At 43.2% G+C, this 55,699-nt stretch overlaps 1 protein-coding gene across 1 annotated transcript; it reads right to left on the bottom strand.

Annotated features, from left to right (window-relative positions):
* Positions 1 to 13,494: 13,494 nt before the first annotated feature.
* LOC125638731 (coiled-coil domain-containing protein 170-like) lies at positions 13,495 to 31,900 on the bottom strand. The gene is given in 12 exon segments (XM_075129040.1): positions 13,495 to 13,615; positions 16,609 to 16,790; positions 17,255 to 17,473; positions 17,593 to 17,826; positions 19,273 to 19,310; positions 19,313 to 19,442; positions 21,653 to 21,712; positions 21,715 to 21,855; positions 25,916 to 26,227; positions 27,039 to 27,230; positions 28,247 to 28,391; positions 31,695 to 31,900. Coding segments are annotated over 12 exon segments (1,980 nt in total).
* Between the last annotated feature and the right edge of the window lie 23,799 nt (positions 31,901 to 55,699).

Raw genomic sequence — 55,699 nt, 5'->3', positions numbered from 1 at the left:
TTTTACTGCAAAAGAAGGCCTCAGACCTTATAGTTCCAAAACTTATTGAAAATCAACATGAATAGTCCTGAGAGTTTTGCAGCCAGCTCCTTTAAAACTCTTGAATGCAAATTATCTGGACATGCTGATTTTAAAATGTCTAACTTTAGTAGTCTCTGTTTAACATCTTCCTGAGATACTAGCTGAATGAAAAGAGTGTTATCATCACCATATGATGAGACTATATCATATTCTTCCCCAAATACAGGACAGAAATATTGATTGAATACTTCTGCCTTTTCTGCATTATTATTGATAATTCTACTATTTCCATCTAGTATTGGACAAATGCTATTGGCACGATTCTTTTTGTTCCTAATATATTTAAAAAAGAAACTGCCCGAGGAGCAGCTTCAGAAGCAGATTAAGCAGGGAACCACAGACACTGATGTTGTCATCAGAGTATTTTCTAATAAAGTTTTGACTGGACAGTCTCTCTCCTTTGCAGAGTGGCTGTTTGCTCCAAGACCCTCCCAAACCCTCTCCCACAGTCTCTTCACTCAGGGTATGTCTACACAGCAATGTAAGCCCAGTCTCAAGCCTAACCCCCCTTTTAGCCACACACCAATTGCTCTAACCTAGGGTTCAGACCTAGGGTCCCAGGACCCTGCAGGGCTGTAGGGTCCAAGCCCATATTAAGCTGGGACTAGAGTCCAAGAAGCCCTATTGCTTTCCTGTGTGCATGCAGCCCCAGCTTGACTTGGGTCCTGGAAGTCCGCTGGATGTATCCCAGAGTTCCCAGTGGCAGGCAGCGTGTGCAGTGGCCAGAAATGCCATTACTGTCTAGCTGAGTGTGTGCCTCTGCTAGTCTCGTGGAGGCAGCAACTCCTGCTCCAGCTCCATCTTGCTGCTGCATGGAGCTTGGCTGGAGCAGGGAGCAAAGCTGACAGGCAGGATGTGGCTCCTGGCTGCCAGGATGTTGGGGGTCATCCCTCCCCTGGCCGTGATGAGCCAGAAGCCCTGCTCTCCCTGCAGGGCAGCCGCTTGGTCCCTGCTCCGCTCTCTGTCCCTTGTTCCCTAGCCTCCGCTGCCTTGGGCTGCGTGTGCAGGGGCACCCAGACTGTATGCACTGTCAGGGCAGCAAGTGGGAGCCAGGCCCAAAAACTTAACCTGGGCTGCGGCAGGGAAAGGGATAAGGGATCACTGAAGAGTGCTGGAGCACACTGCACCCCATACCTGGGGATGCACTTCACCGTGCAGCAGCCATGCTTTGGTGTGTATGTGTTTTTGCTCTGAAACCTACATTATTTGTCAAACTTCAAAACAAACAGATAAAAATAAATTAAAAAATGACCAAAAAAACTCCACCTTCATTGAGCATCCCTTTCTAAATATTAAGAATTGCAAAGTTTCATTTTAATAGTTTGTCAGCCCTAATTATCCTCAGAACAGGTGCAAATGGGCATTTTCCCGCCAATGTGACTCAGCCTAGAGGTAGAGAGCCCAATTCTCAGATTAGAAGGTAGTTCAGTATAAAACCTTCTCAAACTGCAGTCATTCTATTGAGAAAGCCATCAAAGGAGCTAAGTATACAGTTTCTGTCCTCATGTGCTCCTTATGGGTCTGTGCACTGCAATGTGGATGCCAGAGCCCCAAGTTCAAGTATGGGTCAGAAAATCCTTAACCTCAAGCCCAGCATTCCTTGACACAGGTCAGCTGACTCAAATCCTACTAACCCTAGACTTACAATGTTGTGTAGTAGACATATCCTCAGAGTCATTCTATATCTGGCCTAGCCATTTTCCTTATCCTGTCTCTCATCCTCCCTTCCTTGCTTCCCTCTCCTCATCTGCTGTGTCCCACTCAGCCATCCCCTGTTCCTTGTCTTTCTGGTCAGTTTATTCCTGCCTAACTCAATCCACCACTCCTCCCCAAAAAATTGTGGCACTAACTTGACATTTTCTACCATGTACCATCACACTGTTCAGTTTTCTTGTATGTTATGGCCATTTTCCTTATCCTGTGTCTGTCTAGTTTATTGGACTGGAAGCTCTTCAGGCCAGGTACTTACTACTATTCTGTGCTTGTACAGTATCTAGCCCAATGGGGCCTTGTTCCTAGTTGGTCCCTAGGCACTAGTGTAATACGTAGCATAGGCACCAACTCCATGGCTGGAGCACCCATGGGGAAAAATTCGTGGGTGCTCTGCACCCACTGGCAGCCAAGCTCCCTGCCCTCCCACCCCCGCCTCAGCTCACCTCCGCCTCCTCCCTTGAGCATGCTGCATCCCTGCTTCTCTCCCTACCTCCCAGTGCTTGCCGCTGCAAAACAGCTGGTTCGCGATATAACAAGCTCCGGGAAGGAGGGGGGAGGAGCAGGAATGTGGTGTGCTCAGGGGAGAAGGCGGGGAAGAGGCAGGGCTGGGGATTTGGGGAAGGACTCTAATGGGCAGGGAGGGGGCGGAGTTGGGGCAGGGACTTTGGGGAAGAGGTTGGAATGGGGGAGGGGCAGGGGCGGGAGGAGGCAGGGGAGGGGTGGAGTTGGTGCGGGATCGAGGGCAGAGGGGGGTCGAGCACCCATCGGCGCCTATGAGACATATTATTTTATTTTATTATTATAAATCTGAAAAGTCATTAGTTTCAGAAGACACAAGAGACAGACTGACATACTACATATTTGGGGGGAAAGTGAGTAGTTAAGCATGTTGATATTTGTATATACAAACACCCATTTCCTCACTGTACTGGAAAATATAGCTGAACTGAATTTTCTATGGCATTTGAAGAAAGTTTAACAGCCCCAATTGTTTTCTGTGTTAATCAGTGTGTACCTGAAAAAATTACATGCCTTCTAAGAGAAAAGAATCAGTCCACACTTACTGGAAAAAATATTCCTTCCAACTGGTGTTCAGAAGAGTGCTACAAGACATATACATAACCTCATGAGCAGAGGGTGGAGAATATGACCAGCAAATAATAATAATAATAATAATAAGTAATAATTAATAAAATCTCAAAGAGGCAGAGGTTCACAGATTTGAAAACCTAAAAACCTGTGTTATGCTTTAAACCACCTCAGCACATACCAGGTTTATGAACATTAAAAAGTTAACTGCAAAGGCACATTGAAGCCATTAATCTGAATGTGTAACAGCCAGTATGCCCTCAGTGACTAAAGGTGCAGTCACACCTGAACAGCTAAAAATTAACCTTGCCCTTTTAGGCTAAACAGAGTCATCTGGCTCCATCTCTATTGTTACAAAACAGATAACAAAACTCCAGTGGGGCATGGTGCTGGCACACAGGGTCTCAGGTATGTGGTGTGATTTTTCAAAATCTCTTTTGGGAATAGTCATGTACGTGAAATAGCTGGTACTTATGATTATGCTATTTCTATGCATGTATATTCATCTTGGTATCTGAAGTTATGAATATTAACTATGTTTACTACATGTTTGCTCCTGTGGTAATGCCCACCAGGTATTTAGCCAGCACATGAAGGGACAAGTCAAGTTGAATGGCTCATTAAGGAACACTTAGCTCACAATGGACCCTGGAAAACACCTGTCTACACTTAATGGACTTTTTGTGAACATTCTAACTAGAATATGGGTGGGGTTGTGACTCCAAACACCATCTTTCACAGTGAGAACAGATTTTCCTTTATTTGGCACTTGGCAGAAGCTAAAAGGCCCTGGCCTGGAAACATCTCCATTTTGCCTCTTTCCTGCTCCAGCCTCTGGACTATGAATATATACTAATGGGAGCATTCTAACCAATGGACTGAGGACTTTAAGGTAATCTGGAGCCTTAATAGTTCCTTGATCCTTTGCAGATGGATTTATGAGTTGGATATAGTACACAGACTGTTCTAGCCACATTGATTGCTGATTTCTCCCTTGCAATGGACAAAGATCAAATGTCTGCTGACTTTCTCACATGAGTCAGCAGCCTTTGATACCTGTGTATAAGCAACATAGCGCTTGCTTGAGTGGTTTTGTTCTTTCCTCTCCAAATGTCAAAGCCTGTTCTCATTGAACTGAATAGCAAAACTCCTTTTGATTTCAATGGGGACAGGATTTGGCCCCAAGAGATCAGAGAATATTATTTTGGTCAATTGCTTATCTGTCCAGAGACAGTTCTCATGCATGTTCTGCCAGGCTGATTTTGATTGCCCCTCCTGTATGTCATGCTGAGGAAAATAATAAAACAATGCGGGTTGTCGTTCTATCAAGATGTACACGGCACACACAATTCTATGTCTCTTTTCCATCAAACCTAGATGGCGCAGCATCTTTGCTTTCCTAGTGCCTGGCAGAGAGTAATACTTAGATAAAGGCAAGCTGGCAGAAGCTTAGTTTGGATATAAGAGAGGCACTGATAGTGTGTTCAGGGAAAGTGGGGTGATTGTCCTTCCTTTCCTTCTTTCATTTAAGAAGTTTTCAATTTGGGGTGCTGCTGGATCCTCAATGACACCTGGAAGTACAGGTAGGGCCGGGGCCCAAAGCATCATTTTACAACTGCATCTGCTTAACAGATGCAGTTGTAAAATTTTAGACAGGTAAGGGGGGTGTCAGAGGGAACAGGGAGAGCGTGGGGGCCCCGGGCTGGGGGCAGGGCGGGGAGGAGTCACATGGAGGGTGAGGTCATGTGCCCCCACCCCCTTGTGTCCCTCCCATGCATGCAGTACCGTCAGGAAATGATTTCTACTTGCACCACTGCTTAGAAGTTCCCAATGTTGCCTGAAGAGGATGTTTTTCTGACAATAACTCATTCTTTACATCAGTGAACAGCTGATGTAAAGAAAAGCTTGCTTCACCTCATGAGTGAAAACAAACAGACACAAACCCGAGAACTTTGTTGGTTGTATTGATGTACAAATATCAAGAAAAAATAGATTCAAGCAGTATTATAGGCAGAGTTGGTAGCTGCTCCTAGCGTTAAAGTTGCCTAATACTTTCCATTATAAGGCCCTATGTTCTGTTGCTTATCACTTTGTAAAACTTCAGCCATTTGCTGGGTGTCTGCCTCAGGCTGAATTTTTTTTTCCTTTCTTTTTTTTAAACACTTAATCAAAAAGGGTCCAGCCATTTCTCAGAATGACGTTAGAGGAAAATATGTTGTTTTTTCCATGTTAAAAATGTGTACAACCATTTCACTGGGAAGCTGTTCTGCCTGCATGGTCACAGAAGGAACTTGACATTTGGCAGGGAGGTTGCCCTAGTACCAGGAATGCGCCTGTCGTTATCCCTATGAAAACCTATCCACATTTGGCCAAGATATACAATTCTGAAAATTGTAGTTTCAACATGTCCAGCAGGATCTTGATTTTGCCCCAGTGAGTCAGTGAGAATTTTGCCACTGACGTCAGTGGGAGCAGGATCAAACGTTAGAGGTTTGTTAGTGCAGCCAAACTCTCCGAAGATTCCACCTCCATTGAGCATTCTCCATTCCCTCACAGCTTCGGCATAGCAACAAGACTGTGTATTTGCCATCCCCACAGACTACTAAGCATGCTCTTTCTCAGAGTTGCAGCCAGCTGAACATGCCTTTCGGTCCCTCCTGTTCTTTGTCTGTGTCACACAATAGTTTAGTCTCCTGAGGACTGTTATACTATAGTCTAATTCTGGGTGTTGGCTTGGGTTGGGAGTGGCTGGTTGGTGTTTAGTCGCTTGTGATAGGCAGGAGCTCAGATTAGATGATCTGGTGGCCTTTCTGGCCCTAAACTCTGTGACTTTGACTCTGTGCCCCTGTAACTGCTCTTCCTGAGTGCTGGGACAACCTTCCCATGCTGTGCACCAGAACTGGGAGCACCTGCTGGATCCCAGGCAGCAAAGAAGAGAAGGAAGAAGCAGCCTGGTTTGAAAGCAGGATGAAGAAAGAGCAGATGGAAGGAGGCAAGAACAGGAACTGGTGGGAGGAGATGATAGGAGCAGAGATAGGAGAGATAGGAGGAAGTTTGGGAGAGGGTGTAATAGGAACAGGTGGGGAACAGGATTCCAGGGGAGGGGAAATAGGAGCAGAACGTGGGCTCAGGATCAGGAGTCAAGAGGCAGGGAAAGGAGCAGGAGGGAAAGTACTCCTGCGGGGAATTCTGGGCCACTGAGCATGTGAAGAATTTATGTCCCCCACAGATTTCTTTGCTTCCCTGCAGAAAAATGACTTTATGACAGGGAAGCAAAGGGAAGCCACAAGAGCAGTCATGTGACCCTCCCCAGCCGTATGTTTCAGGTGTCCAGGGCGGCCGGCAGAGAGGTAAATCAGTGTAGGGCAGGGGATGGGACTGGGGAAGACCCAGCTGGTGGCTCCTACCTGTGCCGGGCTCAGCTGCTAGTCCCAACTGGGCTAGGGAGAAAGGGACTTCCTCTTCCCCTGCATGGCAACCAGGGCCGGGTCAGACCCACCCCCAGATGTTTCCCCCAGCTGCAGGAAGCTCTGCAAACACACCACACACACCCTTGCTTCCTGCACCCACTGCTCCTCAGCTGCAGGGGGAGGGACTCCTGTACAGGGAACTGCTCCCCCCATCCACCCAACCCCCAGGCATCCTGACCCCCTCATACTGAGACCCTTCCGCTAAGCCTCATCCCCACCCCTCACTCAGAACCCCCCTGATGAGCCCCACTCCCCCTGCACCTGAACTACACCAATGAGCCTCCCGCACCCAGATCCCCACACCACTGAGCCCCATCCAGCTGCACCTGGATCCCCACCCCTTTGAGCCCCACTCCCAGCATCTGGCCCCCACAATGAGCCCTCCACACCAAATTCTATCCCCTCACAGACTCAGACATCCATCCCGCTGAGCCCTAACCACCTTCACCTTGGATCCCCCTGCAGAGTCCCATTACCGTTGCACCCAGAACTGCCCAACAAGCCCCTGTACATCCAGATCCCTCCCCCCACCCCGCACCCAGAAAATAAGGAACACCACCTCTCAAAATATAGGTTTCAGTGTGTAAGCTTGCATGTCCATCCCTCCACCTCCACCTGTGGGGAAGGCCACACCTCCTTGCAGTTTGATCTGTTAGAGTCTTTTACAAGTAAAGAAAAAAAGGGGGGGAATTAGCGGTTCTCACAAGGCCGCAGCCTTCAGGTGGGGTAGGGCCCTAAACAATCTGGGCTCTGGCCTTCAACCCAGCAGAGCAGTAGCAGTCTATTCGCCCCGCCATTAAGCAGGGCTCTAGCAAGATACTAGAGTCTTCTATTGGTCTTTCAAAGAGATTTCAGTGGCTAATGTTAAATTGTTTGGCATGAAAAATACAAAAAACTCGTATAGATTTTTGTCCTTAATGTCGCAGAAAATAGGTAAACATTTTTGCTAGAGTTCTTGGTCTCATCTGTTATGACTGCACATATTCTAGTCTGCTTGTTGACCTAATTTCACAATCTAGTGTGTTCTGTATGACCTGATATGAAAATAAGCTTTTTCTCAACTTCAAAAAATATGAAAACTGAATTCTGGGTGTAGAACTGAACTGTGTGTGAAATTGTGGATTATAATTTAGTGTCACATCTAGCAGTTCTCTAATTTTCTTTGACTAAATTATATAATACATCATGACCCATAACTATCCAATTCTGTACAGCACAACAGAGAATTGAAGTAGTATTATTTTGTAATCAAAATAATCTCTTCTCAACATACAATTTTTATAATCAATCAGATCAGTGGTTCAGTACCGTCTGCTTTACTAAGATGCAAAACCCCCTACAGTTATTGTAGAATAAATTGCCTATCGGGGAGATTTCTTCCTCATCCCTGTCAGTTGGAGGTGTTTTGAAGCATCTAGAGCTATTTTTAATCCTATGTGATATAACTGTAGATGTTCTCATTATCTACACAATTGTCTATTTTGTTGTTGTTGTTGTTGTTAAATCCTACTCAGCTGTTGCCCTCAATGATATCTCAAGGCTATTTTGCTTCGACTTTGAATGGTCAAGAGATCGTGAACACTGCAAACACTGTGCAAGTTTTTCATATGCCCCATGTCTGCTTGGGTGGCAGTATTCATTGCAGTGGTATCATGAAGTGAGGATCTTTTCTCAGCTTCATACTTCCTATCTACAGAGGCCCAGGATGGAACAAAATTTACACAATTTACTCTTCTCTGAGTATCCCATGAGTATCCCATGCAGATGAAAACTTTGTAACATGCAGACTAAAAATATCTTATAACTGTATTTTTCTGTAGAAGGCCCTATATCCATATAGAAGAAACTTGGAGGAGGATGTTTGGGAAAGACAGAGGAGACCTGGAGTGAGGTAGAAAAACATACATAAAAATTAAAGAGGTTACAGACAACAGGAGCAAGAAATAAGGTAGGAATTGTATACACTCAGTAAGGATACAGGGGAATTAAGAATCCAGAAGAGAGCAGGATCTACTGTTGGAAGGACAGTGAACAATACTAAATAGCAATGGCAGGAGAATAAAGTGGGGATGGAAAGATTAATATATACTTAACAGCAGGGCAGGGGAAGAGGGATGAGAAAAAGAGTCTTGTATCCCAGTTTTTTGGTTTGAACATAGTTCCAAAATGCAACACGCAATATATGCTATGTTTACTCAAATTCCTAGTGTCATATAGCAAAACAGATTTAAAATCTTTACCTAGCAACATTATAATGGACTCTTGTATATGATCAGGGACTTAACTGCCTAACCTTAATTTCAACTAAGCATTTATTAAAAACCTGTTGTGTGGAAAGTTACATATTTACATTTAGAGGCCAACCCTGAGTTAGCTACAGAGGAATAGGGAGTGGAAGAATCAATCCTCCTCCTTTCCTCAAGCTATGGAGCCTTTCCAATGAGGCTACTGTAGCCCTATGGCTAGAGTACCTCCTTGAGTTCTTACATGGGAGAATTTGTGTAATGGGATCCTTCAGCCTACCCATTCCCCTGCCCCAGTGGAATGTTTTATACAGAATGTACATGCAGCTGGGCTCTCCATAGGAATTGCTCAGTGCCTAAGCCCCACACCCCATCCTTGCAGAGCAGAACCACGAAGATTCTACCCAAAAGAGCAATCCACAGCTGCAAGTGAGGGAGATGGATTTGCTTCTTACTAGTGAGGAGGAGTAAGACCCTTCCACATAAACACAGACTGGACTATGGCCTTCCCTACCCCACCCCCACCACAAATTTTTGCTCCAGGTGTCTGGGGAAGAGCAAGCGACTATTTTGCCCATGAGTGAGGTAGCAAGGAGTGTGCGGCGGGGAGAAGTGGAGGAGGGAGTCCTCTATACACCTTGTAGAGGGTCTAATGGATTATTTCTCTCCTAGTAAAAAGAGGAAGAAGAGATCACTGGGCTCTTCCTGGGATTTTGTGGCTACATGCCACACCTTACACAGGCTTGTACTTACAGGCACAATCTAGCACATAATTAACCACCACAAAATACAGATGTTAGGGTCAATATTTTCAAGTCTTCACTAATTTTGGGTGCTAAACCTGAGAAGGCTAAAGCCTGATTCTCAGAAATGTGGAGCACCCACAGGTCCAAATATCGTTACTAGGGTATGTGGAGTAAAAAATTCAAAAGCACCTAAGTGGGATTTTCAAAAGCACCTAAATGGGTTAGGTGTCTAACTTCCATGGAGTTAGGTGCCTAACCTGCTTAGATGCTTTTGAAAATCCAACTAGGTACTTATCTGCTTCCTTTGGCACGTAAATACCTTTGAAAATCTGTCTCTACATTATTTAGGTGCTTTGAAAAATTTATGCAAGGTGCTCAACACCTCTGAAAATCTAGCCCGAGGTGTCTCAGATTGAGCAACCAGAAATTAAAGCAACCAAAATTAGTGGACATTTTAGAAAATGTTGGCTTAAATGCTTTCTAGGACAGATGAACAGTAAATTTTCCAGTTTTCTCATCTAACACATCACAGAGGAGACCAATATTGCATTAACTTTTGTTTACCATTTCACTAACTATGCTCCTAAATCAGTTCTGTTTTAGAATCATATTTAGAACATTTTAAAAATTCTGTAATTCTGCAACAGATATGTCTTTACAAAAATGTTTTGTAGCACTAAAGTCATTTCTGCCAGAGCCTTTTTCAGGTTAAAAGAAGAAGGAAAACCACTACAATTAAACATTTTTTAATAATTCATATAGTTAATTCCGGGTTGATATTTTAAATATTTCTTGCAGCTGTATTGTACAGTATATGTATCACTGACCAGTAATTGTAATTCAGAATCTATTTTGTTAAATGGTTTCTTCTTTCAGGAAAATGTTCCATCTTGTAATAGTGGTATTTTATCCCATCAAAAAATGATTAGGATAAAACATCTTAGTAAATGCCATAAACTACTCAATAACATCAAAAATTGAAGATGTACAAACGCTATCCAATTACTTAGGAAACATCTCAATTTGCAGGTAAGAGACCTCATTTCCTGCTTGAATGAGTAATCAAGAAAATATCATTTTCTTTTATATTGATCATGATACAAGGTACAATCTAACAACAGGTGCATACAATGGCCTATTACATTTTCTTTATTAGTATTAGAAATTCATCTTCAAAACTACTTCACTGATTTCCCTGGGAAAGGAACCTCCTTTCTGGATATTTTTATGTATAGTTTCTAAACTCTTAGCTGTATAAACTGAGGACTGTCGACATGCTTGGACTCTAAGTGAGATCTTGGCCTGGTTGAAGTCAATGAAAGTTTTGCCATTGACTTCAGTGAGGCTAGGAATCAGGATTACACCTTCTGTATTGATCTATGAAGAAGCTGTAGGAAAGTTAGTATCCAAACCTTGAATACACTCGATTTTTCACTAAACAGGTTTCACTAGCACACGGTGCTGAAAATAATAAAACAAAAACAAAACATGCTGGAATACAGTACCTTAGGATCCCAACAGTGGAATCTGTTTAGTTTAGGTCCCATCCAGGACCTAAGGATGGGGCACAGGAGACTTTATGCCACCTTACCAGGAACACGATTTGGAGGCTGGCTGGGGGGCCAGTTCAGCGCTTGGCATAAATTAGAGCAGTCTTAGTGTTTCTCTAACCTACATCCTAAAGGTACCATTCCAACAGTCAGGAATAATCAAAGACAATGATGCCACTTCCTCTTTCTCCTGAATGTACCCCATATGCCAGGAATTGCAGGAGTGGGTTGGTGAAGATCTGTAGATTTCCCAGGTAGTCAGATCCTCTGGCTATATGACCTTTTTTGCCATTCCACCAGCACAAAAGAGCCAGGTCAAACCTGAAAATCAGGCTCTAGAAGTTTTAGATCATTTTAAGCAGACCACTAGCAAAGCCAAACATGTTCAATAAACCTGTTACCTTTTTATCTTAATGCTGAGATTTAGTGTAATAAATAGTGTCATATTATCAGTGAAATAGTAGTTCTGGGGTTGGTATGAACTGCTAGAAAACAGAGAAAAAAACAGGCCTTTTAAGTTTGCACATGAGCAAAAATTTAGCAAAGTGCCACAGATGCCACAATACTTGTCTTTGGGGCAATACAATGTTGTAATACCATGCCTTACCACACCTCTTGATATTGGTTTGACCTACCTCTTGCTAAAAGATACATTTTTAGCAAAAACTGTTATTATATTTTAAACTATGCACATTTGACCTAATTCTCTTTTCATACCAATTTTAGAGTGTTGTAATTCCACTGACTTCAACTGAGTTACTTCTGATTTACCCTAGTGTGAAAGGAGAATTTAGGCCCATTACATCTGTGTTACTAGGACATGATTTATATGATCTTAACTGGACAATTGCCTTGTAAATACTCGGTGTTGGTGAGGCCTCATCTGGAGTACTGTGTCCAGTTTTGGGCCCCACACTACAAGAAGGATGTGGAAAAATTGGAAAGAATCCAGGGGAGGGCAACAAAAATAATTAGGGGGCTGGATCACATGACTTATGAGGAGAGGCTGAGGAAACTGGGATTGTTTAGTATGCGAAAGAGAAGAATGAAGGGGGATTTGATAACTGCTTTCAACTACCTGAAAGGGGGTTCCAAAGAGGAAGGATCTAAACTGTTCTCAGTGGTAGCAGATGACAGAACAAGGAGTAATGGTCTCAAGTTGCAGTGGAGGAGGTTTAGGTTGGACATTAGGAAAAACTTTTCCCCAGGAGAGTGGTAAAGCACCGGAATGGGTTACTAGGGAGGTGGTGGAATCTTCTTCCTTAGAGGTTTTTAAGGTCAGGCTTGACAAAGCCTTGACTGGGATGATTTAGTTGGGGTTTGTCCTGAGTTGAGCAGGGGGTTGGACTAGATGACCTCCTGAGGTCTCTTCCAACCCTTATCTTCTATGATTCTATGAAAACTCCTAATTCACTGATCATTATTGTCCTGGTAAAATATGTGTGGCAAGTATAATATATGTGTAAAGTATAAGATTCTACTTTATGATGTTACTAAGGCATATTCCAAATCTGAGGAAGCAGTCCAGACCAGTTCCTCAGAGACAAAAGGCAAACTGATGCCTCATCCATGTGTCAAAACAATCAAATGGACTATCATCTGGGTAAGCAGCCATTCTTTGGCAGGAAAAAGGGTGTGAGTGACAAATTTACATCTTGACAATGGAAAACCTGGAGGGTTCCCGTGTAAACAGAATGGCTGTTGCCTGAACCCCAGCTGGAAATTATTCTCAAAGAGGAGGAAAAGATATACTCTCTACTCACGGATAAACATTTGAAAGACAAAAGAAGCATCAATGAACTGGGGGGGTGGTCCTGGCTGAAGGAATCCAGCCAGACTGCTGTAAGCATTTGGTGAGAGAAACCTTCTGCTTTTAAATTCACTTAGCTTGTTAAATTAGGAATTAGTTTCCCTTTACCTTTTATTTCTTTGTAACCAATTCTGACTTTTAAGCATCGATACTTGTAATCACTTAAATCTATTTTTCCATAGTTAATAAACCTGCTCTATTGTTTTAACTAAACCAGTGTGCGTTTGAACTGAAGCGTTTGGGAACCTCCATTTGCAATAACAGGGTTTGTGCATACCATTTTCTGTTAGTGAAATTGCAAACTTTCTATATGCACTGTATTGTCCAGGAGGTTGCTGGGCAATACAAGATGCACATTTCTGGGGACAAGTCTGGGACTGCAAATTCACTGATCATCCTGCAATATAATTCAGGAGTGACTGGCTAGAGCACTGATTTCATGAGAGGTTGTGTGTGAACAAGCCAGGAGTGGCTGCTCTCATAGCAAAGCAACATAAAAGGCACCCCAGATTGGAGAATTGAGGGGACAGTTGAGAATTGAGCTGTTCAACAGTCCAGATTGTATCCTGAGGAATGTCACACCCACCTAAAACACATATCTATGATTACAGTGTTGTGGCACTGCAGAGTTGGGAACTCATGAGATGGTTGGTTGATGAAGAATACTACCAGATGAGAAGAAGAGAAATCTTCTGATTAGAATGCTAGAGGCTCTAGGATTCACCATAAATTACCAATATTCCCACATTAATTTCTTTAATAAGAAGAACACATAGGCTCAAGTTAAATATTTTAAAAGGCAAATTGAGGTGTGCCAAAAATCCAGATGTCTGTCTCCATCTTCATTGGATCCCTGCAGTTTTGAATGAACACTAGTGGATTTGTGGAAGAAGATGTCACTGGAACACAGTATCTATAACTGTCAGAGGTATCTTATAAAAATGGGAAATAAGGCAGCAAGACAAAATGAAAAGATAAGACCTAATGATATGTAAGAGTTACGCCATTTGCCTGGTTCATGCACAACTGTCTTCAGGGTTCCTTCTCATGCTACACCCTACACATTGAACACCTTGCTTGAGCTAGTCTACAATGTCACCAACCTCTCCTCATTTAAATCCCTCCTGTATTCCCATTTTCTCAGTAATCCTTACAAGAAATTAGCTGAGTAATTCATCTCTTGTATTTTTTATTCTTCTTCGAGCAATTTCCCTGTGAGTGCTCCACTCCAGGTGTTGGTACGTCCCACCAAGAGCGGAGCACCCACAGGGACACTCATCTCAAAGAACCTCAGTTACCGCACAAGGTGAGTAAACCTTCTCTTATTATTATTAATTATTATTTTACCTCGTGAATGAACTGCTCATCTATATGTAGAGAGGAGGTTGAATGTTAGGGGGAAGGGCATGGGACACGGGAAATGAAGCTGGGACTTGTGTGAGAAGATGATAAAATGGCTGAATTATAGGGGGGAATGGAGTTATTTAAATTAAACAAACTAAAATACTCGTTCTTATTATCACTCTGCTTGCTCTACTTGTATGTCATGTCTGTTTTCCACAACTTTTGTCTGTCTTTGTCTTTTTACACTGTAGACTCTTAAGGGCAAGAAATGGGACCTCAGATGTTTGGAGAACCCTTAGCTCATTTGGAATACTGCCACTATCTAAATAACAATAATAAATAATGGGGAGTAAAGGAATATATGAAAGAGAATCTAACATAACATTTATAAAAATAAAATCAATAATTGAGAGACAAATAACAGAAATACTGTCATGAGAGATTAAATAAAATACAATGGCGTAAAAACAACAGTAATAACTAAGAACAGTAAAATTTATATAAAAATACTAAGAGTGCGTTAAAAGGCAAAAGCCTAATTTTCAGAGGTATTGAGCATGTATAGCTCCCATTGATTTCATATGGAGTTGTGTTTGCATAACACTTGTAAAATTCAGGCCATGCTTTTGGAAATATACTAAATCAGAAAATGTTTTTATTGGTAGTTCACATATTATAATTTTGCTCATGCACAACTTGCATGTACAGTTTTTGGATTAATTCGCAGAGCTTTGCCTCCGCTTTAAAAATTTGTGGCCCTTGATATTTATTTCTAACTTCTGACAAATCCAGGCTAATCTACAAAAAATTCATGGGGCCATGAATTACGGCAGCTGAGGATATAGTGCATGCCTTTTTTTTTTATTAAGTACTATAGATCATGGTGAAAATAATACACTTAAATTATTTAGTAGGTGGTACTCTTCAACAACTGTTTGATGATTTGTGAAGGTTAATATAACGATACTTTATCCTTATATGACAGGTTTCAGAGTAACAGCCTGTTAGTCTGTATTCTCAAAAAGAAAAGGAGTACTTGGGGCACCTTAGAGACTAACCAATTTATTTGAGCATGAGCTTCAGTGAGCTACAGCTCACTTCATCGGATGCATACTGTGGAAAGTATAGAAGATCTTTTTATACACACAAACCATGGAAAAATGGGTGTTTACCACTACAAAAGGTTTTCTCTCCCCCCACCCCACTCCCCTGCTGGTAATAGCTTATCTAAAGTGATCACTCTCCTTACAATGTGTATGATAATCAAGTTGGGCCATTTCCAGTACAAATCCAGGGTTTAACAAGAACGTCTGGGGGGGCGGGAAAGTGGGAAAAAACAAGGGGAAATAGGTTACCTTGCATAATGACTCAGCCACTCCCAGTCTCTATTCAAGCCTAAGTTAATTGTATCCAATTTGCAAATGAATTCCAATTCAACAGTCTCTCGCTGGAGTCTGGTTTTGAAGTTTTTTTGTTGTAATATCACAACTTTCATGTCTGTAATCGCGTGACCAGAGAGATTGAAGTGTTCTCTGACTGGTTTATGAATGTTATAATTTTTGACATCTGATTTGTGTCCATTTATTCTTTTACGTAGAGACTGTCCAGTTTGACCAATGTACATGGCAGAGGGGCATTGCTGGCACATGATGGCATATATCACATTGGTGGATGTGCAGGTAAACGAGCCTCTGATAGTGTGGCTGATGTTATTAGGCCCTGTGATGGTGAGTGATCACTTTAGATAAGCTATTACCAGCAGGAGAGTGGGGTAGGGGGAGAGAAAACCTTTTGTAGTGGTAAACACCCATTTTTTCATGTTTTGTGTGTATAAAAAGATCTTCTATACTTTCCACAGTATGCATCCAATGAAGTAAGCTGTAGCTCACGAAAGCTTATGCTCAAATAAATTAGTTAGTCTCTAAGGTGCCCCAAGTACTCCTTTTCTTTTTGCGAATACAGACTAACACGGCTGTTACTCTGAAACCTCTCCTTACAATGTGTATGATAATCAAGTTGGGCCATTTCCAGCACAAATCCAGGTTTTCTCTCCACCCCCTCCACAAACCCACTCTCCTGTTGGTAATAGCTTATCTAAAGTGATCACTCTCCTTACAATATGTATAATAATCAAGGTGGGCCATTTCCAGCACAAATCCAGGATTTAACAAGAACGTCTAAGGAACAGGGTGGGGGGTGAGAGGGGGGATGTAGGTAGGAAAAAACAAGGGGAAATAGATTACCTTGCATAATGACTTAGCCACTCCCAGTCTCTATTCAAGCCTATATAATCCTTATATGGTGTCTTTCGTCCATGGATTTCAAAGCATTAAACAAATAATTAAGGCTCAGAACACTACTTTATGGCAGATAAGTATTGTCTAGGGAACATGAGCCAGCGAGTGCCCAAGGTATCATTGCAATTAAGTGACAGAACCAGGAATATAATCCAGACTTCCAGTCTTGTGCACTGATCACTAGATTATACCTATGATATTACAGAAATCTAGAAATCCTCACTAAAATCTAGGTTGTGTTGAGAAGAAGCAAAATACACATTACTGATTCTCAAATCCAGTTGTAAAACCACACAAAAGTTTTGATTCATTGTTAGAAGTAACTTTAGAAAATTCATAGGCTTGTATAAATTGCTTTAGTTGTCTGATGACCTCCTTGTCTGATATAGCCAATGTATTTATGCAAAATCCCATAATTTTTGTAATGGCTTCTCTAAAGTCAACAAGCTACAAAGAACCACAACAAGAAAAGCAAAAAATATCACTTACTTTTACACAATAATTGTAATAAGGCAGTGGATGTGATAAGAATGTTGCTAGAATCAGTTTTAGGGTAAAAAAAATCTATACCTAGACAAATTTTTAATTAATTAAAGCCCTAGAAATTTTTTCCTTCCCCCCCCCTCTTTTAAAAAATCTGGATGAGATAACTTCTAATGACCTTTTAGGGAATAATATGGTGCTTGTGATATTCCTATTCTCTTCTGCAACACAGTTCATGATATCTTTGGGATAAAAATATTTTTTTTCAGGTTGTTGAATAAGTCTCTTAAAAACTCCTTGAGCTACCACTGTGTGAACTGAGTTGCAACTAATATGGGCCAGAGCCACTAAAAACTATTTAATCAGCTTTTTAAGAGTTGCAAAAAAGACATTAATAATTTGCTTTAATAGCAATGGGAGGAAAGTACCTGTTTTTCTCTTCTTGCTACTTCTTCAAGTGCTCTTTTTGCTATGTGGAGCTCATTAGTGACTGCTTCCAACATATGATGGGCCCTCTCTTTCTCCTTCCTTGCCTCATGTTCTGTGTAGTCTAGTTCTGTTTTCAAACTGACCACCTTTCTAGCTGCTTTCTCCTTAATCTTTTCAAATTTTTCCAAAGATTTACTGAGTTCTTCTATGGTTTTGTTCTGCAAAAAAATGTTTTTTAAAAAGCCTAAAAATCTTAGAAATAGAAGAGAAAAGACTGAATTCCCAGAATTTAATTAGTAGCCATTTCTCATCTGATTTTACAGATAGCTATACTTACTTTGATATCATTTACACTCACAAATTTTGCCTGGAGAGTTTGATTTGACATTTTCATTTCACTAAGCAGTTCCTGAAGTTTCTCAGATTCTTTCTGGGCTTTCAGGCTCTGTGGATCCTGCCCAGTATTCAAGCAGACCTGTTGCTCTTTTCCTTTTTCAAACTGTTTGATCTTCTCTGTCAGTTGTTCTATCTGCCAAGTCTTCATTTTGATTTTTTCCCTTTGAGAATTTACCTGCATTAAGAGAGGGTTGGGTTTTTTTACAGGATATGCTATAAAAGATTTGAATTCCTGCTGTTGACATTTGACATTTCTTCTTACCTAAAACAAAAATACTCTGGTGAGTAGCTTTGAGTGAGAGGTCAGGATGACATAGTACCTGATTTGTCTAAGCCACAGTTGCCTTTAAGCATGTATATTGCTATTCGGGAAGTCTTTCATGCATGTATTAGGTTATCATTTTAATAGGCTGACTTAATGCTTTAGCTGATGTTTGGGAAGTCTATTAAGATTCTTTAAGCACTGAAAATATTCCAGTATTCTAATAGTTTTGGTTTTTTTTAAATCACAGACCCTTCCTCTTCACTTGTGAAGCAGGGAAAAGACCCAGCTTTGTTTAATAAAACTTACCAAAAAAAAAAAACCATCATAAAACATCTGTGTGTGATGCACTTAACATGTTTACCCACTGCACTTTATCATGACTGCCAAGGATAAACCCTATTTTAAACAGTGCCGACCAGAGCTTTTCATCCAGTATTTGCTTCAGAAGAACCCCTAAATATGTACTGGAACATTGTTGGCTGTAGCCTTTAAAAATATTATTCTTGTTTCATCCCATCTCCTTCTTGAAGAAGACCGAATACTGAAACATTACAACCATGGCTTGTCCCATGTATTGCATAGCTCTGTGTGACATGGAGCCCAATTCTGTGGGGGCACCCTTTAAAGCAGAAGACCAGAGAGGGTGGGGCAGGAGTAGGCTGAAGGAGGAGAAAAGATTGGGACAAACCCATCACTGCACATATCTTCAGTTCCCCTCCTTTTTACACATCCCATCAGTCAGGATATGTTGTACCACAGACGGCTACTTCATCTATGAAATTCCCTCTTCCTTCCTTCTCTCTCCAAAAAAGTACCCATTACTGGGCTGAGTGCTTGTCCCTGAATTTAACCCAAAGTGTTTTCTGGAGTTAAAGTGTTAAACCACGTGCAAAATGTTACTTTGGATTGATTATTAAGTTTGTGTAAGCAGTTTTATTTAGTAAGTTTATACATTAATATATACAGACTTCAGGGAACAAACATTCATTAGGTGTAAAACTTGCCCAGAATTCCTATTTATAACCAAGTACTGAAATCATAAAACAAGTTATTTGAAATATGATATCTTTGGCATTTTCAGGTGAAAATAACAAATTCTGTATCAGTTACCAAGGTTTACAGTTCAATTGGAAGAAGAATATATTTTCTGTTTTTGATTAGGCTTAATTTTGATTTCATTTGAATGAAAATCTACTTATCTATGTATTTTTCAGTGGACATTGTCATTCATCCAGTTCCTACAGGGGTTTATGACAGAAGTGCAGACATTACTACAAGACTCATGCAGCTTAGTAATGTTGATCAGCCATTCTCAACAAGAGAAATGGTCTTTAAAATGTGAAAATGAGAATTTACACTGACCTTCTGCAAATTAAAGATGCAGTTCTTGTTTGATATTCTGTATCCAGTTTACTGAGCTGTTCTGCTTTGTCCAAGAGCATTTCATATTGGCAGTGCAGACTTTCTGGTGAGCTAACCTGATTAATCTGTAGCTTCTCTGTCAGCTCTTGCAGAAACCCCATGTGCTGCATAAGAAGCAAGTGAGTAAAGTGTATTAAACAATCTTTAGCATGATTCTAGTCAAGGTTACAAACAGGTCATTTAAGAGTCATTTTCTTTTGATGACATCTGATGAAGTGAGCTGTAGCTCACGAAAGCTCATGCTCAAATAAATTGGTTAGTCTCTAAGGTGCCACAAGTACTCCTTTTCTTATTTTCTTTTTAGTGTCTTTTTACTTGTTCTCTCCCCCCTTTTATTACTTCACATCCTTGTTATTAGAAATACATTTTCTACAAAGACATTTATACATTTTTCTGTATAAGTATAAAAAAATGTTCATGTGACAGAGTGCTGTAAGCTAGGAATTGAGCCAGAACTCTGATCTCTCTGGCACTAATTGTTTCCCCAGAGAGGTCTGATTGAACTATCTAATCAGGCTGGCAGGCTCCTGCACTAAGGATTCCTTAGCCCATCAGGTGAGTGCTGATAAAAAGGCACAGGAAGCAAGTGCAGTAAGAGAGGAGCAGGGTTGCCTGAGCTCAGACTTAGGGCTTGTCTACGCATGAACTGCTACTGTGGCATAAATGCAGTACTTCAGTGAAGATGCTACCTATGCTGACAGGCAGGGTTCTTCTGTCAGTGTAGGTAATCCACCTCCCCAAGAGGCAATAGCTAGGTGCTGTCTTCACTGGGTTAGGTTGGTTTAACTGTGTCATTCAGGGATACCCCTAAGCAATATAGGTATACTGACCTAATTTTCTAGTGTAGACCAGGCCTTAGAGAGCACACAAGGAAGGGAGACTTCTCCTCCTCTTGGGCTCTGAGTGAAAGGGCTGATGGTACAAGGGATGTTGTAAATAGTATTGCTGCATGAACTGTAAAGATATTAGCTTATCTTAATTAATTAGCCTCTTAGAGTTGGTATGGCAACTTTCACCTTTTCATGTTCTCTGTATGTATGTATATCTTCTCACTATATGTTCCATTCTATGCATCTGATGAAGTGGGCTGTAGCCCATGAAAGCTTATATTCAAATAAATTTGTTAGTCTCTAAGGTGCCACAAGTACTCCTGTTCTTTTTGCGGATACAGACTAACACGGTTGCTACTCTGAAACCTGTAAAGATATTGATGGAAGGAATTTAAATAAACTGCACAGCGTGAATACCTAACCAGTGAAGTCTGAACAGCATCTGTGGTGCTAGACCAGGGGCAAAGTGCGCCCTGCTACAGTCCATAAAGACTCTTTAAATTGTATTCCAGTGCTTTGAAACACATATTACAAAATGACATACCTACTGCTCCAATTTTTAAGTTTCTTCCCTTACTTGTTCAGCTGGTGCATTATGGGAGTGTTTGTTAGTCACAATCAGTTAAAGCAGGTTAGAGAATCATCTGCTTAGATGTATTATAAGCTAGATGCTACCTAGCAGCAGGAGGAGCAAAATCGGGGAGAAAGGATGGAAGGCCCTGAAACCAGCGAAAAGCAGAGAAGTTGTGCTGTTTGCTTCCCTTTCCTCTAGGGCAGACCTTCCATACAAACACCACATGGTTGCAATGGCACTGGAACAATTTTTAGAGTGGGAATGCTGGAAGCCATTGAACAAAATAGTAAACCCTGCATATAATGGAAACCACTTCAAAACAGGGGGTGCTGCCACCCACAAAATTGGAAAGCTGGGGAAGGAAAGAAGCTATGCAGGGATGATGGGAAGAAAAGAGAGATGATAGAGGAGGAGGAAAATGTAGAGATCCATCTGAGAAAGCATGAGAGCAAATGGTAGGGGGACAGACAGGAAGAGATGAGAATGTAAAAAGGAGAACGATGAGGAGAGGAAGAGAGTGAAGAAGAGAATGGGATAACATGGAAGGTAAAAAGAAAAGAAATGATGTACAGTTGTAAGATTAGAAGTGTATGTTGTTTGTATCTCTCGCAGGACCCTAATTCCTCACTGGCCACTACCACTGGAAACCTGCCAATACATTTACACACTGGGCCTTTTTCCTGGAGTCTGCCCTTGCAGAACCTGTGAGTGCTTCCTTCAGAGTGTTGAGCACCCTCAATGCCAATGAAGTCAATGAAAGTTGAGGGCTGTGTCAGCACCTTGCAGGACTAGGCCCTTCCTGCTTTCTACCCAGTTCCTCTGCCCCATCAGAGCTAAATGCAGTTTGACTCTGCAGTGTCAGTGTTTCTGTTGCGAGACGTCGGTGTGAACTTTAAAGAAGTCTCCTTACTTTCTTCCTTTCGGACATAAATCTCTCTAAGAGCAAATCTTCTGCAGCAAGCTTTTTTTCCCCACGCGCTTTAGGGATCCCTTTTGTTTTTGAAGCACTTCTTCAGCTTTATAGGATTTACTCAGAGCCTCATGATATAGATCATGCTGCTGCTCTAGCTGACTGGTTAGTGACAGAACTTTCTGCTGCAGCTCATCAGTTTTCTATGGGTAAAAGACAGCAATTTGGCACTTTGACATACTTGTTACTTCCTGGCATCCTTATGTTCTGATACATCCACTTTCAAGAGAGTTTCAGAACTACTCTTCTTGGGGCCAAATCCCTGCCAGCACTGTGAGGATAACCAGAAATACAGCCCAGTGTGCGCTCTGCCATCCTATGCAACATTCCAGGATGCAGGCTGCTCTTTTGAAAAGGACCAATGTGTATCTGAGGCTAATGCATGCTTCCAATGGCAGAATGTGCACTGATGGCTGAGGGACTGTCCATACCCCCTAGTTAGCCAATCATGCCCCATTTTGGGCCATGTTTCATCATAGGAGTCCATCCCCCTCCCAAGCCCTCTATTGTGGGCTAGGTAGGAATGCCACCCTGCTAAAGAGCTGGAAGAAAGAGGTTACCTCTCCTAATGCACCCATGCAGAACAGTGCAGAATTTGGACTATATATTGTCACAAACATCATAATAAAGCCAATGCTATTTTGTCCCAGAGGATTACAATCCAAGGTAGTTTAAGAACATTGGACCGCCATATTGGAAGGCATCAATGGTCCATCTAGTGTAGTATCCCACCTCCAGCAATAGCCAATATGTGATGTATTTGAGGAGATGAAATCCTCCTAATGTTTCAGGCCAATTGTGCAACATTTACTCCTGGGGGAATTCTGCATTAAAAAAAAATAAAAATTCTGCACACAATATTTTAAAATTCTGCATATTTTATGTCAAAATAATGCAATATAATCCAGCTCGTTTCAATTATTTTGGTAATTTATTTAAACTACAATACAATGGATGGAGAATGGGAATGGGGAGCACTGGAGGAAATCACCAAACCCCCTCTGTTTAACAGAGTATTAACCCTTTACTTCTAATTATTAGTCAACAAATATATGCAGCCATATGCTCAGTGTTACATCATTGACAACTGAAGAGCAAGTGAGGGCTGGGGACTCAAACTCACAATTTATACTGGCTACTGTCCGTCTCCAGAAAGGTCAGTCACAAACAGGTCATAGAGCACATTTTGATAGGAAATTTTTTTCAGTCCAAAACTTTAGACCAGTTCTAATCACTAAAACACCATAAACCTTTATAAGGCCATACTGTCCTTTACAATAAGGCTCCTTTAACCCACTCTGGCAATGTAAAGGAGCCTAAATATGTTTGCACCTGTTTTATACTCCTGGGGAAATTCACTAAGAACAATGGGAACAATTCACTAAGCATGCAGGTTGCTACATTCTCCCTTGCCTGTGGGAACAGAGCCTGCCCCACACCTACCTCTTCAGAAATACCCCAAAGCCCTGCCCTGCCACACTGAGCATGCTGCAATAGCGAGCAAGAGAGAAAGAGTGTCTCTCTCTCTCTCACACATGACTACCAAGTTCCCCCCCGCCCATACACACACACAGGTGGTGATTTACGTCTCTACCAGCTGCTCTGGGTACCCAAACTGACCAGTCTGCACTGACAGGGAGTGGGCACATGACCATTCTTGCAGCTTCCCTTTGCTTCCCCATCAGAAGTCATTTTTCTGTCGGTAAGCAAAGAAATCTGTGGGGGCTATGAATTCTGCACACACGCTGTGACGCACAATTCCCCCAGGAATAAACATTATGCCATAGAGCAATAGTATGCCAAATATCTTTCTTGAAACCTATTGCTTATGCCATGATGTATGAAAAAAACCTTATAATATTTAGCTACATAGTGTGACAGCAGATGCTATTCTAATTCATATTGGAGAGTATTTTACTTCACAATTTCACAGAAGAATCTTGGCTAAGAGTTTGTTTCTAGTTTGAAATTTTTGAGGAAGAGACTAAATATTACAGACCTAATGGCAAACATGTTGCTAAATATATCATTACATTTACTGGCCCTTTCATTAATATTTGTTTACAAAATTATTCATTTACCTTTCTTTTACAATGTAGTGGGGGGAAATATTTAAAACTTACTGCAAATGTTACTTCCAATTTTTTCTCTTAATTTAGAAATGGATGGATCTTCTCCCAGATCAGATATAGCATTGGCAGTTCATTATTTTCTCATCTTATTCAATGCCACAATGAGTGAGATAATCCCCAGTGTCAATACTCAGTACATATTGTAAGAGGGAGACCACGGTGGCTGTAGCAGCACACCAAAGTGTTAACAGGTAAGTGCTTCAAGCTGTTTTAAGGCTGACTTTTCAAATTCAGTACATCTGTGATCTACAGATTAAACTAAAGTCAGTGAAGTTTCACTAGGAATGAAATTGGCCCATTGTAGTTATAGGGTTAGTCACAAAATAAAAATATTAATCCATCTGTAATTTAAAGCAAGGTCATATGATTCTCTATTGCTTCAGTAAGAGTAAGTTTATATTGTCAAAGGCTATTTTCTTTCCATTCTTATTTATGCATATCATACTGTTAGTGTTGCTAAGCTATTTGTATAAAATTAATTCTTGCATTTCTGCTAACGTGCATTATTTTTTAGTTAGCTCTGGCCTAAAAATAAGTTCTAGTAGTAAAGAGACACAATGGGCCAAATTTATCCTCTGCTATGCTGGCATAAATCTGGAGTAACTCTACAGAAGCTACTGGAGTTAGGCTCCCCACTTCTTTTCATAACTGTCTCCCTGATTCCCTTCTGCCCCCCACAAACACTGAGCAAAGCTCCAACATAGGAAAAAAATGATAGATTTTTAAGACCATTATGACAATCTGGTATGACCTCCTGAAAACAAAGGCTATAGATTTTCACCCCTCACTGAGCACAAAGGGAGACAATTTCACTTTTGGGTATGTAGGAATTGTACAACTTTCTGTCTTCCTGCAGTGATCACATGGTGGAGGAGAGAATGCTTTTCAAATGAGATCTTCTCTCCTTTTACAAAAAAATTAAATGGGGTTTTCTGCATTCTACAAGTCTTCAACACACTATTTGTGGGAATCAAAATTAGTGTACAGGTAAACATTTTGTTCTAGCTGTAAAAAATTGTTGAAACACTATGTTACCTCTCAGCCTTCCATTTTACATAATGAAATCCATTTGTTTGCTTTCTTGAACTGTTCCTAAAATATAAGAAATATAAGTATATTTCTTTATAATATTGTTTTGTTGTAATAATAGGCCAAATCTATCCCTGCTGTCATCCCACTAAAGTCAGCAAAGTTTCAGTAGGGATGAATTTGTCCCATTGTTTTTATTCACAGAATAAAATAAGACCATAAGAATGGCCAAACCACTGGGTCAAACCAATGATCCATCTAGCCCAGTATCCAGTCTTCCAATAATGACTGATGCCAGATGCTTCAGAGGGAATGAGCAGAACAGGGCAATTATCAAGTGGTCCATCTCCTGTCATCCAGTCCCAGCTTCTGGCAGTCAGTCATCTCTTTTCTAAAATGAATAGTCCCAGTCTTTCTAATCTCTCATAATGTGGAAGCTGTTCCATACCCATAATCATTTTTGTTGCCCTTCTCTGTTCGTTTTCAAATTCTAATATTTTGCGAGGGTTGGGAGGATGGGATGGCCAGAACTGCACACGGTATTCTAGGTATGGGTGTACCAGGGATTTATAGAGTGGCATTATGATACTTTTCTGTTTTATTATCGATCCTTTCCCTAATGGTTCCTAACATTCTGTTAGCTATTTTGACTGCTGCTGCATGTTGAGTGTATGTTTTCAGAGAACGATTCACGATGATGCCAAGATTTTTTTCTTTAGTAGTAACAGCTAATTTAAATCCCTTCATTTTGTATGTATAGTTGGGCTTATGTTTTCCAATTTTCCTTTATACTTATCAACAATGAATTTCATCTGACATTTTGCTGCCCAATCACCCAATTTTGTGAGACCCCTTTGTAACTCTTTGCAGTCAGCTTTGGACTTAACTATCTTGAGTAATTTTGTATTGTCTGCAAACTTTGCCACCTCATGGTTTACCCCCTTTTTCAGATCAATTATGAATATGTTGAACAGCATGGTTCTCAGAACAGATTTACCAAAATTGTAGTCATAAAGGCTAGGTTTGATAGTACTGTACTCACAGATTTCCAAGAATGTTCACTGCCACGGATTTCTTGTATCCTTTCTTTAATAGCTTCCTCCGTCCCAGCCACAGTTATGAAGGTGTTGCTCAGAAGTGTAGCCAGTTGACTGATGAAGGTTTGATATAAAGTCTGTGTAGTTTTAGTCTCATACATGGAGGCATGCAGAGCTCTATCTAACTCAGTGAATTTTTTCTCTTTATGGAGCAATTCTTGGCAACAGTTATCCCAAGCTATTTGCTTGTCTTTCAATCTTTCTAAGAGAATGGTGTTATTCCTTTCAAAGGTGTTCTTGGTCAATACAGCCTCATCCTTCTCCTAAGGGCAAGAAAATTACAGTAATGCAATATTTCTGAGTCTGTCAGCATGGCCTCTTTGGGGGGGCTTCTGTTTCATTCAGACAAGAATCCAGGATAGGTTTTTCAACCTCTTTAAATAATATCTGTGCTGCTAAAGCATTCCAAGAGGGTTATTGTTTTCTTATTGGGATGGATACAATTTTGCCAGGCGCAGTTGTGCAAATGAAATATTTCAATCCTGCCAATATTTCCATAATGCAAAGAAGTCATACCTTTTCTCCTGAGTTGTTCATCCCAAAATAGGGAAAGGAGTGTCTTTTGTCAGGCCACCACTCGAATTGTTTACTTGAGCCTCACACCAGCATGGTGCATGATCACTGCCCTCGTCATTGTGGTGTCTGCTTTGGGACCCCCTCTGAGTCATCCATTAGGCCCCCAAATTAATATGGGTCAGCCTCTGTAGTAAGGCCCAACACCAAAGAGCCTGTTTACTCTAGGAAAATTATCTATTGTTGACAATGAGAGTCACAATCTGCCTTCCACCTTACTCAACGTAGAAACTACTCTGCACCAGGTCAACAAGGGGTGCAGGGTACTTCCCCCAGCACACCTGCATGTCTATGCTAGCTGGAACAGTGAAGGCATATAGCAGCCCTGCAGAAGCTGCTCTGCTCCGCACCCTGCACTGTTACTCACAACACAGGCAGCCAATGCAAAGGAATAAGGGAGCATCTTGCTCTTCCTTGTATGACCAGGCAATCTGGCCCTTATCCACTATGCTATATCACTGATAGTTGGTAAAAGAGATTAATGGAAAGTATTGCCTTTATCTTCTTTAGTATTGCCAGTTGTTCAGTGTGGCCAGCTGCTGTTTTTTTATCCTTTTTCATTTCTGAAACAAGATTCACTATTGTTTCCCTACTAGCTTTAAGCTCCATTTCTTGAGTAGCCAAGGCTTTTTCAAGAAGTGCAATTCTTGTCTTTTCTAGTGAATGTTCCTTCAAGAGCGTTGGAAACTGCATAATAAAAGCAAATCATCTACAGACACAGCTTCAACATTTTATGCCATTGTTATGCTTTTAACCAGGGAATAAAAACCAATACTGAAGAGAGACAAATTTAAAATGTGGTGTTGAAACATGAGTTTCATTCAACAGAAAAATTTAGCAGCCTCATTTCTTTATTTACTCCATCCCTTCTGTTCATTAATATACTCATGGAGTCCCCAACCAGGCATGCAGTCTCATGGACAAGTAATGCACTGCAATTCCTGCAAGTAGTATTATTGCATCTGAGAGGGCTTTGGTTGCTCTAATGTACATCAGCTGGCTGTGACTCCCAAGGGCTCTCCACCAGTTGGAGATCTCTGGAGCTCAGTGGTGATCCTGTCATTCCCCTCACCCAACATGCTGAGGGCTGCAGGTGGGATGGCACATCTTTTTGGAGTCCTTTGTTTTCAGCATACGGGAGTACCTGCAGGAGACACCCCTTCCACAATACCTCAGTCAGCCAAACTCCATCTCCATGGATATGAATAGAGGGAAACAGTGGGGGCTCCAGGCCTGTGGAAGAGATGCTGTTTGTTTCGCTTAGTGGAGCTGCTGATGCTGAGAGTAGGATTCCATTGGAAGTGTGCCATGGGTGTAGATTCCACTGTTGCCTATAGCACTTCCAGTAGTGTGGTTGGGGCAAGGGGGAAGATGCTGCACTTCAGGTACTTGAGGTAGGAGCTCTGGTAGCCGTTTGATAGAGAGGTGCCAAGCATGACAGAGATTCCACAAACACAGCTGTTCTCATGAGATTTACACTGTTGTGTGAGAGTTGGAAAGGTCCCTTCCAGTTTTGGATTTGACCTGGGACAAAAGCACTTCCTCACTTGGCCAGAGACTAACCAAAGAAAATGTTAGGCAGTAGCTTCGTTTCTCAGAGTGCTCAGAAAAGCAGGGCAGTCAAAATTGAACTTGCAATAGAAACTGTCACTGCACCGATCCCCATAATCTCTGCAAATAAATGAAGAGTTGGGTAATCTTACCTTTATTACTAAAAATCCCAAAGGATCTTCTTGTCCTTTGATATCTATATTCATGGAAGAGGATAACTTGTCTGTGACTTCTGCCAACTTCTTATCCAAGCTAGCTGCTTTTTGCTCTGCGTTTTCTCTCCTCACCAGAAGCATCCTGTATAAAACATATTAACATTCCATAAACCAAAATCTCACGGTCAAAAGCAGTAGCTAGGGATAAGTAGCTAGGGATAAGCAAATGTCACAGAGCTTGAGGACTCACATATCTCTCAGAGTATATTTTGGATTCTCTGGACTCAAAGCAGGTTCAAGTTAGGAAAACATTTTGCCCCGTGATTTCAACCCACCTTCTTTATTGAGGGAGATTCATTTAAAAAAAAATTCACTAACTAAAGAGCAGCCTGAATATCAGTGATAGAGGAACACCCCCAAAGATAGACTTTTATAGTGATGGCCCTATATGCTATATATTACTGAAGACACTAATTACTTTTCATTAAAATAATTGGAAGTGCCACTACAGACAGGGCTTCAGGCAGCTGCCAGCATTTTAACCATTGGGTTGTCTAAATCTCCTGAGAGCAGCTGTAGAGGATGTGGTGGTCACTATGTGTATTTTAGTACTCCCCCTATTATTGCCACCAGTGGAGCTGAATCAGTGGTAGCAACCATGGGAACCATCTTAATGTAGACAAGGCCCTGGCTAGATCAGATCCAGATCTCCAGGGCTACAAGCATTCCAGATTCCATTGTACACCAGAGCATACAAACAACCAATGGAACCCAAAACAGGTATGGGCACAATCAGGCCCCCAATGTATTTTAAGGTTAGAAGGAGGCCAGAGATCACTGCAAGATAAGAGAGTAGCCTGACAGGAGGGACTATGCAGATAAGATCTCTCCCAGTTTCCAGACCCTCCCATTCATAGAATCATAGACTATCAGGGTTGGAAGGAACCTCAGGAGGTCATCTAGTCCAACCCCCTGCTCAAAGCAGGACCAATCCCCAATTTTTGCCCCAGATCCCTAAATGGCCCCCTCAAGGATTGAACTCACAACCCTGGGTTTAGCAGGCCAATGCTCAAACCACTGAGCTATCCCTCCCCCCAAACTTATAACAAGGCCCTTGACCCTCAACACTTATAACAAGGCCCTTGACCCTCCCACAATACAGCTGAAGAATGGAATATGATTGAAGTTTAAGACTTCAAATGGGATTGTAGAAGCAGGCCTAGATAAACTCTTTAATCTAGCAAGCCCCAGGAGTGAGGGGCATGAATTAAAATAAAGGAAACAGCAAGCAAAGTAATAACTTAAACACAGTATTTTGAGCAAAATTCTGAACTCATATTAATGTAATTCCTGAGTAATTCCACTGATTCAATGTAGCTGCTCAGGACTAACACTGAGATGTCAAGAGTAACAAGAAGGGTTTGTTCAGGTATGTTGGCAACAAGAAGAAAGCCAAGGAAAGTGTGGGCCCCTTACTGAATGAGGGAGGCAACCTAGTGACAGAGGATGTGGAAAAAGCTAATGTACTCAATGCTTTTTTTGCCTCTGTCTTCACTAACAAGGTCAGCTCCCAGACTGCTGCGCTGGGCATCACAAAATGGGGAAGAGATGGCCAGCCCTCTATGGAGATAGAGGTGGTTAGGGACTATTTAGAAAAGCTGGACGTGCACAAGTCCATGGGGCCGGACAAGTTGCATCCGAGAGTGCTGAAGGAATTGGCGGCTGTGATTGCAGAGCCATTGGCCATTATCTTTGAAAACTCGTGGCGAACGGGGGAAGTCCCGGATGACTGGAAAAAGGCTAATGTAGTGCCAATCTTTAAAAAAGGGAAGAAGGAGGATCCTGGGAATTACAGGCCAGTCAGCCTCACCTCAGTCCCTGGAAAAATCATGGAGCAGGTCCTCAAAGAATCAATCCTGAAGCACTTGCATGAGAGGAAAGTGATCAGGAACAGCCAGCATGGATTCACCAAGGGAAGGTCATGCCTGACTAATCTAATCGCCTTTTATGATGAGATTACTGGTTCTGTGGATGAAGGGAAAGCAGTGGATGTATTGTTTCTTGACTTTAGCAAAGCTTTTGACACGGTCTCCCACAGTATTCTTGTCAGCAAGTTAAGGAAGTATGGGCTGGATGAATGCACTATAAGGTGGGTAGAAAGCTGGCTAGATTGTCGGGCTCAACGGGTGGTGATCAATGGCTCCATGTCTAGTTGGCAGCCAGTGTCAAGTGGAGTGCCCCAGGGGTCGGTCCTGGGGCCGGTTTTGTTCAATATCTTCATAAATGATCTGGAGGATGGTGTAGATTGCACTCTCAGCAAATTTGCGGATGATACTAAACTGGGAGGAGTGGTAGATACGCTGGAGGGGAGGGATAGGATACAGAGGGACCTAGACAAATTGGAGGATTGGGCCAAAAGAAATCTGATGAGGTTCAATAAGGATAAGTCCAGGGTCCTGCACTTAGGACGGAAGAATCCAATGCACTGCTACAGACTAGGGGCCGAATGGCTAGGCAGCAGTTCTGCGGAAAAGGACCTAGGGGTGACAGTGGATGAGAAGCTGGATATGAGTCAGCAGTGTGCCCTTGTTGCCAAGAAGGCCAATGGCATTTTGGGATGTATAAGTAGGGGCATAGTGAGCAGATCGAGGGATGTGATCGTTCCCCTCTATTCGACATTGGTGAGGCCTCATCTGGAGTACTGTGTCCAGTTTTGGGCCCCACACTACAAGAAGGATGTGGATAAATTGGAGAGAGTCCAGCGAAGGGCAACAAAAATGATTAGTGGTCTAGAACACATGACTTATGAGGAGAGGCTGAGGGAGCTGGGATTGTTTAGTCTGCAGAAGAGAAGAATGAGGGGGGATTTGATAGCTGCTTTCAACTACCTGAAAGGGGGTTCCAAAGAGTATGGCTCTAGACTGTTCTCAATGGTAGCAGATGACAGAACGAGGAGTAATGGTCTCAAGTTGCAGTGGGGGAGGTTTAGATTGGATATTAGGAAAAACTTTTTCACTATGAGGGTGGTGAAACACTGGAATGCGTTACCTAGGGAGGTGGTAGAATCTCCTTCCTTAGAGGTTTTTAAGGTCAGGCTTGACAAAGCCCTGGCTGGGATGATTTAACTGGGAATTGGTCCTGCTTCGAGCAGGGGGTTGGACTAGATGACCTTCTGGGGTCCCTTCCAACCCTGATATTCTATGATTCTATGATTCTATGATGTAACTCAAGTCAGAATCTGACCCAATGGATCCTAAATGCCCTCTTTTCATTCAGTACATAGATACTCATTGTGGTGGGTAACAGAGGTGCATTGGATATTGGGAGACAATAATGTTTCTCTTTTTTTGAGTTTATCATGCATTAGTCTATTACAGTCAAATTGTTGTTAACACACTTGGTGTCTGGTAAAACTGACACTTTTGAAAGGGACTTGGAACCTTACCTCAGATGTTTTTCTAATTCTGAGACTCTTTCACTTAACTCTTGGTTCTTCCTTTTGAGAGTATAAATATAGGCACCTGACTGTGACTTTACACGGGTTACAGATGTGGCGATTTCTTCCAGCTCCTTGACCTGAGCTTTTAGGGTCTGAATTTTGGAGGACGGTCTAGTATTATTTTCTTTGTAGATTTCCAACTCTGATTTCATCTCTTGCAAAGAAGTTTCTTTTGTTACCAGTTGGCTTTGGAGCTGCTGGCTCTTAAGAAGAAGAATAGAAAGATAATAGCATCTGTACTTGCAAGAGACCTGGCACAGTACAAGCTATTAGTAACTTGGGAAAAGTGAAGATTTTATACTCAGAAGTGAAAGCATTTTCTGCTGGATTTTGCTGTAACATTTGTTGTAATGTTAACTGCATACGTCAGAAGTAAAAACAACCCATGATGGTATATGATACCCTCTTCTATGTTGGCTAAAATTTAGTGACCTGAATAAGTTAGCAAGCAAAATCTAGGGGTTTTCAGGGCCCTCAAAAGCTTGTCACAGGGCCCCAAGCTGCACACCACACCGTTGGCTAATATGAGATATAAAAATAAAAATACCTTGTATTCATATAGCACTTTTCACAAAGTGTTTTATAAACATGAATTAATTAATTCTGGAATCTCTGCAAAGAAAGTAAAATACTTTGGGCCAGATGCATGTTAAGGAATCCCTGTCCAGCATAAAGATATCCTATAGGGCTAGCTCCATGGCAGATCTTTCCTGTCCCTCCTCTCCAACATAATGGGCATGTTGGGGGCATTTCAGGGGCAAGTTAGGAGAACACTGCACTCTGGTGATCCTTGTTTGTCAGTGTAGTGTCCTGTAGGGGGCCACACACTGTGGGGGTAGGTCGGTCCACAGCCAGCTTTAAGGTGCACGGAACAACAGTGAAGTGCCTTAGAGCCATTTCCCTCTTCCCTCAGCTTTGCTGAGCTCTGCTCTATTGCAGATGAGGATTCAGCCCTCTGCATTCTGTACAGTAGAGCGGGACTTTGCTAAGCTAATACTTCCAAGAAGGACAAGAGCCCGTCTGCCTGCCTGCGGCTCCCACATACGGCGTAATATACTGAATTCTTTCTGTGGCAGCATGATGTTTTGATAGGGATCATCAGTGCCTGATGCAGGAACTACCTACCAATCAGCAGGGGGAAACGACTGTGACCCACATTTTATTTCCTGACTTTACCTTTAATAAAACCACTAGATTCTTTAGTGCCATACTCAAATCCCTCTCTCTCTCTCTCTCACTCACTCACTCTCTGCTCCCTTGTATCTGAATAGATGTAGGAAAAGTACTGAAGAAGGAAAATTGAGATAGCATTTTGGTGGCCATCAACATCTTAAACTATTATGTTCTAATCTAATCGATTTAGTTCAAATTTCTTATTAAGCTGGATAGAATATAACTGCATCCTTGAGAACTAGCAGGAAGTGGAAAGGAGAGATATTTGATTTTACTTGACATAGTAAAAGTACATTTGCTTTGTGACCAGTAAAAGGTCAGGAACATTTTGTTATTGCAAGAAATTGCATCAATTACAAGCCATATGATCGTCCTGCAAAAGCAACATGCACACCAGTTATCTGCAGCCTGAGTTTTTTGCTTCTAATTTCATTGTGGATTTTTTCTTTTTTAACAAAATATTTTTTCCAAAGTTGCCATGAGGTAACATTAATACAATTAGCAGAATATTTTGCATTGGGTATAATTTATTGTCAACTTGCTCTGCAAGAGGGTTAAGGGTATTGATTTTACATTATACAGCACCTTTCTTCCAGCAGCAAAGGGCTTTTTAAACTTGAACCTGTATCCCTTGCTCACATGTGTAAAAGCATTGACTTCAGCAGGACTAGTCCCATGAGTAAGGACTGCACAATTGAGTACTATATTTACAGTACAGCCACATCTAGGGAGAGACATGGTGTTATGGTTCTTGGGCAGTTATTTTACTGCACGGTGACTTACATAATAAATATTAAGGATTTATAATTGAAGTTTGCCTGGAGTTTGGGGTTTATTTAACCCTGCAGTGCCAAGCAATCTTGTTAAAACAAGTATCAGAGGGATAGCCGTGTTAGTCTGTATCCACAAAAACAAGCGGTCCGGTGGCACCTTAAAGACTAACAGATTTATTTGGGCACAAGGGTAAAAAAACCCACTGCTTCAGATGGAAGTGCAGTTTTTTACCCATGAAAGCTTATGTCCAAATAAATCTGTTAGTCTTTAAGGTGCCACCAGACTCCTCATTGTTCTTGTTAAAACACTGTCTAAACTTTTGTAGTAGAGCTGTGTGTGATGTCTCAGGCCCCTGCTTGAGTTCAGATGCAGTATCAGGAATTGAATGGTTTTCCTTTCTAACATGGCAGCCAGGAGACAGCTGATCTGCAGAGAGCAGATCATCCCTATGTTTCATAAAGACTTTGAGACAGGAATGAATAGAGGCCCTGAAGCCACCAGATGACACACAAAAGAGGAAGTTAGGGGGCAGGGCCCTGTTGAGCCAACTCCTGGGTGAAAGAAGGGCCCTAGATCCTTCAGAAGAAGGGAGACTATGTGTGGGAAAGAAGGAACATGGTTGGGGAGGGGGGTTTCCTAGGTAGTCCAGGGCTGCCCAGGTATTCTAAAAGTTTTGCAAACCTGGGGTAGAGTTTATGTGAGCCATTTAGTTCATCTTTCACAATGAAACTTTAAATCAGATTAGTTTTGTCTGGTGTGGGATTTTGATGCAAAAATTGTTCCAATCTCTGGTGATTGCCACCATTGGAATTAGGGTTAGATTGCTACTTTAGCCAAAATTGATTTTTTTAAAATCACCACACAAGTGTTCAGTCCTGACTTTTACACCTCATCTGAAAGAGAGCTTCTAAAGGAGTACAGTGCTACATAACATCAGGGGCTTTATTCAGCGTGAAGAATGTCACCCACTGAACTGCAAGCATCAATTTCTTCAGCTCCTCTGTTTCCCTAGAGGTCTCCCACTCATACATGCACATAATTCCTCATGCAGCATGTATAGTTCCCCATATATATCAAGCAAGGGCTATTTACTGTATTTCAAACTAATGGACCCACATGCTATGATGATGGTCACATTAGAAATATATAAATGGACAGTGAACGTATAATGTGTCAATTAAGGACATTTATTTTTACTATAGAAAACATGAACCCTCAGCTTTCTATTAAGTCCTGGGTAATATTTGTGCAAATTATATGGAAACCTGATGTAAAAAGACTTTCCTGTATAACTAGGGCCCTACCAAATTCACGGTCCCTTATGGACAATTTCACAGCCATAGGATTTGAAAATTGGTAAATTTCACGTTTTCAGATGTTTAAATCTGAAATTTCACTGTGTTGTAACTGTGGGGGTCCTGACCCAAAAGGGATTTGTGTGTGTGCGGGGGGGGAGGGGTGGTGTCGTAAATCTGTTGTAGCGGGGTCATGGGGGATTGCCACCCTCACTTCTGTCCTGCCTTCAGAGCTGGACAGAGTGGGGATAAGAGTGTGCAGAGCTATCTGCAGCAAGGAGAGATACCCAAGAGCAGCCCTGCAGGGAAAGAACAAGTCCTGTCCTGCCCCAGCCCTCCTCGGACTAGCAGCTAGGAGCCCCCTTTGCTGGGGGGCTCCCAGCAGCACAGGAAAGATCGAATCTAACTCCACAAGCTTCCTTCAGCTGCAGGAACCTCTGGGGCTGCTGCCCAGTCCCAGAGTGTCCTGCAGCGGGGAGGGGCACCCGGAGGTGGGTCTGGTCTCCTCTTCCCCCCTCTCCCCTCCCCAAGTCCTGTCCCTCTCCAGCCCAGCCGGAGCTAGGATCCCCCTTTACTGGGGCGCTCCTAGGAACAAGGGAACATCAATTTCAAGGGGAAGGGCTTATTTCAAGGTCCATGACGTGTTTTTCGTGGATGTGAAATTGGTAGGGCCCTATGTATAACTTACCCAAAATATACAACTCATCTGCAGTTACAAAGAACTTGTGCTACCATATACTAAAACAGTATGTGATAGAGTCTCAAATGTGGAAGATCCTAAAGGAAAAGATATGTGAATGTAAATCAATTGTGGGAACAACTCTGCAGGACTAAGCTAATGAGGAGTTATCCTCAATATCCGTGTGCTTGAGGTTTGGCCTCATGTCTTTAGCCACTCAAAAGATGCAGTTTTCCAGAATAAATTCACTTCTTGATGAACATTTTAAAATGTTTAAAAGAAATAACTATTAACATTCTATTTTTAAAAATCAGCATAAACTAAAAGGTTCCTCGTCTTTCAAAAATATTAAGAGATTTTAAAATGTTATCATAAAATCTGTCTCTCCCCCTTCCCCCCGCACCCCAGATAACCCATTGTTGACTTCTGTCTGGTCCTAACGTCCATACGTGCAGTACGTATTTGCAGCCTCCTGCGTTAGCTCTGTGCAATTGACAAGAACTCTAAGGACTTGGTTTCTGGATACTGTTCCTGTTCTCATGGAAACAGGTGTCTGTGCCTTAAACTATTCACGTTTTCAAAAAAAACACCTTTGTTAACAGTGATTATTTATACTCATGAGACCTTTTTTTTTGGCAATCCAGCTTCTGGCAGATGTTTTACCTACTATTATTTCTTTGCCCTTTTGTCAGTGCAGTAATTTAGGTAATGTCCAAGAAGACCCAATCTGTTTTGCATGCTTGTTACCTGCCCCAAATACCAAGATGCCTGCTTTCACAATACCCATTCTATAAATGAAATTTTGTGTGCCAGTCAGAATTATTAAAATGACTTTGAACATGTAATCTGTCAGGGTTCAGATGTAGGGACCTGCATGAAAGACCCCCTAAGCTTATTCTTACCATCTTAGATTAAAAACTTCCCCAAGGTACAAACTTTGCCTTGTTCTTGAACAGTATGCTGCCACCACCAAGCATTTTAAACAAAGAAGAGGGAAAGAGACCACTTGGAGATGTCTTCCCCCAAAATATCCCCCCAAGCCTTACACATCCCCTTTCCTGGGGAGGCTTGAGAATAATAACCTAACCAATTTGTTACAAAATCATCAAAGACCCAACCCCCTGGATCTTGGAACAATGGAAAAAGCAGTCAGGTTCTTAAAAGAAGGATTTTATTAAAAAAAAGAAAGGTAAAAGTCATCTCTGTAAAATCAGGATGGAAAAAACTTTACAGGGTATTCAGATTCAAAACACAGAGGATCCTCCTCTGGGCAAAACCTTAAAGTTACAGAAAACAAGAATAAACCTCCCTCTTAACACAGGGAAAATTTACATAAAACAAAAGATAAACTAATCTGCCTTGCCTGGCTTACCTATACTGGTTGCAATATCGGAGACTTGGATTAGGATGGGTTGGAAAAGACGGATTTCTGTCTGGCCTCTCTCAGTCCACCACGTAAACAAAAAGCATAACAAAAGGCACCCTCCCACACATCCCCCCAAGATTTGAAAGTATCTTGTCCCCTTATTGGTCCTTTGAGTCAGGTGCCAGCCAGGTTAGCTGAGCTTCTTCACCCTTTACAGGTAACAGAATGTTGCCTCTGGTCAGGAGGGATTTTATAGCACTGTATACAGAAAGGTGGTTACCCTTCCCTTTATATTTATGACATAATCTGTTACATGTACTGAATCCAAAAACTAATCAGCTATGTTACTAATTATTTGCTGTTGTTGTAGCCATGTTGGTCCCAGGATATTAGAGAGACCAGGTGGGTGAGGTAATATATTTTATTGGACCAGCTTCTGTTAGATATTACCTCACCCACCTGGTCTTTCCAATTATTTTCTATCTGTCTAAGGTATTTATATAGCATTAATCATTGTCATATATAAGCAGAGTATGAAACACTTTCTATTAGAAGTAATAGATTATCTAGTACTTTTGAGTCATGTGTGAGTCAACTGAACAAGACGGTAGCCAAGCTCGGTACAGTCATTGTCAAAATATCATGCTCATTACAGGAATGACAAGTAGCTACAAGTGACCCATGTTAACTCTGGCATGAAGAGTAATCAGTGGCCTCTCAGGCTTACAATTTTTAAAAGAAATCTGCTACTGTAATTGGTCACTTAAAAATAAATAGATCAGATGATGGTGCAATCTAACCACTATCTAGCAGCAACATTGAAAACCTGTGAAGCTCTGATTCCAGCACTGACATATAAACTTATTATATGAGACCTAGTGGTTTGAAATGGGTTATTTGATTTTACTACAGCGTCTTAACTATCAAGAGTATATAGACTAATAGTTCCAAGGCCAGAAGTATCCATTGTGATCATCTAGTCTGACCTGTATAACACAGGCCATAAAACTTCCCCAAAATAACTCCTAGTCAATATCAATAGTGCAATAATACCAAAGAGTCCTGGGGGGTAGGGAAGGGAAATGAGTATCTAACTCCCTAAATATTCTTCCACTCTCTGTAAAAGGAGCCAGAGGACCCTGACTCCTCAGTATCGTCTCAGGACACAGGAGTTCTGTGTCTGTAAATTACTCGAAATGCAGGGAGCTAAAATGGACAAAAGACAAGGAACTGTACCCAAAGGGGAAGTTCTGATGCACTTACCATGTAAATCAATGCCCTAGCTGCTGCACAATACACTGTGGAGGCATATTTGGAAAAAAGGTCGTATGCCCAAAGCAAAATGATAGGAAAGATTCCTACAGTGAAAACAGTGCTAATTAAACAAGGAGTTGTTGCTCCCTTTTGACCTGAGTGGCTAGTCAAAGTTTGGGTCTCTGTGGGTGTTCCATTGGGGTGTAGAAATTGGTGGTAATTAGGTATTTCTTTGATACAATTTTGCTCATTTGTAAAGAATGTACAAAGTACTGTGTCTCTGAACACAGAAGGCACAAAATAGCAGGAAACAGATTCTTTTGCTCACAGCACCAAGAGCACTATTTTCAGCCTGCACCCGTGACAAAAAAACCTCCCCTCTAGATTTCCTCACGGTTAGCCTCATGCTTTTAGCTGCTCCTTCAGGCTGCCTCTCTTACTCCATCTGTTCTTGTCTGACCTAAGTTTGGCAGATCTCTCTCCACACACATCCCCACCCCCCTCTTTTGTCTTGGGTGGGACTTATTCTTACAGTTATGTTAACTGAAGGGTGAGTTCACACCTACCAGTCTCAGTGAGGTTTTAACTCAACACATAACAAGCTTTCACTAGCTCATAACACAGTCATGACTAACTGCTGATTACAGGTCCTGGACGTGTTTTCTAGAGCCAGAAAACTTTGGCCCAGATTGTGATACTCTTACTCACATTGAGTAATACCTCATTCCTAGAGTAGTCCCACTGATTTCAGTGGGACAACAGAGAATTAAGGTGTTTCTGGACATTAATAAAGGTTTCACAAGCTACCTTTTGAATATTAGAAATATCAGAGTATAAGAAAGCTCATGGTCTGACAGAACAAGTAATGACAAAATTCTAACTCAGCTGAGAGGCTAGACACTAAGAAGTTTTGATTCTCAGATGGAGGGAGAAAATTGATAACCACAGCCAGAAAAAGACTCTGAAGGCAATGGATACAAATTGTGGGGGGGTTTTCTTAAAACTTGAGCCTGCTCTACTATCGAGATGACAGCAGTTGAGAAACCTGCAAGTGAACAGCCATCTAGCTGTAAATGAGTTTTCTGCCTAACCTTGTGTTCATGTCCTACATATCGCTCTTTGTCCAAACCATACATTTCCCCAAGTCTAGAGAAAGGGCATGAAAGTATCTTAATTGATGATAAAATGCTTTTTGTACAAGATTGGCTTTTCTATCCATGGAAGCTAATAGGCTGCTTTTTTATTGATTGTGCTCTTCTTGCTAAATACAAACATGAAATATTAAGTTAGTAAATTATAATTTTGGCTGCAAGCAAGCAAACAATTTCACCATGCTGCTTTTTATCCCAGAGTCAGATGAAGGCCACCATTCAGCATGCGTGCTTTAAAAGGCCCTTCTTTGGCAGTATAATTTAGACCAGCGGTTCTCAAGCTATGGGGTTGGTCTCCCAAGGGAGGAACAGGAATGTGTCAAGGGAAGCAGGAGTTGTGTTTTTTGTTTTGTTTTGTTTTGTTTTAAGAGCTCTGGCTGTCAGCCCTCTGTGACTGCAGCTCATGCAGAAGGGCCATGCACACCCAGGAGATGGGGATAAAGATGAAAGCTGGAGCCCTGCCACCCGGGCTCAGGCTCTCCTTCCCCTGCTCCCCAATCCCTCACCTGGAGGCGGCGGGGCTCTGACTGTCAGCCCCGGGATGGCTGCAGCAGTGCAGAAGTAAGTGTGGCGGTGGGGAGCTAAGTCTGCTATCACTTTTCACATTGACACCTTTACTTCTGTGCTACTGCTGGCCTGGTGCTGCCTTCAGAGCTGGGCGCCAGCCAGCAGCTGCTGCTCTCCACTCTGCCTTCAGAGCTGGGTGGTGGTATATGTACTTGTGGAGGGGGCGTAAATTACTAGAGAGACAAAGAAGGGGGGCCCGATCAAATAAGTTTGAGAACCACTGATTTAGACCAATCCAAATGAACAACTATTAGTGATCAGCGCTTTAGCTGCCAGCAATAGAACTAAAATCACAAAACCCTAGGTTAATGCTGTTTTGTTTTTCACAGTTACTGAAACAAAGCATCAGTAAGCCACAGGATACAGTAATACAGTTTATTTATTCTGCACCTCAGTTTGGAGGCTGCTGTTTTTCACCAGCAGAGCTGCATATTCACAATGTGCTATATTAGCTGCTTTTCTGTAGCAAATCAGCTGGTATCTGGAGGCATCTTCTTCTAGCACTGGGCCCAGAGAAACCTGGAAAGGCATATAATGTACTTTATCACTTGCAATCTTAGTGAAAATTATTCAAGAGAAAGGCTTGATTGCTGCATAGTTATTATATGGGGGAAAACTGAGCAGATTAGGCATACAATAAGAGTGCACTAAGCACTGGATGATTCCATGTGTAAATATAATGTTCCCTTTACAAAATTATTGGCAGTCCACAGGTTTATTGCAATTGACCACACCACGCAAGTCCGGTACAAAAGCACCAAGGATATTTTTTTTTACAGAAACAAGCTATAAGACAAATTATGCCATTCCATGTGAAAACTTCCAGGAGAGCAAAAGCTAGATGGAAATTTCCACAGCTTCAAGGTCAGGGAATTTCTTACAAATCATGGCACTGTGGCAAAGAGTTGAACCATAGGGATTGTACAGGAGATGTAGTGCACCTGACTCATAAATGGGAGAATATTCTGGCTCTGAAGGAATTCACAGAAAGGGGTCTTCTGTGCTACTGCCCCATTTGCCACTTCCTCCATAGTGGCCTGGCTAAGGGAAAGCTGTGGTCTCAATGGCTTTCTGTTTCTGGGCCAAAACTACTTTTGAGGGTTGGACAGTTGAGGGTCTATAGTGGGAGCCCACATGAGAACATCAGAATTATTTTACATGAGGAAATTTCCATGCATTCAGAGGGGGATGATGACATGAGAAATGGCTATACCTAAGCCCTACCTTTCTCTGCCTCAGCTATGGTATGCCAAAACTGCATAGTCCCAAATGTGATAGACAGGGGTGTGTACAAGGAGGGGCAAGCATGGGCACAGCTGGGCCTCCCCAATAATCAGCGGGGACACAGAACTTCTCTGGCCCTTGGGGCTGTGGTGGAGAGAGCAAGCTTCTCTGGTCCTGGGGTCATGGCAGGGAAAGAGAGCTCCTCCGTCCCCCAGGCCCACTGTGAGAAGAGTAAGCTCCTCCAGCCCCAGGGCTGCAGCAAGGTTTCAAAGAGCTCTTCTGGCCCCAAGACTGTGGCGGGGGCACAGAATATGCACCTCCAAAAAGGGTCACATTTAAATTCCTGCGCATGTCCCTGGAAATAGAGCACAAGGAAGGTCTTGTACAGGGTTGGACAAAGTGGTGAATGATCCTGTATTGAGTTACTCTCCCCATAACAAAATTTGGGCCAAAGCTGTAACTTTTCCTCTAGTTTCATCCCTGCTCACAGGACAATTGGATGGAATGAGTGGCTCTATAGTTTAGTTCCCTCTTCTATATACAAGTAAAATGCAAGGTGAAAACATATGAGTTTTTTTTATTCATGCAAAGGCAAGATTATCTCTCTTTTAACTGTTATTCGTTGTACATGCATGAAGGCGGCTGTGCTGCATGTTGAAGTGAAAATGATTCTTACCAATCCAAACATAACTGTGGCTATAATTTCATGATCAGGAAAACCCACACAGATTAGCAGTTTAGCAGGCTGAAAGTCAGTAATAAACACCTATTTCCTATTATTTTGCTGATTGCATGAACTTTAGTTGACTCTTCAGCAAGTGTTCTTTCTTCAGCCAAATTAATCAAACATAGGTGAGGTTTGCAGCTTAAGCGCATGAGTCTAACCTTAAACCATTCCCTGCCTTATTGTCTCTCCTGCCCTGACTCTTTTCATAAAAACACACAAGTCTCAGCTTCTTTTTCTTTGGTACAAAGCTCCCTCTGTTGTTCAAGTTGAGAGTAGCACTGCTTTAGCTGTAAATCTGAGTATATTCTGCAGACTCTGGGCCTGGTTCTCCTCACGCTAATGTAAATCAAGAGTATCAAATAAATTTGTTAGTCTCTAAGGTGCCACAAGTACTCCTTTTCTTTTTGTGGATACAGACTAACATGGCTGCTACTCTGAAACCTGTCAGTATACCCACTGAAGTCAATGGTGTTACAACATTGTAAAGCTGGGATAAATCAGATGAGAAGTGAGTCCATAGCGTGTAGCATATTTTCTGATTTTACAACTATACCATACATTCTGAAGAGAAATATAAATGCAGATTTAATAATAATATGGAGACATATAGTCTACATGTGTAGCCTAAATGACCATTGAAAGATGCATTAATCATAGGAGACAAATTCCCATTACTGCCATTTATTTCTGTTTGGGTTATACCAGGAAAGTTTTGATCCCAGGGCTCCAAAGTCATAAGTGTTGGAACTCAAAAGGTTAGACTGTGCAACTTGTACCCATGTTGGTGAACATCATAGACCTCCGTAGGACTGTACCTGGGGAAAGTGCTCACTGACATGTAATAGGGCCGCACAGTTTAGCCCGATATATAGTCCTGAATTTTTCCAGCTGCTAATGAAAACTTTTGATGGTTCATATATCCAGTGAGGTTACAAAATCTAGGATTCTTCTTCTAGAGATGCCTCTGTCTATTCCCACTTGTGGGATCTGGCACCCTTGGTGTTGAGATGCAAAAGTGCCTTGACAGGTCATGTTTCTTGACAGGCAGGGGCGCAAGAGATCTTGTGCAACAGTGATGTCATATTTCAGAGTAGCAGCTGTGTTAGTCTGTATCTGCAAAAAGAACAGGAGTACTTGTGGCATCTTAGAGACTAACAAATTTATTAGAGCATGAGCTTTCATGGGCTACAGCCCACTTCATCCGATGCATAGAATGGAACATATATATATATATATATACGCACAGATAAGTTGGAAGTTACCATACAAACTGTGAGAGGCTAATTAGTTAGGTGAGCTTTTATCAGCAGGAGAAATAACCTTTTGTAGTGATAATCAAGATGGCCCATATAGACAGTTGACAAGAAGGTGTGAGGATACTTAATTTAAGGAAATAGTTTCAATATGTGTAATGACCCAGCCACTCCCAGTCTCTATTCAAGCCCAAGTTAATGGTATCCAGTTTGCATATTAATTCAAGCTCAGCAGTTTCTCATTGGAGTCTGTTTTTGAAGCTTTTCTGTTGCAAAATTGCCACCCTTAAATCTTTTACTGAATGGCCAGAGAGGTTGAAGTGTTCTCCAACCAGTTTTTGAATGTTATGATTCCTGATGTCAGATTTCTGTCCATTTATTCTTTTGTGTAGAGACTGTCTGGTTTGGCCCATGTACATGTCAGAGGGGCATTGCTGGCACATGATGGCATATGTCACCTTGGTAGATGTGCAGGTGAACGAGCCCCTGATGGCGTGGCTAAAAGGGAGTGAGCCCCACAACCAGGGAATGCAGAGAGGCCTGTGCTGCAGCTGAAGACCTAGGAGAAATTCTGACTCACTTAGCCACTTTCTTGAGGCTCACAGGAGTGCATGATTCAACTGAAGCTCTGTTGCTCTGTAGATGGGTACAGCATGTGCTCTCACTGATGTGGGAGGGGCAAGACTTCATCCCCAAGCTCCACTCCACACACCATATGGGGAAGCTAGCAACAGTGATGATGCCGGATCAAGTCATTCAATCAGGATTATTTAAATGTAGGGTTGTTGTTGTTTTTGTGGGGTGGAGAGAATGACTCTTATTAAATGCAGTTTGTTTGTGAGATGTCTGTTCTATTCTATACAGTTTCTTATGCTGCACCCATTCCCATAGTTTCTGATATTCCAGTATCGCTACATGTAATATCTGATGCAGAGCCTATGTTTGATTTACAAGAGCCCTTTGTACCACTGGTGTTCCTACACTTCTGAAGAAGAAAGGAAACATAGTCTCTCCCACACCACTCACTGTTGGAGTTGTACGGATATCTGCTGTGATTTACTGAGGGCTATTGCTGTGCCTGACATAGCCTTTCAATCTTTTAAAAGTATTTTCAGATTCCACTTCCAGGCCATGAGACGATCATCCATAAGCACAAAAATTTAGTTTGTATTCAAAGCATTTTGAACAGTTGTAAAAAGTTAGGAGCACCCTGTCATCTTCTGCCAACTCTTTGTTTTTCTTGGCTGGCTGCTAGGGTTGCTGTTTGCTTTCATAGCGGTGGCCAAATATCCACACTGTGACATTTGTGCTTCATGCCACAGTGTTGCATCAACTGTGACAACATTGGATGCTGACACAAAATCACAGGGCAAAATCCTAGTCTTGTTGAAGTCAATGGCAAAGCTCCCATTGGCTTCAATGGGCCAAGATTTCAGCCATACTGTTCCGAGGCAAAGTCACAGCATCAAGACATAACAGCACTGCACCAGGACACTGCATTGTGACACAGTGGCATGACATTGTGACACTGAGAACAAATTATGGACTCTGTTTGTCCTGTCATTTTGGACCCAATGTCGATTTCAGAATGGGTAGCAACCCTACAGTTGACACTCTTTATAATGCCCAGCCCCTCCTTCCACTTGTTGACTTCTTGACCCTTCATTAAACAGCTATTCAAGGCCCACTACTTCCTGGGTAGAGCACACAATTTTGTGGTTGTAGCATAGTTACCAAGCACTTTTACTTTTACATCATGAAAGTTCAAATACCTTCTTCTGACCTGCCAGCACATAATCCTACTTGACAGAGCACTATTCCTACCAAGAACAACCTCAGGTCCCACTTTGCCCTGAGCATTTGAGAGGCCCCTGCTATGCTTTTTTTTTTTTTTTTTGGCAAATTATTCATTAAAAATAAAATGGCTTGGGAAGTAGGGTGGCTTTATCCTCTTGTCTTTTTCCATTTCTCACCCTCGTCGGAACACAGCACAACAAACTAAAAGCAATGCAAAGACCACTTTAGCGTGTCATGAAAATACAGTGTTACAAAACTTATTATTCTAAAGCAGCCACTGATATAACTATAAAACTGGGAAAGGATTCTTAGTCATTCTGGTACTCACACATAAATCCCTGAAGTCTCTTACCTCTGAAATACTTTGACAAAAAGACAGAGATCCATTTGCTGGTTGGCCATCCTCACGTAGCTTTTTGCCTTCATTGGCATTCAGGAGGTATCCCGAATTTGAGTGGTTTACAAACTCGAGAAGATCTGACATGACTCAGGAAGCACTAAACTAAATTTGTGATAATACAAGTTACATTCTTCTGGCAACTCAAAGTGTGCAAGTTTTCAAGCAATGTCTAGAGGAACAACAGTTTTATATACATTTTGCTGTATGGTCTTCTGCCAGATTGTCACTGCCTACCAAGTTTCTTAGAGAAACTGTTAGAGGTGCATTTGACCCTGTGATATTATGGACAGGGTGTGACTTGTTTCTAAAGAGACCACAAATACACTGTACTGAATTCCTAACTGTTGTAGTTACCTGTCACTTCAACACAGGCAAAGATCTTCCTTCTAAATGGTGTTGTGCAACAATGGGGCCAAACTGCTTATTTACAAATGTATCAATTGCATATTCAGGGCTAAATCCTGCCCACCTCCCTGAAGGAGCTCAAAGAGGAAAAAATGTATAAACAACCACAAATCTTTGTGTAATACATGACTACACCTAGTTTGTGTGATCATGTCTCTCTCTAGTGGCGGGTTCCAGCAACTACAACAGCATCCTGCTTAGTCACATTTCAACAAGTTCTCCTTTAGTTCAGGTAGCAAAGGCTTGTGGTTTTGGTGGGAAAGGATTTGGGTTCCATCCCTTCTCTGATGTCTGTCTGCAGCCACAGCTCATTATGTTCAAGCAGCAGCAGTATGTGAAAACCTGAAGGTATCCTGCCATGATTTACAAAAGTGCACTAGCAGGTCCATCTGACTTCCATAACAAGAGGTGCATTGTAATCAAAAACAACAGGGTATATTCAAAATCTGAGCAGACATGCTACCCTATGACCAATAATAACTTTGTTGTGCTTACAGGGGGGAACCTCAGAGTGTGCTAAGCTGGCACATGGTGCTCCTTCCTGCCTGGTGCAGCAGGATTTCTCTTGTGCTGGACATGCTTCATAGCCACAGTTTTATCCAGGAGAGCACTATGGCCCTGGTATATTGCTAGGGATAGGCCCGTGGTGCCTTCCCTAACATAAAGTGGAATTTTCTTACAGTGAAGTCACTTTTTCACAGAACAACATCATTATAACTGGAACGGCCAGTTGCACATTACAGTGCTGAAATGGTCTATAACTTTCATTCTCCTTCACTAAAAAAGGCCTTTCACTGTATCCAAATTCACTGTAGGCAACTTCCACTGTACTTTCACCTGAGAAAAAAGGCACTCTGGTACCCGCCAGCTCAGCTGGTAGTGATAGGTCTATCGGGGATCAATTTATCGTGTCTCGTTTAGACGCGATAAATCAATCCCCGAATCGACACCTGTACTCCACTGCGGCAGGAGGAGTAAGTGGAGTCGACGGGGGAGCCGCCGTGGTTGACTTGCCGGCGTGAGGACAGCCAGGTAACTCGAAGTTACTTCGACTTCAGCTACGCGAATAGCGTAGCGGAAGTTGCATATCTTAGTTCGAACCCCACTCCCCCAGTGTAGCCCAGGGTTTTTAAGGTAATTCTATAGCCCCCCCATTACCATAGTATCTGAGCACTTCACTATCTTCAATGTATTTCTCCTAGGGAAGTGCTGCTACCCTGATGGTACAGATAGGGAACTGAGGCACAAGGAAACGAAGTGACTTACCCAAAGTCATGCAGGAAGTCAGTGGTGGAGCAAGGACCCCTGTTTAAGGGTGCTCCTCAGTGCAGAGGGGTCTTGATAGGGCAGTGAATACAGCCTCTGGCTGTATTGGTTTTCCTCTGTTTTTTCCACCAGGTTCAGGAAACTGCCTCCCATCCAGCCCACCATTCCCTTAGAAAAGCTGTAAGGCCTTGGTGTGGTGACAGAAGAGGGGGAACACAGTGCTGCAGAGACAACTGAGCCCTTTCTTCATGCAGATGGAGTGATCAGTACATGGATCCTAATGTTGTGGCCCACATAGTCTAATGGTTTCATACCTGTATGAGTTACAACTCGGCACTCAAACAGCTATGGCACAGAAATAAAGAATTTAATGGCACTAGGGTGCTCATGTTTGTATATTCACCCTTTCACTGTGATGTACAGATTGGGTAGAGAAGGGCATCTGGTAGATAATCTGTAGCTATATCTCCTTGAAAACTTGAGGATGCTTTCTGCTTACAAAGCAATAACTAGCTATATCTCTTCGGCTGAATAAAGTCCAAGACCAAAGATTACTAGAGCAAATTGGCCTCACAAAGTTCATTAACCCTGAGTATGGTTATTACTAAGTTTACAAAAAAGTATCTTCTATTTTTTACTGTTTTTGCGGGGCGGGGGGGGGGGGAGGGGAGACAGAGCACATATATGCAACATTAAGAATGAGAATCAATCTCTTTCTCTCTCATTTTCTTTTTAAATCTACTTTTCTCTCTGCAGAAAATGCTTCTTCCAATCATTCTCTTCTGCCCCAATCCCTGCCATTTTATAGTTCATGAGAATCTCTTTCCCCTCCACGCAAAGCTACCCCTTTAACAATATGGAAAGCATGTAAGCTAGGACATAAGGAGGGATGTTCATTCTCCATTGTGCTGTGTTGCTGTCTGCTCCTGCAAGCATCAGGGGCTCTTTAACAATAACAGTTATCTAGCACTTTACATATATTTTATGAAAATTCATTGATTATTATTATTAATTTGTCCTAGTCAATGTTCTCTCTAATATTTTACGTCCATGTCCACAATTTTGTTATGTACACAAATATGGAGGTGATGTGTGGAAGGAGTGAGGCCGAGAGGTTCAGAGTGTGGGAGGGGGCTCAGGGCTGGGGGTGGTTGGGATGCACGGGGGTGAGGGCTCTGGCTGGGGGTGCGGGCTCTAGGGTGGGGAAGGGGATGAGGGGTTCAGGGTGTGGGAAGGGGCTCAGAGTTGGGGCAGAGGGTTGGGGTGCAGGGGCATGAGGGCTCTGGCTGGGGGTATGGGCTCTGGGGTGGGGCCAAGGATGAGGGGTTTGGGGTGCAGGCTGCCCCAGGGCTGCGGAGGGACGAGAGGACTCCTCCCAGCCCTCTCTCACCACAGTAGCCCGGGGCCAGGGGAAAGCGCCTCTCCCTGCCAGGGCAGCTCCAGGGCCAGGACAAGGGGAGAGGTGCCTCTCCCCTCCTGTGTGGCCCTTGATAGCCTGCTGCGTGGCTGTGCAGCTTAGAGGGAACTTAGATCCTATTGTAGTTACTGTTCCCTCTAAGCTGTGCACACAGATCTTAAACTCCACGCACATGGTGAAACACCGTGCGCACTCCGGCTTCGACGGCGGCTTTTTTTTTGCTTTGGCGGCAGCACAGAAGAAAATTTTTTGCGTACGCAGCCTGTTAAAAATTAGAGGGAACACTGATTGTAGTGCATAGGTGCCTCAGTCATGGATCAGGATCCCATTGTGCTAGGTGCTGTTCAAACACAGAACAAAAAGATAGTCCCTGGCCCAATATTTATTTGCTGCCCAAGGTTTGTGGGGGGAAAGCAGATATCCTGTTCTACTACATCCAGTACCTGGCATGTCCGACCGGAAGTACAGTAAAACCTGCCAAATGCAACCACTCCCAGGAGTTAGCAAAAGTGGTCGTTCGTAAGAGGTTGTCTCTCTTCAAAGGTTTGCACATCAGAGAGCAGTAATGTTCCGTGGCCGCTGCAAGTAGTCACTTGTGACAGGTGGTCTCTCTTCAGAGGTGGTCTCTAAGGCAGATTTTACTATACTCCACACTTCAAACCAACCAACAAAAAAACCCCAACTTCACTGCAATCCACTGCAGTGCAGTGCAGAGACTGCAATGGAATCCAGTCACTAGGCACTTAAAATAATGGCTAGATACAGCTGTACAGGACAACATTTGCTTACATGGGAGCATTGTCTAGTGGTTAGAGCATGGGACTGAGACTCAAGAGCTCTGGAGTCTAGTCTTGGCTCTGCCACGGACTTGATGTGTCTCATTACATAAATCCCCTGCTGTAATGTCCCAGTCTGTAAAGCGGAAATAATTTTTATCTACTTCACAGAGGTATGGTGAGACTTAATTACTATTTCTAAAGTGCTTAGCGATCCATAGATAAAAGGCACAGTATAAATGTAAAGTGTGATTATAATTAATAATGAGGCCCCATTTTTCATACAGTTTTATCAGCCTAGTGACCTGCCCATAATGCATTTGTACTTTTTGAGAAATCTCCTTAGAAAATCTCATGGCCACAGAGGTCTATGATTCTAATTATGTATTTTCAAAGTATCTTTTGTCAGTACAAAACCTTTTTCCAGACCCATTAACACATTTAAAGCATCTTTTACATAATGCTATAAAGTAATCTCAGAAACTGGCCAGAATTACTGGGAGCCCTCCAGGAACTATAAGATTGAAAGGTCTTGTGCTTCTTGGTCAAGTGATTTCACTTTCAGATACCACATGACTCAGTCACCTTCAAACTTTTCTGAAAGGAGAATCTGTAGGGAGCTATGAACATTGAAACAAATTCAGTGCTTCTCTGTAAAAATAGATCAGCAGCAGCTGTATCCCTGCATATATTTTAATCAGGAAATAAAGTAAAAAAGAACTTTCTTATGAAATCACGACAGCAAGAGGTAAAAGGACAAGGTTTGTGGTACGGCTCTCTTACATTTTGTTATCTCTCAGGGTTTGTCTACACAGCCCTGCAGTCTGGACCATGAGGGTGTGAAGTGTAGAGCACTCTAATGCAGGGGTGGGCAGACTACAGCCTGAGGGCCACATCTGGCCCTCCAGCCGGTGTAAACCAGCCCTCGAGCTTCTGCTGGGGAGTGGGGTCTGGGGCTTGCTCTGTTCCCACGCTCCAGCCGGGGAGTGGGGTCAGAGGCCACTCCGCACATGCGTGCCACGCAGGGGTGAAAGTAAGTCTAGATACTTACCGGTACGGGGCTGGGCTGGGGCTTGCTCTGGCCCCTGGAAGGGGTGGGGCCTCAGGCAGAAGGGGCGGGGTTGGGAGGGTCAGAGCCAGCCCCGGCCCACCCTGTACCGGCAAGTGCCTCCTTCCCCCTCCCTGGGGTAATAGCAGCAGCCGGGGGCTCTGGCAGCAGTTTAAAGGGCCCTGGGCAGTAGCGGCGGCCGGAGCCCTGGGCCCTTTAAATCATCCCCAGAGCCCCGCCGCTGCTTCACCAGGGCTCCGGCAGCAGGGCTCCAGGGACAGGGCTCCGGCCACCACTACCACTCCAGGCCCTTTAAATCGTCCCCAGAGCCTGCTGGAGCCCTGGGAAAGTGGCAGCAGGGTTCCGGGGACAATTTAAAGGGCCCAGGGCTCGGCTGCCGCTACCTAGCCCCGCCATCTCTACCCCAAGGCTCCGGCAGCAGGGCTCTGGCAGCAATTTAAAGGGCCGGGGGCTCCAGCTGCTGCTGGGGGCCGCAGGCCCTTTAAATTGTGCCTGGGGAAGCTGATCCACCCCAGTACAGTGCACCAGCTCTTGCCAGTACGCCATACCGGGGCATACCGGCTTACTTTCACCTCTGGTGCCAAGGCTCCTGGAAGCAGCAGCATGGCCCCCCTCCAGCTCCAGTGCTATCCCCACAGCTCCCATTGGCTGGGAACTGCAGCTAATGGGAGGTGCAGGGGCAGTGCCTTCAGACAGGGCAGTGTGGAGAGCTCTTTGGCCACACCTTGGCATAGGAGCTGGAGGGGGGACATGCTGCTGCTTCCAGGAGCTGTTTCAGGTCAGCACCACCCAGAGCCTGCACCCCTAACCTCCTCCCATGCCCCAACCCCCTGCCCCAGACCTAATCCCTCTCCTGCACCCCAACCCCCTTCCCCAGCCCGGAGCTTACTCCCGGACCCTGAACTCATTTCTGTCCCCACTCCAGAGCCTGCACCCCCAGCCAGAGTCCTCACCCCCAGTGCCCCAACCCCCTGCCACAGCCCTGATCTCCCTCCTGCTCTTTGAACGCCTTGGTCCCAGCTTGGAGCACCCTCCTACACCCCAAATCCCTCATCCCCAGCCTCACCCCAGAGCCTGCACCCCCAGCCGGAGCCCTCCCCACCCACACTCCTACCCCCTGTCCCAGCCCAGAGCCCCCTCCCACACCCTGAACTCCTCATTTCTGGCTCTACCCCAGAGCCCGCACCCCCAGCCAGGAGCCTTCACCCCCTCCTGCACCCCAACCCTCAATTTCGTGAGCATTCATGGCCCGCCATACAATTTCCATACCCAGATGTGGCCCTTGAGCCAAAAAGTTTGCCCACCCCTGCGCTAAGGGCTAGTCTACACGAGAAGCACAACTGTGATGCTGCAGCACGTCTGGTGAAGACGCTCTAAGGGAATGGGAGGAAACCTCTCCCCTCAGTATCATAAATCTACCTCCATGAGAGGCAGTAGCTCTGTCGGGGGAAGAGCTTATCCTGTTAATGGAGCGCTGTCCACACCAGTGCTTAGATCAGTGTAACTTACGTTGCTTGGGGGGAGACTTATGCACACCCCTGAACAATGTAAATTATGCCAAAGTAAGTGGCAGTGTGGGCCTGGCCTAAGTGCCCCAGGTAAATACTGTTGGCAAAACTTAAGAGTTCCCTAGTGCACATTAACATGGTCCTGTCTGAAACAGGACTACATCAATGTGAACTAAGTGCCTTTTAGTTCACACTGGCAGGGTCTACATGGGACACTTAGAGCACAGCACATTAGACCACTCTACAGTTCACACCCCCATAGTCCAGACAGCATGCCATGTAGTTAAGCTCTAACTTCACTATACACTAAGATTAAAATTCACATGTGCTTAAAAAAACCAAAAGATTTCCTTACCTGTGTTACTAACAACATCTTACATTATTAACGGAGTAGGCAATTTCATTTTGGATTCAAGTCAGCTTCGTTTTCACTGTACGGTTCTCTAGCGTGATACTGCAATATCAAGATCACCAGATGGAAACTTCACTTCTTTACAAAAATGTGGATGAAAAAAATCAGGGGGAATCCTCACTTTTACAACCACATGTGGTCAGGATCTTAGTTTTATATCTCCATTAAAAGGTGACATCTCTGCAATACAGTGCCTCCTGAAAGCATATGGAGAATTGCCACCCAATGAATATCCAACACTGCTCCTTCAATACTCTCAGTTTTCTCTGCAGGCCTCCCATCCAAAAACTGACCTCTGAGCCTACTTAGTGTGTGAAAGCTGACAAGGGCACAACCTGGAATTCTATGGCTGCCAGCAGCCCATGCTTTAATAGCCTTTCACAGAATCTGGAGCCAAGTCTTTTTTGGGCTATAGCATACTCTGCCAAACTCTGCATCATTTACAAAGGGTACAGTACTTAATCTGCAAAAAGAAAAGGAGGACTTGTGGCACCTTAGAGACTAACCAATTTATTTGAGCATAAGCTTTCGTGAGCTACAGCTCACTTCATCGGATGCATACTGTGGAAACTGCAGAAGACATTATATACACAGAGACCATGAAACAATACCTCCTCCCACCCCACTCTCCTGCTTATCTAAAGTAAGCTATTACCAGCAGGAGAGTGGGGTGGGAGGAGGTATTGTTTCATGGTCTCTGTGTATATAATGTCTTCTGCAGTTTCCACAGTATGCATCCGATGAAGTGAGCTGTAGCTCACGAAAGCTTACGCTCAAATAAATTGGTTAGTCTCTAAGGTGACACAAGTACTCCTTTTCTTTTTGCCAATACAGACTAACACGGCTGTTACTCTGAAACCAGTACTTAATCTGGAATCCCAAATTAGCCATAGAGAAGCTCCTAATAGAAATCAAAGTGAACATGGTCTCTGCAACTGGAAACACATTAGCCTTTTGGATACAAGTGATTAATGGGCAAAGGACATAAGGCTGGGAAATCCTAAACTTGATACAAATGTATCAGCTATGATCAAGAATGTTTCTATTTAGTTCATTGCTCCTTTTCCTTTGTTAAATTTATGAACTAGAGTGGAATATACTTAAAGTCAGTGGTGAGCTGGAGCCGGTTTGCACCGGTTTGCTGGAACTGGTTGTTAAATTTAGAAGCCCTTTTAGAACCGAAGGGCTTCTAAATTTAACAACTGGCCAAATGTGGCACCTTAGGTGCCAACTCCCTGGGTGCTCCGGGGCTGGAGCACCCACGGGGAAAATTTGGTGGGTGCAGAGCACCCACCGGCAGCTCCCCGCCCCGTGCCCGGCCCCAGCTCGCCTCCACTCCGCCTCCTCCCCTGAACGTGCCGCCCCGCTCTGCTTCTCCGCCCCCGCCCCTGGTTTCCCGCGAATCAGCTGTTCGCGTTGGAAGCCTGGGAGGGCTGAGAAGCAAGTGGCGGTTTCGCGCTCAGGCCCAAGGAGGCAGAGCAGAGGTGAGCTGGGGTGCGGGGGGTGCAAGGAGAGCCACCCGTGCCACAGCAGGTAACCCGGGGGGGGGGGGCGCGCAGGGGAACGCTCCCCGCCCCAGCTCACCTCCGCCTCCCTGGGCCTGAGCGCGAAGCTGCTGCCTGCTTCTCAGCCCTCCTAGGCTTCCCACACGAACAGCTGATTCACAGGAAGCTGGGGGCTTGGGGCGAAGAAGCAGAGTGGGACAGCACGTTCAGGGGAGGAGGCGGAGGCAGAGCGGAGGTGAGCTGGGGCTGGGCGTGAGGTGGGGAGCTGCCAGTGGGTGCTCTGCACCCACCAAATGTTCCCCGCGGGTGCTCCAGCCCCGGAGCACCCACGGAGTCGGTGCCTAAGGTGCCACTTTTGATGTGATCAGTGGGGGAGCGGCTGCTCCCCCTGCTCCCCCCCTAGCTATGCTACCCTGCCCCTAGGAGCCAGAGGGACTTGCGGAATACTTCCTGGGAGCTGCCCCAGGTAAGCACTGCTGGGTCTCCCTACCTCGCCCCCCAGCAGGTCCCTCTGGCTCTTAGGGGTAGGGCGGGGTGGGCACCCACTACGGTGGCCCACAAGACCCTCCTGCCCGGTTCTGGGGGCAGTCAGGGGACAGGGCAGGGGGTGGATGGAGCAGGGGTCCTGGGGGGGGGGGAGTCAAGGAACGTGGGGGGTTGGATGGAGCAGGAGTCCCAGGGGGCTGTGGTGGGCCACGACCCCCTCGTGGGGTGAGGAGGGAACCAGCTGTCAAGATTTTGGCAGCTCATCACTGCTTACAGTGATCTCTGTTACAGTGACACTCTGTTTATAGCGTAGAATGAGAGTTCTGAATTGTTTGAATGCGATGGAGTTTTGTTTTATTTCTTTTAAATCCTGTCTACAATATAGGCTGAAGCTCAATCCCAGATATTTAGATTGTGAACTCTTCAGGGAAGAGAACACCTTTTCATTATGTATGTGCACAGTGCCTAGCAAAATTGGCCCTGACCCCTGACTGGGGCTGCTAAGTAAAAAATAATAATTAATACATGGAAGGTTGTTTTTGTTTGTTTGTTTGTTTTTGGCTAGGATATGATAAATTGAGCAATTAGCATCACTTAGCACCATTCATACTATCCTTTCCAGTCTCTGATCCTAGCAAGGTATTAATTCCATTTACTAAGGTATTAATTCCTTTTACTAAGTTCACCAGTAGCATTTTCTGAACCTCGCTGAGCCGTAGTTAGCTAGGTAATTATCCAAAACCAGAGCACTGGAGCATGCCCAAGGCTTTTCTGGTATAGCTGGCCAAGTGGTTAAGGTGTTAGATTCAAGATCTAATGGGTAAGATCCTGTGTGGGTTTGAATCCTGCTTCTGGTAAAGCTGTAATGCCTGCTGCTTCCTTTTCACCATCTCGTACAAAAATTCAGGCTGCTGCTTCTCTTTGACATAGCCATCTGGCGTACTGTCCCGCTGCACCCCTGAAAAAATAAATAGAATTGTAGGACTGGAAGGGAACTCAAGGGTCATTAGTCCATGCCCCTGCTCTTGTGGCAGGACTAAATATTTCTAGACACCTAAAAGTTAGATGTTGCAATGCCTAAGTCCCTTTGTGGATCTGGGCCTGAGCCTGCAAAGTGCTGAGCACTGTGTATTTGATTCAGCAAAGCACTTAAGCATATACTCTTAACTTTCATCACATAAGTCATTTCATTGACTTCAAGGGTACTGGTCACATGTGTAAGTGCTCTATTGTATGAGGGTCAGAGTGTTCAGCATCTTGCAGGATCAAGCCTTTTAGGTAGGCCTCTGCATGCTAAGCTCTTATTTTGATGCCTAAATGGGAGCTGACCTCTTCAGAAAATTTGGTACTGAAGTTAAAGAAAACACTACAAAACAGACTTTTATTAAGTGTGAGGTGGGAGGGTCCCAGGGCTCAGGCTGCACCATGAGCCCAAATGTCTGCACTG

The sequence above is a fragment of the Caretta caretta genome, chromosome 6, assembly GCF_965140235.1.
Source record: "Caretta caretta isolate rCarCar2 chromosome 6, rCarCar1.hap1, whole genome shotgun sequence".
Classification (NCBI taxonomy): domain Eukaryota; kingdom Metazoa; phylum Chordata; order Testudines; family Cheloniidae; genus Caretta; species Caretta caretta.
Note: the sequence above shows the minus strand (reverse complement) of the source record. Positions and strands in the feature narration are given on the sequence as shown.